This window comes from Arachis ipaensis, chromosome B3, assembly GCF_059453495.1.
Source record: "Arachis ipaensis isolate K30076 ecotype BB chromosome B3, ASM5945349v1, whole genome shotgun sequence".
NCBI classification, from domain to species: Eukaryota; Viridiplantae; Streptophyta; class Magnoliopsida; order Fabales; family Fabaceae; genus Arachis; species Arachis ipaensis.
Genome location: NC_142438.1, coordinates 100546816 through 100618904, shown reverse-complemented (window position 1 = coordinate 100618904; position 72089 = coordinate 100546816). Strand labels below are relative to the sequence as shown.

The following is a 72089-nucleotide window of genomic DNA, read 5'->3' as shown; positions in this document are numbered from 1 at the left end:
TTGAATCTTTGGTAAGCTTATGTTAGAGATTGTGTATCAATTAAGTATGGAGAACTGTGGGAACTTGGGTTGATGAAAGTGTATAGTGTTTCATTGACAAAATATTAGGAATTTGTTTACCTACTCATGTGAGACCAGAAAAAAATTAAAAATCCATGTGCATTGATATGTTATGTTTACTTTTATATTTTTAATCAATAGAAAAAAAATAAATACAAAAAAAAGGGAAAAGAAAAAAATATATATATACAATATAAATAAATAAATTAAATAAATAAATAAGGGGATAAAATTACCTCGATGCTAAGTTCAATAAAAGATCAATGCATATGTGGTAAAACTAAAGAAAAGTTAATACATGAGTATGTGATGCAAAAGTGGGAATTTTGGGCAGCTAGGCACAATTTTAGAGTTACATAGAGTGTGTGTGTGTGTGTGTTAGGTGAGAACTTAGGTTAATCAAAGATTCATATTTTAGCTCACTTGGCCATACATGTACCCTTACCTTTACCTTAGCCCCATTATAACCTTGAAAAGACCTCATGATGTTTGTATTGGTATACTAAATATTTGTTGATTGGTTAGATGAAGAATAAAGTTTAGAAACCATGATTAGAGAAGAGTAGAGTGATTCACCTTAGACACTTGAGAGATTAGAGTGCATATACACTACAAGTGAGGGTTCAATGCTTGATTCTATGTTCCCTGCTTTCATGAGCTATCTTCTTACAAGTTTACTTGTCTTTTATTGTATAATTTGAATTAGTGAAATCTGATTTATGTTTGTCTTGAAGAGATTATTTGCTTTTAACCAAGTAGGTAGAAACATCTTAGCATGTAGTTGCATTCATATAGATAGGTTGCATTTCATACATTCTACCATTCCTCTTCACTCCTTTATAGCTTCTCTTGAATTTAGCATGAGGACATGCTAATGTTTAAGCGTGGGGAGGTTGATAAACCACTATTTTATGATTTATCTTGGCTTCAATTGAGTGGTTTTTATCAAGTCGTTACTCACTTATTCATATAAATTGCATGGTTTTACAATTCCTTCCTTATTCTATGATATATATGAAAAAATGTTTCCTAGGCCTTAAAACTGTTAATTTTAATTATCCTTTATTACCATTCGATGCCGTGATCTGTGTGTTAAGTATTTTCAGGCTTTATAGGACAGGAATGGCTTAGAGGACAGAAAGAAAACATGCAAAAGTGGAGGGAACGCGCGAAAATGAAGTTTTGAAGAAAATGGCAGTGACGCGCGCGCATGGACGACGCGGACGCATGCCTAGTGCAGAGCACAAGCGACGCGTACACGTGACAAGGAAAATCTCCAAATGACATGCACGCGTGACCTACGCGTACGCGTGACAGACGTCACGTGCAGAAAGTTGCAGAATTCGCCTCCAGCGATTTCTGGACTCTTTTTCGGCCCAAATCCAAGCCCGAGAACACAGAATAGAGGTTGGAGAATGGAGGAATCAAGATCATTCATCAATCATTCATTCATAATTCACAATTTCAGGTTTTAGATGTAGTTTTTAGAGAGAGAGGCTCTCTCCTCTCTCTAGGCTTTAGGATTTAGGATTTCTCTTAGTTTATGGTTCATTCCTTCTCAATTCCAGGTTTAATGTTTCTTTAATTTATTTTTTCTTCTACTTTTATTTATTCTACCACTTCAGTGTGATTATTTTCCCAATTTGGTTTATGAACTCCATGTTAGATTTGATTTTATATTTAATGCAAATTGAGGTATTTCAGATCTATGATTTTAATCTAGCTTTTTACATTCTTAGCTTTGGTTGAGTAATTGGTGACACTTGAGTTATCAAACTCCTTTGTTGATTGATAATTGGAATTTGCTGGTTGATTTGGATCTCTCTAAAGCTAGTCTTTCCTTAGGAGTTGACTAGGACTTGAGGAATCCCATTGATTAGTCCACTTGACTTTCTTTTATTTAGTAAGGGTTAACTAAGTGGGAGTAGTGAACAATTCTCATCACAATTGATAAGCATAACTAGGATAGGATTTCCAGTTTTCATACCTTGCTAAGAGATTTATTAGTTATTACTTTAATTATTGCAATTTACTTTTCCTGTTCTCTATTTCAAAAAAACCCAAAAAGATACTTCTCCATAACCAATAATAAATCATACTTCCCTGCAATTTCTTGAGAGACGACCCGAGGTTTAAATACTTTGGTTATAAATTTTATTGGGTTTGTTACTTGTGACAACGAAACTTTTGCACGAAAGGATTCTCTGTTGGTTTAGAAACTATACTAGCAACGAGAACTTATTTGTGAATTTCTTTACTAGCAGAAATCCGAACGTCACCCACTTCTTGCCAAGAGTCCTTTAATTGCTTTCTTTTCAACTCCTTGCATGCTTGTTTCAATTCCTTATTATTTACATTTCTTGTTCTCTTGCTTTCCCAATCCGCATTTCTCTCATAGCCAATAACATTACACTTAATTGCAACTCCTAGGGAAGAACGACTGATGAATGAATAATTGATGGTGTAGAATTTCACAAATGAAATCTCGTTGCAGGTATAGTTTCTAAACCAACAATAATCCTTTCATACAAAAATTTGGTTGTCACAAGTAACAAACCCTTATAAAAATAACCGAAGTATTCAAACCTCGGGTCGTTCTCCCTAGGAATTGCAATAAAGTGTTCTTGTTATTAGTTATGAAGTATGTTTGGGGTTTTTGAGGTAATAGACAAGAAATATAAATGGCAAAGGAAATAAACTAACAACTAAAAAAGCTCTTGGCAAGGTAAGAGAACTAGAAGTCCTATCCTCATTATCCTCCTCAATTGTGACAATAATTGTCCATTGCTCCTACATAGTTAACCTCTAACTATGAAGGAAAGTCAAGTAGATGAATTAACTTGATTCCACAAGTCTAGCCTAATCATGATGAAAGACTAGCTTTAGTGCCATTCAAGTCAATTAGCAACTTCCAATTATCAATCAACAAAAGAATTAGATAACTCAAGAGTCACTAATTACTCAACCAAAGTCAAGAGGAGCAAAATCTAACTCATATCTAAAAGAGGAATTTCAACAAACACATAGAAGGCAATAAAAGTAAACAACATGAATTGCAAGAACTAAAGAGAGATCTAACTACAAAGGCAATAAATCCATAATAGAAAATCAAAGCAACATGAAAAGACATGGAAATCATAAATTGCATTGAAAGAGAAAATAGAAGAAACAAAAGTGCATCAACATAAAAGTAGAGAATTACAAGAATTAAATGCTAAACTAGAAAGAGGAGATGTAGAAGAGCAAGAATTACAAAAGGAAAAGTAAATCAAAGCATGAAATTAACCTAGATCTAAGAAATCTTAATCTACCTCTAACCTAATTCTAGAGAGAAGAGAGAGCTTCTCTCTCTAGAAACTAACTTTCCCTCCAAAACTAAAACTAAACTAACTAGTTGACTAGATGGTTGATCCCTCTTCATTCCTTGGGTTAAATAGCATCAGAAATGAGTTGGATCTGGGCCTGAGAAGCCCAGAAATCGCCCCCAGCGGATTCATTTTAAGTGGGTCACGTGCGAGCACCGACGCGTGAGCGTGGGTCACGTGTACGCGTCGCTTGACAAATTGCTATCCACGCGTATGCGTCATGCACACGTACGCCTCGCCTTGCGACATCACTTTCCACGCGTGCGCGTCTGATGCGCGTGCGCGTCGATCTCAGCATCCAAAATCATTGTTTCTTCATGAGTTCTCCACTTGCATGCTTTTCCTCTCCACCCCTTTGATCCATTCCTAGCATTTCCAATCTGAATTCACTAACAAACATATCAAGGCATCTAGTGGAATCAAAGGTGAATCAAAATTAGCAATTAAGGGCCTAAAAAGCATGTTTTCACACTTAAGCACAAATTAGGAGACAATCATGAAACCATGCTATTTTATTGAATAAATGTGGGTAAAAGGTCATAAAATCCCCTAAATTAAGCACAAGATAAACCCTAAAAATGGGGTTTATCAATGACCCAGGAGCTAAATACTCTCGGTTATTTTGTATTGGATTTAATATTTGATCTTGGGAATTTATTATTGGTTCGGACTATGCTACCAATGAATTGATTTTTGTTTTGATCGATTCCGAACCGACATAAAAATCTCACTATCAAATTTGGCGCCATTGCTGGCGAGTTGCAATGGTGTAAAGTTGTTGGCTATTGTAAATATGTTAATATGTAAATAGCTTGCTTGTTGGTTATCTTTGTTTATGGTTAGGATTGGGATCCCGGAGGACATTGAACATTCTAGCATTGGTGGAGAAGTCAATCACAAGCCACCATAGCTAGGGCTCTCCCAATTGTCTAACTTAAAGACATTAAATAAAAGTGTTTGGTAACATTGTTCTAACTCTTCTCTTTTTGTATATATATATTAGTTCATTGCATGTTTGTTATGCTTGGTTGACTTACGATTAGTTTAATTTTGAGTTAGATAGGTTAATTTTGGTTTGGATCATGACTTTATGGGTTTTTGCATGTTTTGATTGAGCTAAGGCTTGGTGCCTTAGATTGTAAAGAAATGTTTTTGGAAAAAACAGGGCATGTGCGTGCTCACAGCCTTGTGCGCACGCACGCAACAACAAATTTTCACTTTCAGTGCGTACGCACACAAGCCTTATGTCCACTATTCGCAGCGCCAGCACGCCTTATGCGTGCGCATTCCCCTGCTTTCTGCGACCTGTGCATGCGCACCTACTCGTGCGCACACACATGCCCTTTTTCGCACTATATGTGCGGCCGCACAGGCTTGTGCATCCGCACGCCAACTTGCAACCACTCTGGTGGGAGCGTTGGGACAACCTGTGCATGTGAACCCTTGCCCCTTACGCTCTTGTGCGTGCGCACGGACCTGTGGTCGCGCGCACACATGATTCTTCCTTTAAAACAAATTTTTGGCTTTCTGTGCCCACGCACACATCAATCCAAGGCCTCTGGTGGTAGCGTTTTCATGCCTAGTGCGAACGCACAAGCCTTTTGCATTTTCCATCCACGCGTACGTGCAGATCACGCGTACGCGCAGACCACGTGTACGCGTCATGTTGCATTTTCGCCCTTTCACGCGTACGGGTCGATCTCCACTTTTCGCCACACCACGCGCATGCGTCTCTGACAGACGCGTACGCGTGACCCCCTGTGTGTGCGCACGTCTATATGTGCGTACACACGCCCTTGCTTTCACCCCTTATACTTCTTTTCTTCTCTTCTCTTTACTTCTTTTCTTCTTCTTTCTTCCACCCCTCTCTTCTCTTGCCTTAGCCCTCTTCTTTACTTGCTCTACTTTGTTTTGATTGCATTTCATTTTTATTTTGGTAATTATATTAGTTTTTGTTTAGTTGTTTGTTAATTGAATAAATTGCAAGTGTTGCTTGATGATTATTGGGTTGCTTCTTGCTTGAATTTTGATCTAATGAATATGTGCACTGAGCATCAAGTCTTTGTTTGATTGCCTAATTGAATTGTGAGTTTGATTCATATGTTGTAGCTACCATATGCATTAAACTTTATCCTTGTTGGGCATTATGAATTGTGCACTTTTACTTTAGTGAATTGAGTTGAGCTATTTATTCATCATGGTTTTAGTGAATATAATCACATAACAAGGTATTTGTTCCTTGTTAATGCCTTGCATTTTTTAGAGTAGACTTGACTTGATTCCTATCAAGACTTGTCACTTTTTGTAACAAGCACCTTATACATGTGATTATTTCACTATTCCTAAGGATGAATAAGTAGCCTCTTTTCATCATTGAATTGGTTATTGTTAATTGTGCCATTTTCTATTAATTTTGTGCTTTCACTTGCACAATTTCAATATCCAATAGCTCAAATACTCAATTCACTTTATTTGTGGTTATCTAGGTTATTTGTATTTTGGTTGTTACTTATTCATCACTTGCAACCTAGACCACCTAATTGAGGAACATGCTATTTCTTTTGCTTTTGTGGTTATTATTTTACCCGATCAATGTGTTGTGTTCTAAATTGTGCACGTATTTAGAATACACACATTGCCTTTTATCATACCACACACATCTTACCTTTCTTCAATTGTTGTTTCTTTGTCCACAAAGCAACCGAAGCCCCCGGAGCCCACCCGCTGAAGGTGGAGCCTCAAAGCCCTTCATCCCTCGGATCATGTGCATGCACGGAGGACCGTGCATTATTTAAGTGTGGGGGAGGATTGCCAACTTCAAGGGGGTAAAATTTCTTTTCTTAGACACTTTGCAACATTCCTTTTTGTTCTTTTTCTTCAATTTTTGCAATTTTTATTCTTGTTTGCATTTTGTTTGGTTTGGTTTATTTGTATATATCTCTTTAATGCTTGTAGTTATATGATAGTAAATACTTGCATGTTGCATGTTAGATTGAATAAGTTTGGTAAAACAACAAAGAATTTTCAAGAATTCTCTTCTAGGGTGTTCCATTGATTGGATTTGAAACTTGTTTTGAACTTGCTTGAAGTATTCTTCTTAAAGAACATAGAAAAGAGCTTGAACAAAATACCAAGTGAGATTTGAGCTTTGATTGTGTGGTTGCATATTTTCAATCACAATTTTTGTTCTTGTGTGTTATACTTCTTTTATGATTGTAATCATAGATTTGCTTGAATCTTTATGTCCTTTATTTGTTGTTTTGAATGCATCTAGTATGATTGAGGCCATTGCTGAAATCAAACTCACTTAACCCATAAGGCCAACCCTTACATCTACCTTTGTAAACTACTTTTGAGCCTTTTAATTCCCCTTTGTTCTAATTTTGAGCACATCTTTTGCCCTAAGAAAAAAAAACCATTATGTCCTTGAATTGTATCTTTGATTAGCTTGGGTTTGAGTGTGTGTGTTAATCAAGTGTGGGGGGGGGGATTTATGGGAAACATTGGTAGTCAGTTTGGGTTTTCATTGAGAAAATTTAGAAAAATGGGTAAACACTCATGCATCTATCATTTAAAACATATGCATCTCTTTTTGTTTATAAAAGGAAAATTTTGGTGTATATACCTTTTGAAAAAAAATGAAATGAATGAAAGAAAAGAAAAGAAAAGAAAATAAATAAATAATAATAATGAAAATAAGAGATGCATATGTGGTTGAATTGGAAAGAAGCATGCATGAGTAAATGTGAGAAATGGATAAATGGGTAGCTAGCACTGTTTTGTTATGTATATAGGATGATATATAGGATTAGGTGGAATGCTTGAGCTAATCAAAGATCCAATCTTTTAGTCCACTTAACCATATTAATCCTACCCTTACCTAAGTCCCATTACAACCCACAAAAATCCTCATGATATTTGCATCCATGCATCAAATATTAGTTCATAGTTAGATGACTTGAAAATCTTTGAGAAACATGATTAAATGAAGATTGAGTGATTAAACCCTACACACTGAGCGATTAGAGTGTAAACACATCCGGTGAGAGTTTCAATTGCTCAATTCTATGTTTCCATTGCTTATCTTGTGTCTTCTTGCAAGTTGTTTAAATGAATTTTAGAAATTTCAAATAAAATCTTTGGATGTGGATCATATTGCTATATTTGCTTTGTCTTAGCCCTAATACTTGTTTTGGATCGATTGAGATTCTCTTGTTTGTTTTTGCCAAACTCAATAGGAACCATAGTATAGATATAGATAGTTAGCATTTAGTATAGTTGCATACATATAAGTAGTTGCATTGAATAAATCATTCACCCCTTCATTCATATCCTTTGGTTGTGTTTAGCATGAGGATATACTATTGTTTAAGTGTGGAAAAATTGATGAGCCCATATTTTACGATATATTTTGGTTTGATTTGAGTGGATTTCATCACATAAACCCACATTTATTTATCTAAATAGCATGCTTTTGAGATTTCTTCCTAAATTGTGCTTGAAAGTGAAAACATGCTCTTTTGAGCTTAATTTAGTCAATTTTAATTCACTTTTATCCCATTTGGTGCCTTGATGTATTTGTTAAGTGATTTCAGGTTTCCAAGGCAAGTATGGGTTTAAGAAGTGAGGAAAAGAGCATGAAAAAGGGAAGAAACCATGAAGAAATGGAGTTTGGAAGTTCAAGCACCCATGCGTACGCACAAGTATGCATGCGCACGCACAACGAGAATTTGTGAGCAACGCGTACGCGTGACCCACACGTACGCGTGACCCAGATTACGTCAGCTTATTAATGCAAATCGCTGGGGGCGATTTTTGGGCCTCCAGAACCCAGTTCAACTCATTTCTGAAGCTATATGAGGCCAAAGTGAAGCTGAATGAAGGGGGGCAATTAGGGTTAGCTTTTATCATGTTTTAGTGCAGTTCTCTAGAGAGAGAAGTGATAAACCACTATTTTATGGTTTATCTTATACTCAATTGAGTGGTTTTTATCAACTCTTTACCTATTTATTCATACTATTCGCATGTTTTACATTTTCCTTCCTGATTTTGTGCTATGATTGAAAACATGCTTCTTTGATCTTATATTTGTTTATTATTAATCCTCTCTTATTACCATTAGATGCCTTGATATGTGTGTTAAGTGATTTCAGAGATTACAGGGCAGGAATGGCTCAGAGGATGGAAAGGAAGCATGCAAAAGTGGAAGGAATACAAGAAGTTGGAGAAATTGCTAAGCTGTCGAGCCTGACCTCTTCGCACTCAAACAACTATAACTTTAGCTATAGAGGTCCAAATGATGCGGTTCCAGTTGCGTTGGAAAGCTAACGTCCGGGGCTTTAATTTGATATATAATATGTTATAGTTGCTCTGACGCTAGGCAACGCGAACGCGTCGTCCACGCGGACGCGTCGCAGTGACGAAAAATCAGCGTGTTTGAATTCGCAACCAGCGAATTCTGGGCTGTTTCCGACCCAGTTTTCAGCCCAGAACACACAGATTAGAGGCTATAAAGTGGGGAAATCCATTCATTTATAAACAGAAGCTTTCACATTCACAATTTTAGGAGTAGATGTAGTTTTTAGAGAGAGAGGTTCTCTCCTCTCTCTTAGGATTTAGTTTTAGGATTTAGGATTATTTCTTCTTCATCACAGGTTCAATGTTCCTTTTATTTATTTTTCTAATTTAATTTATGAACTCTTCTATGTTACATTTGATATCTTTATTAGTGCTAATTGAGGTATTTCAGAATTATGATTGCTTTCTTTTATTTATTATATAAATAATTTGGATTTTTCCCTTTTGGCTTTGGTTGAGTCATTGGAGACTCTTGAGTTATCAAACTCATTGTTAATTGAAAATTGGAATTCTTCAAGAATTAATTCGAGTTCCACTAACTCTAACTTTTTCCAAGGAAAGACTAGGACTTGAGGAATCAGAATTAGTTCATCCACTTAACTTACCTTCATAATTAGAGGTTAACAAAGTGGGAGAAAAATCCAATTCTCATTACAATTGATAAGGATAACCAGGATAGGACTTCCAGTTTTCATACCTTACCTAGAGTTTTATTATCTATTTAATTTAATACAATTTACTTTCTTGCCATTTACTATTCTTGCTTTTTATCTTATACATTAAAAACCCCCAATTTACAAACTCATAACCAATAATAAGAACACCTCCCTGCAATTCCTTGAGAAGACGACCCAAGGTTTAAATACTCGGTTATCAATCTTAAAGGGGTTTGTTACTTGTGACAACCAAAACATTTGTAAGAAAGGTTGATTGCTTGGTTTAGTAACTATACTTGCAACGAGAATTTACTATAACTTCTAAACCATCAATCTTCCGTTCTTCAAGAAGCTCCCCCCCCTCTCTAGAATTAAGGTTTTTAGCTTAGTTTCCTTTTAATTTCAGCACTTTAATTCTTATTTTAATGTAATTTCCTTATGTTTTCTTGCTCTCTTGTATTTATCTTCTTAATTCCTTTTGTTATTTCCTTTATTTTGCTATTTTTATGTTCAGGGATACTCTTGTTAACTTTAATTTCAATTAATACAATTTATGTTTCATGTTCATTTATTGCTTTCTTAAGTTGTTATTGTTATTTTCTTGCTTTGGTAGCTTTATAATTTATTTTAATGTATTTTAATATTATTTTATTTTCATGCACACCAAGTGTTTGATAAAATGCTTGGCCTAGTTTTTACTTAGTTTTTTTTATTCACTCTTGGCTTGAAATTGATGACTTTGGTAATCCTTGAGTCATTGATGTCCATTCTTGTTTGATACATTAGAGTAGTTAGTTGATTTGGTCTCCCTTGACTCTATGTGACCCCTTAGTGTTGACATAGGATTTAGGGATTGAAATTAACTATGCCTATTTGACTTATCTTCGATGTAAGGTTGACTAAGTAGGATTAACTCTTCATAATCATCATGTGTTTGTGGTCAATGAATAGGATACGTAGCCTTAGCTCTCAATTGCTTGCCAAGAGGTTTTCTTGCATTTTAAGTTTCCTTTCCTTGCATTTAATTGCTTTGAATTTTATTGCTTTGACTTTTAATTCCTTGCATGTTTATTTTATTGCTTTGATGTTTATTTTCTTGCATGTTTAGTTTTCACACTCTTGGTTGAGAAATTGGGTGTTTGGGTGGAATTGAGTTGTGGATATCCATTCCGCATTATGTGAGAATGGTTAATTGGTTTGGTTTCCATTGACGCTAGTCTTTCACTAAGTAATTAGTGAGTTGACTAGGATTTATGGATTGAGATCAATTACGCTTTTTGACTAATTATCAAGGAGGATTAACTAATTTGGATTGATTCCACACAATTGCTATGTTTGTGGTCCACAACTAGGATAAGAAACCTAGATTATCCACTTCTTGCTAAGAGTCCTTTAATTGCTTTCTTTTCAATTCCTTGCATGCTTGTTTCAATTTTTTGCTATTTACATTTCTTGCTCTCTTGCTTTCCCAATCCCCATTTCTCTCATAGCCAATAACATTACACTTAATTGCAACTCCTAGGGAAGAACGACCCGGGAGCTAAATACTTGATGAACAGACATTTGTGTGGTTTAGAATTCACAATAAATTCTCGTTGCAAGTATAGTTTCTAAACCAACAATAATCCTTTCATACAAAAATTTGTTTGTCACTAGTACAAACCCCTAAATTTATAAACCGAAGTATTGAACCTCGGGTCGTTCTCCCTAGGAATTACAATAGAGTGTTCTTGTTATTGGTTATGGGTCGTATATTGGGGTTTTTTGAGATAGGAGACAAGAAATGTAAAATGCAATGAAAATAAACTAGCAACTAACAAAACTCTTGGCAAGGTATGAGAACTAGAAGTCCTATCCTAGTTATCCTCCTCAATTATGACCACAAATTGTGCATTGCTACCACTTAGTTAACTTCTAACCATGGAGGAAAGTCAAGTGGATGAATTAACTTGATTCCACAAGTCCTAGCCAACTCCCAAGGGAAAGACTAGCTTTAGTGGTATCCAAATCAATTAGCAACTTCTAATTATCAATCAACAAAGGAATTAGATAACTCAAGCATCACTAATTACTCTACCAAAGCCAAGAGCACTAAAATCTACTCTAAAATCCAACCAAGCATTTTATCAAACACTTAGAAGGCATAAAAGAAAAGCATAGTAAAAAGTGCAAGGAAAGTAAATCTACACTACTCAATTGCAAGAAATTAAACAACAACAAATCAAATGAATAATAAAGGAACATGAAAACATAAATTACATTGAAATGAAAATAGAAGAAACAAAAGTGCATGAACATAAAAGTAGAGAATCACAAGAATGAAATACAAAATTAGAGAGAGGAGAAGAAGAGGAACTAGAAATTGTAAAGGAAAAGTAAATCAAAGCATGAATTAAACATAGATCTAAGGAATTCTAATCTAGATCTAAAACCTAATCCTAATTCTAATCCTAGAGAGAAGTGAGAGCTTCTCTCTCTAAAACTAACCTAAACTAAACTAATGATCAAAAGTATCTAAAGTATGTTGATTCCCCTTCAATTCTTGGCTTAAATAGCATCAGAAATGAGTTGGATTGGGCCCATAAGACTTCTAAAATCGCTAGCCACGGGTTACATTAAGTGAAGCATGTGCCACCATCGGCGCGTCCGCGCACCGTGCGCATGTGCGCCCCTATGCGCGAAAGCAACTATAGCAAATCTTATATCATTTTGAAGCCCCAGATGTTAGATTTTAGAACGCAACTGGAACCGCATCATTTGGACCTCTGTAACTCAAGTTATGGTCGTTTAAGTGTAAAGAGGTCGGCTTGACAGCTTTTGCGATTCCTTCATTTCTTCATGAGTTCTCCATTTTTACATACTTTTCCTTCATTCCCTTGATCCAATCTTTGCCTCCTAAATCTGAAATCACTTAACAAACATATCAAGGCATCTAATGGAATCAAAGGTAAGTTAAGATTAAACAATTAAGGACCTAAAAAGCATGTTTTCACTCTAAAGCACAATTAAAGGAGAATTTACAAAACCATGCTATTTTATTGGATAAATGTGGAAAAAGATGATAAAATTCCCCTAAAATCAATACAAGATAAACCCTAAATATGGGGTTTATCAACCTTCCCACACTTAAACCAAGCATGTCCTCATGTTTAAACCAAGAGAAAGCAAAGGGGTATCAACATTTACTCAATGAAATCTAACTAAATACAACCTACCTATATGCAACTATCTACATGAATGTAATTGCTTGGTCAAAATAAATCAATTCCCAAGAATACATATATGCACAAGGGCCTAGGACTAGCAAGTCTAATCCACAATTGAATTGAGTTATTAAATATTTTTACAAACTTGCAAGAAAAGTGATGATCATAGGTGAAAATCATGTAATTGAGCATCAAACCCTCACCGGATGTGTTTGCACTCTATTCGCTCAAGTGTTTAGGGTTGATTCTCTCAATTCTCCCCTAATCATGTTTTCCAAGATTTGTTTTTATTCTAACAATCAACATTTATTTCATGCATGCATATAAGTATCATGAGGTCTTTCCATTAGTTGTAATGGGGCTAGGGTCAAGGTAGGATGCATATTTGGTCAAGTGAGCTTGAAATTTGAATCTTTGATAAGCTTAGACTTCCCACCTAACCTATGACATCCTATACAATTCAAACTAACCTAAATACCCATTTTTCTCACTTTTTCACATACTCATGCATTTTTTTCCTTGATTACAACACATATGCATTGATTTTATTGAGCTTCACTTTGGGGCATTTTTATCCCGTTTTTATTTCTTTTCTTTTTTTCTTTTTTCTTTTTTTTCTATATATTTTTTTCTTTTATTTTTTTCTTTTTCTTTTGTCTTTCTCATCATTTTTTTTCTATATACAAGAGCATCAATGCATAAAGTCTATACCTTTTAATTAACACATGAGCATGTACCCAATTCCCAATATTTACAACAAAAATACAAAACTACCCTTTTATTCACCCAATGTCCCAAGTTTTCCCACACTTGAATGACACACACACTAGCCTAAGCTAATCAAAGATCTAAATAAAAAACATTTATTGTTTTTCGCTTTAAGGCTTGTAATGTGCTAAATTAAGAACGAGTGGGTTAATCGTAGGCTCAAATTGGCTAACAATGGAAGATAAAAGGTAAGGCTATTTGGGTAAGTGAGCTAAATGAAATGATGGCCTCAATCATATAAATGCATGAATACAAAAAATAATGGACATAAAGAATCAAACAAATTAAGGATTACAATCATAGAAAGAGAATAATGCACACAAGAAGGAAAATAAGTGGTTATAAGATGTAACCACATCATTAGGCTCAAATATCACTTGCTTGTGTTCTTAGCTCAAAACATGATCCGCAATGTATATATAATTCAAGCAAGTTTTATGAAAATTTTTCACTCAAATCAATTGAGGCGCCCTATAGATAGAAATCTTAAAAAAACTCATCATTTTGACTAAGCTTATTGTGTATATATATGCAAAAATAAGAAAATACAAGTAAAAATCCTAAAAACCTAAAATGAAATGCAAAAGTATTGGAATTAGAAACTTGTCACCCAAAATCGCCGATCGGTCAGATGACCTCCCCACACTTAAAATTTTGCACCGTCCTCGGTGCACTCAAAGATGAGCAAGGGGGTACGGCAACTCTCCGGATTGCTACCTTCAGCTGGTAAGTCAACTGGTGCTACGTGTTCTTTCTTCCGCTTCCATTTTTGCTTGCAGTGCATCACTCATAAAAAGACAAAACTATAACACCATAAGATGAGATAATACAAAAGCAAGGAAGCATACATTGTTGGAATGAGGTACTAATCACTAGAATTGAGTGAGTGAATTATTGTGACATTAATGACAAATAAGTGTGTGAATTCTAAATTGCGCCTTTTAGAACACACGTTAGCATAAACATTTATGTCACAAAAGAAGCATGCACTTCACTTATCCTAGTGTGTTTGAGATGCTTTAAGTAAACTTGTAAGGTAAAACAAGCATTAAAGAAGCATGAGAGCATTCAAGCCATAACATATGGATGCATATAGTCATGAAATACAAGGCATTAAGAGAAATGCACAACATCATCCATCAAGAAGTTGCCTAATCAAAGAATAACGTTCAAATCACATGGTGGCCAAATCATGCAATTCAAAAGGATTTAAAATCTTGAAAGCAATGTCATGTACTTGGTATTTGATGAGAGGATAATTTATATGCTTTTTGGCATTATTTTTAGTATGTTTTTAGTAGGATCTAGTTACTTTTAGGGATGTTTTTATTAGTTTTTATGCTAAATTCACATTTCTGGACTTTACTATGAGTTTGTGTATTTTTCTGTGATTTCAGGTATTTTCTGGCTGAAATTGAGGGACTTGAGCAAAAATCAGATTCAGAGGTTGAAGAAGGACTGCTGATGCTGTTGGATTCTGACCTCCCTGCACTCAAAGTGGATTTTCTGGAGCTACAGAACTCCAAATGGTGCGCTTCCAATTGCGTTGGAAAGTACACATCCAGGACTTTCCAGAAATAATAATAGTCCATACTTTAAATAAGGATTGACGACATAAACTGGCGTTCAACGCCAGTTCCATGCTGCAGTCTGGCGTCCAGCACCAGAAACAAGTTGCAAAGTGGAGTTCAACGCCAGAAACACGTTACAAACTGGCGTTCAACTCCAAGAATGACCTCTCCACGTGTAAACTTTAAGCTCAGCCCAAGCACACACCAAGTGGGCCCCGGAAGTGGATTTCTGCATCATTTACTCATTTCTGTAAACCCTAGTAACTAGTTCAGTATAAATAGGACTTTTTATCATCTTTGGAAAAATCTTTTGATTAGTTTTATGCTATCTTTAGTTTCATTTTTAGATCACGTTTGGGGGCTGGCCATTCGGCCATGCTTGAACCTTTCCCTTATGTATTTTTCCACGGTAGAGTTTCTACACACCATAGATTAAGGTGTGGAGCTCTGCTGTTTCTCAATAATTAATGCAAAGTACTATTATTTCTCTATTCAATTCAACTTATTCCACTTCTAAGATATTCATTCGCACTTCAACATGAATGTGATGATCATGACAAAGTCATCATCATTCCCCTATGAACGCGTGCCTGACAACCACTTCCGTTCTACCTTCGATTGAATGGATATCTCTTGGATATCTAATACAGGGGACCGAGTCCGAGTTATTAGCGTCTTCGTGGTAGAAGTTAGAACCCATGGATGGCCATTCCTGAGATCCAGAAAGTCTAAACCTTGTCTGTGGTATTCCGAGTAGGATCTGGGAAGGGATAGCTGTGACGAGCTTCAAACTCGCGAGTGCTGGGCGTAGTGACAGACACAAAAGGATAGTAAATCCTATTCTGGTATGATCGAGAACCGACAGATGATTAGCCATGCAGTGACAGCGCATTGGACCATTTTCACAGGAGGATGGGATGCAGCCATTGACTACAGTGATGCCCTACATAAAGCTTGCCATGGAAAGGAGTAGGATTGATTGGATGAAGACAGCAGGAAAGCATAGATCAGAGGAACGAAAGCATCTCTATACGCTTATCTGAAATTCTCACCAATGAATTACATAAGTACCACTATCCTATTTTATATTTTATTTAATTTTCATCCACTATAATTTCTTAAAACTATTTAAATCTACCTAACTGAGATTTACAAGGTGACCATAGCTTGCTTCAAGCCGACAATCTCCGTGGGATCGACCCTTACTCACGTAAGGTTTATTACTTGGACGACCCAATGCACTTGCTGGTTAGCTGTACAAAGTTGTGAAACAGATATAAGATCATGAACGTGCGTATTGAGTTTTTAGCGCCGTTACCAAGGAATGGAATGATCACGATTTCACACACCAAGTTTTTGTGAAACATAAGTACAACTTTCTTTTCATTTTCTTTTCACAAAAAATTTGTTTTCAAAAATCTTTCAAAAAAAAAATTTCTTTTCCTTTTGTTTTCAAAAATTATTCTAAATTTTTAAGAATGAATTCTAAAGTTTCAAATTGGTATGCTGAAGTTTGGCTGGCCATCAAGCTTTAGACCAACCTGGTATGATTCATGGGATTTTGATTGAGGACTTTGAATTCATTACTTCCTTTTTCCTACATGTTTTTGAAAAAAGTAAAATAAAATACAAAAAATAAAAAAAATAAAAATATACAAAAATACCAAAAAAAAATTCATAAAATCATACAATCAAAAATATTATTGTGTTTCTTGTTTGAGTCTAGAGTCAATTTTTAAGTTTGGTGTCAATTGCATTTTTTCTAAAAAATTTATGCATTTTTCGAAAATTCATGCATTCATAGTGTTCTTCATGATCTTCAAGTTGTTCTTGGTAAGTCTTCTTGTTTGATCTTCATATTTTCTTGTTTTGTGTCTTTTCTTGTTTTTCATATGCATTTTTAATTTGTTAGTTTCTGAAGTTTGAAAATTTCTAAGTTTGGTGTCTTGCATGTTTTTCTTTCATTAAAAATTTAAAAAAAAAAGTCTTGATGTTCATCTTGATCTTCAAAGTGTTCTTAGTGTTCATCTTGACATTCATAGTGTTCTTGCATGCATCACGTGTTTTGATTCATAATTTTCATGTTGTGAGTCATTTTTTATGTTTTTCTCTTTCTTCATTAAAAATTCAAAAATAAAAAAAATATCTTTCCCTTTTTCACTCATAAATTTTCGAAAATTTGAGTTGACTTTTTTAAAACTTTTTAAAATTTAGTTGTTTCTTATGAGTCAAATCAAATTTTCAATTTAAAAATCTTATCTTTTTCAAAATCTTTTTCAAAAATCATATCTTTTTCATTTTTCTTATTTATTTTCAAAAATTTTAAAAATATTTTTCAAGAATATTTTTCTTAATTTTATATCATATTTTCAAAAATATCATCAACAATTAATGTTTTTGTTCAAAAATTTCAAGTTTGTTACTTACTTGTTAAGAAAGATTCAAACTTTAAGTTCTAGAATCATATCTTGTGATTTCTTGTGAATCAAGTCATTAATTGTGATTTTAAAAATCAAATCTTTTTCAAAACTAATTTCAATCATATCTTTTCAAAAATATCTTTTTATCTTATCTTTTTCCAAATTATATCTTTTTAATCATACCTTTTCATATAATATCTTTTTCAAATATCTTTTCTAACTTCTTATCTTCTTATCTTTTAAAAATTGATTTTCAAAATTTGTTTCAACTAACTAATTAACTTTTTGTTTGTTTCTTATCTCTTTCAAAACTACCTAACTAACTATCCCTCTCTAATTTTTGAAAATATCTCCCTCTTTTTCAAAAAAAATCTTTTTAGTTAATTAATTGTGTAAATTTTAATTTTAATTTTAATTCTCCTTTAATTTTCGAAAATCATCAACTTCTTTTCAAAAATTAATTTTCAAAATTTCCTCTCCCTCATCTCCTTCTATTTATTTATTCATCTACTAACACTTCTCCTCACCTCATATCTCTGCTCCTATCCTCACCCTTGTGTTTGGATTATTCATTCTTCTTCACTCTTATTCCCTTTCTTCTTCTACTCACACAAAGGAACCTCTCTCTACTGAGGCAAAGAGGATCCCTATTATTATTTTCTGTTCCCTTCTTTTTCATATGAGCAGGAGCAAGGACAAGAACATTCTTGTTGAAGCAGACCCTGAACCTGAAAGGACTCTGAAGAGGAAACTAAGAGAAGCTAAATTACAACAATCCAGAGACAACCTTACAGAAATTTTCGAAAAAGAAGAGGAGATGGCAGCCGAAAATAATAATAATGCAAGGAAGATGCTTGGTGACTTTACTGCACCAAATTCCAATTCACATAGAAGAAGCATCTCCATCCCTACCATTGGAGCAAACAATTTTGAGTTTAAACCTCAATTAGTTTCTCTGATGCAACAAAACTGCAAGTTTCATGGACTTCCATCTGAAGATCCCTTTCAATTCTTAACTGAATTCTTGCAGATCTATGATACTGTTAAGACTAATGGAGTAGATCCTGAAGTCTACAGGCTCATGCTTTTCCCTTTTGCTGTGAGAGACAGAGCTAGAATATGGTTGGATTCTCAACCTAAAGATAGCCTGAACTCTTGGGATAAGCTGGTCACGGCTTTCTTAGCCAAGTTCTTTCCTCCTCAAAACCTAAGTAAGCTTAGAGTAGATGTTCAAACCTTCAGACAAAAAGAAGGTGAATCCCTCTATGAAGCTTGGGAGAGATACAAGGAACTGACTAAAAAGTGTCCTTCTGACATGCTTTCAGAATGGACCATCCTGAATATATTCTATGATGGTCTGTCTGAATTAGCTAAAATGTCATTGGATACTTCTGCAGGTGGATCCATTCACCTAAAGAAAACACCTGCAGAAGCTCAAGAACTCATTGACATGGTTGCTAATAACCAGTTCATATACACTTCTGAGAGGAATCCTGTGAGTAATGGGACGCCTCAGAAGAAGGGAGTTCTTGAAATTGATACTCTGAATGCCATATTGGCTCAAAATAAAATATTGACTCAGAAAGTCAATATGATTTCTCAGAGTCTGAATGGAATGCAAGCTGCATCCTACAGTACTCAAGAAGCATCTTCTGAAGAAGAAGCTTATGATCCTGAGAACCCTGCAATAGCAGAGGTGAATTATATGGGTGAACCATATGGAAACACCTATAACCCCTCATGGAGAAATCACCCAAATTTCTCATGGAAGGATCAACAAAAGCCTCAACAAAGCTTTAATAATGGTGGAAGAAACAGGTTTAACAGTAGTAAACCTTTTCCATCATCCACTCAGCAACAGACAGAGAATTCTGAGCAGAATTCATCTAGCTTAGCAAATTTAGTCTCTGATCTATCTAAGGCCACTCTGAGTTTCATGAATGAAACAAGGTCATCCATTAGAAATTTGGAAGCACAAGTGGGCCAGCTGAGTAAAAGGATCACTGAAATCTCTCCTAGTACTCTCCCAAGCAATACAGAAGAAAATCCAAAAGGAGAGTGCAAGGCCATTGAATTGACCATCATGGCCGAACCCACAAGAGAGGAGAAGGACGTGAATCCCAGTGAGGAAGACCTCCTGGGATGTCCAGTGATCAATAAGGAGTTTCCCTTTGAGGAACCAGAAGAATTTGAGGCTCATTTAGAGACCATAGAGATTCCATTGAACCTCCTTATGCCCTTCATGAGCTCTGATGAGTATTATTCTTCTGAAGAGAATGAGGATGTTACTGAAGAGCAAGCTATCAAGTTCCTTGGTGCAATCATGAAGCTGAATGCCAATTTATTTGGTAATGAGACTTGGGGAGATGAACCCCCTTGTTCACTTATGAATTAAATGCATTGGATCAACTGAGATTACCTAAGAAGAAACAGGATCCTGGAAAGTTCCTAATACCTTGCACCATAGGCACCATGACCTTTGAGAAGGCTCTATGTGACCTTGGGTCAGGGATAAACCTCATGCCACTCTCTGTAATGGAGAAACTGGGAATCTTTGCGGTGCAAGCTGCCAGAATCTCATTAGAGATGGCAGACAACTCAAGAAAAGAGGCTTATGGACAAGTAGAGGACGTGTTAGTAAAGGTTGAAGGCCTTTACATCCCTGCTGATTTCATAATCCTAGACACTGGGAAGGATAAGAATGAATCCATCATCCTTGGAAGACCCTTCCTAGCCACAGCAAGAGCTGTGATTGAGGTAGACAGAGGAGAATTGATCCTTCAACTGAATGAGGATAACCTTGTGTTTAAAATTCAAGGATCTCCTTCTGTAACCATGGAGAGGAAGCATGAAAAGCTTCTCTCAGTACAGAGTCAAACAAAGCCCCCACAATCAAACTCTAAGTTTGGTGTTGGGAGGCCTCAGCCAAACTCTAAGTTTGGTGTTGAACTCCCATATCCAAACTCTAAGTTTGGTGTTGGGAGTCTATAAAATTGACATGATCACCTGTGTGGCTCCATTAGAGCCCACTGTCAAGCTATTGACATTAAAAAAGCGCTTGTTGGGAGGCAACCCAATTTTTATTTATCTAATTTTATTTTTATTTTTATTATTCTTTCATGTTTTATTAGGTTCATGATCATGTGGAGTCACAAAATAAATAGAAAAATCAAAAACAGAATCAAAAACAGCAGAAGAAAAATCACACCCTGGAGGAAGGGCTTACTGGCGTTTAAACGCCAGTAAGGAGCATCTGGCTGGCATTCAACGCCAAAACAGAGCATGGATCTGGCGTTGAATGCCAGAAACAAGCAACATCCTGGCGTTCAGACGCCAGGAATGCACACTGAGGAAAGCTGGCGCTGAACGCCAGAAACAAGCATAGAACTGGCGTTCAACGCCAGAAACATGCTACATCTGGGTGTTGAACGCCCAGAACAAGCATCAATTCGGCGTTTAAACGCCAGAATTGCATGCAAAGGCATTTTACATGCCTCAAGGGTGCAGGGATGTAAATCCTTGATACCTAAGGATCTGTGGACCCCACAGGATCATGTCAGCATCTGTGAACCCCACAGGATTCCCACCTACCTCCACTCATACTCTCCCCTCTTCTCATTCATCCTCTCTTCCCAATAAACACCCTTCCCCAAAACCCTTCACCAATCACCTCAATCTCTCTTCCCTATCACCACCTACCGCCACTCACATCCATCCACTCTTCCCCATAAACCCCACCTACCTTCAAAATTCAAAATCACTATCCCACCCAAACCTACCCCATATGGCCAAACCTTAACCCCTCTCCCTCCACTATATAAACCTCTCCATTCTTCTTCATTCTCACACAACACAATCCTCTCATCCCCTTCTTGGCCGAAACACAACCCTCTCTCCCTCTCTTCTATATCTTCTTCTTCTTCTTTTTTTCTTTCTTCTCGTGCTCGAGGGCGAGCAATATTTTAAGTTTGGTGTGGTAAAAGCATAAGCTTTTTGTTTTTCCATTACCATTGATGGCACCTAAGACCGGAGAATCCTCTAGAAAAGGGAAAGGGAAGACAAAAGCTTCCACCTCCGAGTCATGGGAGATGGAAAGATTCATCTCCAAAGCCCATCAAGACCACTTCTATGATGTTGTGGCCAAGAAGAAGGTGATCCCCGAGGTCCCTTTCAAACTCAAGAAAAATGAGCATCCGGAGATCCGACATGAGATCCAAAGAAGAGGTTGGGAAGTTCTAACAAACCCCATCCAACAAGTCGGAATTCTAATGGTTCAAGAGTTCTATGCTAACGCATGGATCACTAGAAACCATGATCAAAGTAAGAACCCGAACCCAAAGAATTATCTCACAATGGTTCGGGGGAAATACTTAGATTTTAGTCCGAAAAATGTGAGGTTGGCGTTCAACTTGCCAATGATGGAAGAGAACGCACGCCCCTACACAAGAAGAGTCAACTTTGATCAAAGGTTGGACCAAGTCCTCATGGACAAATGTGTGGAAGGAGCTCAATAGAAGATTGACTCAAAAGGCAAACCGGTTCAACTGAGAAGACTGGACCTTAAGCCTGTAGCTAGAGGATGGTTGGAGTTTATTCAACGCTCAATCATTCCCACTAGCAACCGATCTGAAGTTACTATAGACTGGGCCATCATGATCCATAGCATCATGATTGGGGAGGAAGTGGAGGTTCATGAGATTATACCTCAAGAACTCTACAAGGTGGCTGACAAGTCCTCCACTATGGCAAGGTTAGCCTTTCCTCACCTCATTTGCCACCTATGCAATTCGGCTGGGATTGACATAGAGGAAAATATCCTCATTGAAGAGGACAAGCCCATCATTAAGAAAAGGATGGAGCAAACAAGAGAGCCTATTCATGGATCTCAAGAGACGCATGAAGAAGCTCATCACCAAGAAACCCCTGAGATGCCTCAAGGGATGCACTTTCCTCCACAGAATTTTTGGGAGCAAATCAACACCTCCCTAGGAGAATTAAGTTCCAACATGGGACAATTAAGGGTGGAACATCAAGAGCACTCCATCATCCTTCATGAAATTAGAGAAGATCAAAGAGCAATGAGGGAGGAGCAACAAAGACAAGGAAGAGACATAGAAGAGCTCAAGGACATCATTGGTTCCTCAAGAAGGAAACGCCACCATCACTAAGGTGGACTCATTCCTTGTTCTTAAATTTTCTGTTTTTTGTTTTCTTATGTTAAATGTTTATCTATGTTTGTGTCTTTATTACATGATCATTAGTGTCTAAGTGTCTACGCCTTAAAGTAGTGAATATGAATCCATCACCTCTCTTAAATGAAAAATGTTTTAAAAACAAAAGAACAAGAAGTACATGGTTTCGAATTTATCCTTGAACTTAGTCTAATTATATTGATATGGTGACAATACTTTTTGTTTTCTGAATGAATGCTTGAACAGTGCATATGTCTTTTGAAGTTGTTGTTTATGAATGTTAAATATGTTGGCTCTTGAAAGAATGATGACAAGGAGACATGTTATTTGATAATCTAAAAAATCATAAAAATGATTCTTGAAGCAAGAAAAAGCAGTGAATACAGAAAGCTTACGAAAAAAAAAAGAGAAAAATGGCGAAAAAATATAATAGAAAGAAAAAGAAAAAGCAAGCAGAAAAAGCCAAAAGCTCTTAAAACCAAAAGGCAAGAGCAAAAAGCCAATAACCCTTAAAACCAAAAGGCAAGGGTAAATAAAAAAGATACCAAGCTGTCCCTAACCATGTGCTTGTGGCGTGAAGGTGTCAAGTGAAAACTTGAGACTGAGCGGTTAAAGTCAAGGTCCAAAGCAAAAGAAGAGTGTGCTTAAGAACTCTGGACACCTCTAATTGGGGACTTTAGCAAAGCTGAGTCACAATCTGAAAAGGTTCACCCAGTTATGTGTCTGTGGCATTTATGTATCCAGTGGTAATACTGGAAAACAAAGTGCTTAGGACCACGGCCAAGAATCATAAAGTAGCTGTGTTCAAGAATCAACATACTGAACTAAGAGAATCAATAACACTATCTGAACTCTAAGTTCCTATAGATGCCAATCATTCTGAACTTCACTGTATAAAGTGAGATGCCAAAACTATTCAAGAGGCAAAAAGCCACAAGTCCTGCTCATTTGATTGGAGCTATGTTTCATTGATATTTTGGAATTTATAGTATATTCTCTTCTTTTTATCCTATTTGATTTTCAGTTGCTTGGGGACAAGCAACAATTTAAGTTTGGTGGTGTGATGAGCGGATAATTAATACGCTTTTTGGCATTGTTTTTAGTAGGATCTAGTTACTTTTAGGGATTTTTTATTAGTTTTTATGTTAAATTCACATTTCTGGACTTTACTATGAGTTTGTGTGTTTTTCTATGATTTCAGGTATTTTCTGGCTGAAATTGAGGGACTTGAGCAAAAATCAGATTCAGAGGTTGAAGAAGGACTGCTGATGCTGTTGGATTCTGACCTCCCTGCACTCAAAGTGGATTTTCTGGAGCTACAAAACTCCAAATGGCACGCTTCCAATTGCGTTGAAAAGTAGACATCCAGGAATTTCCAGAAATATATAATAGTTTATACTTTGAATAAGGATTGATGACGTAAACTGGCGTTCAACGCCAGTTCCATGCTGCAGTCTGGCGTCCAGCGCCAGAAACAAGTTGCAAAGTGGAGTTCAACGCCAGAAACATGTTAGAAACTGGCGTTCAACTCCAAGAATGACCTCTTCACGTGTAAACTTCAAGCTCAGCCCAAGCACACACCAAGTGGGCCCCGGAAGTGGATTTCTGCATCATTTACTCATTTCTGTAAACCCTAGTAACTACTTTAGTATAAATAGGACTTTTTATCATCTTCGGAAAAATCTTTTGATTAGTTTTATGCTATCTTTAGTTTCATCTTTAGATCATGTTTGGGGGCTGGCCATTCGGCCATGCCTGAACCTTTCACTTATGTATTTTTCCACGGTAGAGTTTCTACACACCATAGATTAAGGTGTGGAGCTCTGCTGTTCCTCAAAAATTAATGCAAAGTACTACTGTTTTTCTATTCAATTCAACTTATTCCGCTTCTTAGATATTCATTCGCACTTCAACATGAATGTGATGATTGTGACAAAGTCATCATCATTCCCCTATGAACGTGTGCCTGACAACTACTTCCGTTCTACCTTTGATTGAATGGATATCTCTTGGATATCTAATACAGGGGACCGAGTCCGAGTTATTAGCGTCTTCGTGGTATAAGTTAGAACCCATGGATGGCCATTCCTGAGATCTGGAAAGTCTAAACCTTGTCTGTGGTATTCCGAGTAGGATCTGGGAAGGGATGGCTGTGACGAGCTTCAAACTCGCAAGTGCTGGGCGTAGTGACAGACGCAAAAAGATAGTAAATCCTATTCCGGTATGATCGAGAACCGACAGATGATTAGCCATGCAGTGACAGCGCATTGGACCATTTTCATAGGAGGATAGGATTTAGCCATTGACAACGGTGATGCCCTACATAAAGCTTGCCATGGAAAGGAGTAGGATTGATTGGATGAAGACAGCAGGAAAGCAGATATCAGAGGAACGAAAGCATCTCTATACGCTTATCTGAAATTCTCACCAATGAATTACATAAGTACCACTATCCTATTTTATATTTTATTTAATTTTCATCCACTATAATTTCTTAAAACTATTTGAATCTGCCTAATTGAGATTTACAAGGTGATCATAGCTTGCTTCAAGCCGACAATCTCCGTGGGATCGACCCTTACTCACGTAAGGTTTATTACTTGGACGACCCAGTGCACTTGCTGGTTAGTTGTACGAAGTTGTGAAACAGATATAAGATCATGAACGTGCGTATTGAGTTTTTAGCGCCGTTACCAAGGAATGGAATGATCACGATTTCGCACACCAGTATTCACAAAAGTGAAGCATGAAAAATTCAAAATCAAGTAGCAAAATATAACCTCAACAATAGAATCCAATAATGAATATCTAAAAACATTCAGGCTAACATAGCATTTAGGCAATAAGAGGCAGCAATGTGTAGTAAACAAAATCAATAATCCAACACTTATAATGAAAAGATAGAAAATAAAATGAAAACTAAACTAAAACCAACTAACTAACTAACTAATTAACTAACTAAAATAAATGGTTGTCAATGGTGTTTGGGAGTGTTAGATGAGGGGTAGAAGAAGAGAAGAAGAAAGGGGAAGGAAAGAAATGGAAAGAGGAGAAGAAAAGAGATGTGTTGAAGGAAGGACATCCGCGCGTACGCACGCATGGCGCACGCGCAGATGGCTTATTTCGAGAGTGGCGCGTACGCGTCATGTGCGTATACGCGCGAGTCGGTTTGTGCCTCGGACACAGTGCGCGCTCAACACTCGCACAACTCTCGGGTCAATGTATGGAGGAATGAAGTTCTGGGATCCACGCGTGTGCGTACGAATTGGCGAAAATGCTTGATGTACGCGTACGCGCGTAGTGCGCGTAGCGCGGATGGTGCTCTTTTTTTTTCAAAATTTTTTCTATGTTTTTGCACCAATCCAAGCATTCCAAACCTCCAAATAACTAGCAAAACACCATAAAACCTTATTTAACATACTAAACAACCAAATAAACTCAACAAACCAACAAAACATGAAATTAAACTAATTCTACCAATATGTACAAAAAGAAAAAATGAAAAGATGTTACCATGGTGGGGTGTCTCCAACCTAGCACTTTTGTTTATTGTCCTTAAATTGGACTTATAGGGAGCTCCTCTCAAGGTGGCTTGTGCTTGAAGCTATCCTTGAACTCCCACCAATGCTTGGTTCTCCATTGTGCCCCAAGATTTCTTATTTGTTGCACCAAGTGTTGATGGAGTTCTTCACAAGCTTGGAGCTCCCAAAGTCGATCCTCTTTTTGTAATCCAGGATCCCACACTTTATTTTCACACCCGTCTTGAAGTTGATCATCATTATTAGTCCAACCGGGTGGTGAACAAGGTGAATTCTCTATAAAGTGACCAACAATCCTTCTAGACCCATCTAGGTGAGCACTACTCCAACCTTTATATTCAACTCTTGAAGTGTCAACCATAATGAGCCTTGATTTGTAACGCCAACCACGAAATATCCTTCTTTTACGCTTCATCCCACAAAGCATCCTGAGTTGGCCATCCGTTTCAAGCAAACCATATTCAAGTGGGATAATAAAGCTAATAGAAATGAGTTTCACCCACTCAAATGAATGTGTAGATGGCAACCTAGGCAAAGGTGATTCAAGGGTCTTGACAAAGCGTATTCAATTCCCATCTTCCTTTTTCTAAGGACTTCCACCTCTTTACAAGATTTCTCAAATGTAATCCTTTGTTCAACAATACCACCTAAGCCTTTTCCCTTACTCAAATCATAAATGGGAGGATGAGAGAGATTTACCTCCACATTGCTTTCAAATCCAACGGGAGAAGGTTCTTCATGATCAAAGGATTCTTCACCACTAAGACTTGATGCTTGATCTTCCTCACCAAGGGGACTCAATTCTTGCTCTATCCCATCCAAGTCTTCATATAGAATATGCCTTGGAAGGTGTGCACTTTCCTTCCTAGCATCAATTTCAATCATCTTGGAGGGGTTTTCTTCAATTCTAGATTCCCATGGAGGCTCCGCATCTCCTAAGTCTTCAACCACTTCTTCCTCTTCTTCAACAATTGTAGCTTCCTCCAATTGTTCCAATACAAAGTAACTTCCCTTATTCTCCAACAATCTCTCCTTCATGCTATGTTCTTCATTTGATTCTCCACATGTAGCCATGTGAGTTCCTTGAGTATTTAAGCATTGGAATGCCAACCAGTTTACCACCTCATCCAAGGCGGCCGTGAATTGTTCTATATCCCTTTTCATCTCCTCTTGTCCTTGAACAAGAACATCAAGGATATCATCCATTGGAAGTTGGGGTGGATGGAAGGGTTCATCAATTTGGGGGAAGGATTCATAGTAGGAAGATAGTTCTTCTTGGTATAGTTGTGGTGGTTCAATATTTTCTATTCTTTCCACTTGTTGCACAACGCACTCCATGGTTGCTTGAAATTGATCCAATATTTGCTTGAGACGATTCCGTGACTCTTGTTCCTCTTGGATAATATGATTAAGATCATATGGCTCTTGGATTGATGGACATGAGTAATCTTCCATGGGAGGTTGTGGTGGAAAGAAGAATTCATCTTGGTAATAATATGGAGGGGGTGGCTCTTGGAAGTGGTGATGTTGGAATGGTGGTGACTCTATATGTGGTTCATATGGCTCATATGGTTGTTGTAATGGTGGATATGGATGAGGGTCATATGAAGGTGGTTGGTGAAAAGAGGCTTGTGAGTATGGTAGGTGGCTATGTTGAGGGTATGGTTCATAGGTGTATGGTGGTGGTTCTTGAAAGTCACAAGGGGACTCACCATAACCATTGGATTGGTATGCATCATAGAATGGCTCTTCTTCATAGTGCATAGGTAGAGGTTGTTGCCATGAAGATTGATCATATGCATATGGCTCCTCCCACCTTTGATTATCCCATCCTTGATACACTTCTTCATTGTAGCTTCCATTTCCTACAACATAGTTGTAATCACACTCTTAGCCAAAGTGAGAATTCATAATAAAAAGAGAAAATAAGAGACAAAAGCTAATAAGAAATAATGAAACAAATTCCTAAAACTAGCAAAAACTAACAAGCATTCCAAAAATCAAGCTATTCACAATTTTCACATATATACAATAACCAATAACACGATACCATTGCAATTCCCCGGCAATGGCGCCATTTTGATGAATAGACTTTTATGTGGTTTAGAATTCACAATAAATTCTCGTTGTAAGTATAGTTTCTAAACCAACAATAATCCTTTCATACAAAAATTTGTTTCTCACTAGTACAAACCCCTAAATTTATAAACCGAAGTATTGAACCTCGGGTCGTTCTCGTTAGGAATTACAATAGAGTGTTCTTGTTATTGGTTATGGGTCGTATATTGGGGTTTTTTGAGATAGGAGACAAGAAATGTAAAATGCAATGAAAATAAACTAGCAACTAACAAAACTCTTGGCAAGATATGAGAACTAGAAGTCATATCCTAGTTATCATCCTCAATTGTGACCACAAATTGTCCATTGCTACCACTTAGTTAACCTCTAACCATGGAGGAAAGTCAAGTGGATGAATTCACTTGATTCCACAAGTCCTAGCCAACTCCCAAGGAAAAGACTAGCTTTAGTGGTATCCAAATCAATTAGCAACTTCTAATTATCAATCAACAAAGGAATTAGATAACTCAAGCATCACTAATTACTCTACCAAAGCCAAGAGCACTAAAATCTACTCTAAAATCCAACCAAGCATTTTATCAAACACTTAGAAGGTATAAAAGGAAAGCATAGTAAAAAGTGCAAGAAAAGTAAATCTACACTACTCAATTGCAAGAAATTAAACAACAACAAATCAAATGAACAATAAAGGAACATGAAAACCTAAATTGCATTGAAATGAAAATAGAAGAAACAAAAGTGCATGAACATAAAAGTAGAGAATCACAAGAATGAAATACAAAATTAGAGAGAGGAGAAGAAGAGAAACTAGAAATTGTAAAGGAAAAATAAATCAAAGCATGAATTAAACATAGATCTAAGGAATTCTAATCAAGATCTAAAACCTAATCCTAATTCTAATCCTAGAGAGAAGTGAGAGCTTCTCTCTCTAAAACAACCTAAACTAAACTAATAATCAAAAGTATCTAAAGTATGTTGATTTCCCTTTAATCCTTGGCTTAAATAGCATCAGAAATGAGTTGGATTGGGCCCACAAGACTTCTAAAATCGCTGGCCACGAGTTGCATTAAGTGAAGCATGTGCCACCATCGGCGCGTCCGCGCACTGTGCGCAAAAGAAACTATGACAAATCTTATATCATTTCGAAGCCCCGGATGTTAGCTTTCCAACGCAACTGGAACCGCATCATTTGGACCTCTGTAACTCAAGTTATGGTCATTTAAGTGCAAAGAGGTCGGCTTGACAGCTTTTGCGATTCCTTCATTTCTTCATGAGTTCTCCATTTTTACATGCTTTTCCTTCATTCCCTTGATTTAATCTTTGCCTCCTAAATCTGAAATCACTTAACAAATATATCAAGGCATTTAATGGAATCAAAGGTAAGTTAAGATTAAACAATTAAGGACCTAAAAAGCATGTTTTCACTCTAAAGCACAATTAAAGGAGAATTTACAAAACCATGCTATTTCATTGGATAAATGTGGAAAAAGATGATAAAATTCCCCTAAAATCAATACAAGATAAACCCTAAATATGGGGTTTATCAATACTCTTGGTTATTTTGTATTGGATTTAATATTTGATCTTGTAAATTCATTGTTGGTTCAGACTATGCTACCAACGAATTGATTCTTGTTTTGATCGATTCCGAACTGACATAAAAATCTCACTATCAGTGAGCCCCGTCCAAGTGGTTCCCAAGAAGGGAGGCATCACTGTAGTGCCCAATAAAAGGAATGAACTCATCCCTACAAGAACTGTCATAGATGGAGGATGTGTATCGACTACAGAAAGCTTAATGAGGCCACAAGAAAAGACCACTTCCCCCTCCCTTTCATGGATCATATGCTAGAAAGGCTTGCAGGGCATGCATATTATTGCTTCTTGGATGGCGATTCAGGATACAATCAGATAGTAGTTGACCCAAGAGACCAGGAGAAAACATCCTTCACTTGTCCATATGGAGTATTTGCTTATAGACGCATGCCATTTGGATTGTGTAATGCACCTGCTACTTTCCAAAGATGCATGCTGTCTATCTTTTCAGACATGATTGAAAAATTCATTGAAGTCTTTATGGACGACTTTTCAGTATTTGGGGATTCTTTCCCTAATTGCCTACATCACCTTGCCTTGGTGCTAAAGAGATGCCAAGAGACTAACCTAGTTTTAAACTGGGAGAAATGTCATTTTATGGTGATAGAAGGAATAGTCCTTGGTCATAAAATCTCTAACAAAAGCATAGAGGTAGACAAAGCTAAGGTAGAATTAATTGAGAAATTACCTCTACCTAGTAATGTCAAGGCAATTAGGAGTTTCCTAGGACATGTTGGATTTTACAGAAGGTTTATCAGAGACTTTTCGAAAATTGCCAAACCCTTGAGTAACTTACTTATCTCTGATGCACTTTTTGTATTTGATCAAAAATGCATGCTGGCTTTTGAAACTCTGAAAAGAAAACTTTCCTCAGCACCTATCATTGCACTACCTGATTGGGATTTGCCTTTCGAGTTGATGTGTGATGCATCAGACCTTGCTATTGGGGCAGTGTTAGGACAGAGGAAAGAAAATTTAGTGCATGTTATATACTATGCCAGCAAAATCCTAAATGAAACCCAAAGGAAATACACAACCACTGAAAAGGAACTACTGGCAATAGTGTTTGCATTTGATAAATTTAGAACATATCTCATTGGATCCAAAGTGATTGGTTTCACTGATCATGCAGCATTAAAATATTTACTTGCCAAGCAAGAATCAAAACCAAGGTTGATAAGGTGGATCTTGTTGCTGAAGGCGTTCAACATTGAGATTAAAGATAAGAAAGAAGTGAAGAACAAGGTAGCAGATCATCTGTCAAGGATTCCTTGTGATAAAGGAAACACACATAGCCTGAATGTAAATGAATGTTTTCCTGATGAGCAACTGATGTTGGTCTAAAAGGCACCATAGTTCGCAGACATTGCAAATTTTAAAGCCACTGGGGAAGTACCTCCAGAATTCAACAAACATCAAAAGAGGAAGCTTATTAATGATGGTAAGTATTTAATTTGGGGTGAACCATACCTTTTCAAGAAATGTGCAGATGGAATACTTAGAAGATGCATTTCAGAAGAAGAAGGATGGGAAGTCTTATGGAATTGTCATGGTTCTTGCTATGGAGGACACTTTAGAGGAGAAAAGACTACAACCAAAGTACTACAGTGTGGATTCTTTTGGCCAACTATCTTCAATGATGCAAAAGAACTGGTACAGTACTGCAATGAATGCCAAAGAGCAAGGAACCTACCCAAAAGAAATGAAATGCCACAACAATTCATTTTAGAGCTTGAATTATTTGATGTATGGGGGATTGATTTTATGGGACCATTTCCAACCTCATACTCAAATAAATATATCTTGGTGGCAGTGGACTATGTATCAAAATGGGTAGAAGCCATTGCAACTCCAATAAATGATAATAAGGTGGTAATGAATTTTCTCAAAAATAACATTTTCAGCCGATTTGGGGTGCCTAGAGCTCTTATCAGTGATTGAGGAAGCCATTTTTGTAACAGACCATTAGAGAATCTCCTCATGAGATATGGAGTAAAGCATAAGGTTGCCACACCTTATCACCCCCAAATAAGTGGGCAAACAGAGCTATCCAACAGAGAGCTAAAAAGAATCATAGAAAAGACTGGTCAAAGAAGTTGGATGATGCTCTTTGGGCATATAGGACAGCCTTCAAGACACCAACTGGGATGTTACCATATCAATTTGTGTATGAAAAGGCTTGTCATCTACCATTGGAGCTTGAACACAAAGCATTCTGGGCCCTCAAACTACTAAACTTTGATAACAATGCTGCTGGTGAAAGGAGGCTTTTGCAACTGCAAAAATTGGAAGAATTCAAATCCAGAGCCTATGAAAATGCAAAAATTTATAAGGAAAAGGCAAAGGAGAGACATGACCTCAAGTTGGTACCAATAAGCTTTGAAGAAGGACAAAGAGTGCTCCTCTACAACTCCAAGTTAAAGCTATTTCCTGGAAAGCTAAAGTCCAGATGGTCAGGACATTTTCTTGTCACCAAAGTCTCACCTTATGTAAACATAGAAATTATGGAAGAAAGATCCAAGCAGACCTTTACTATGAATGAACAAAGGCTCAAACACTACCTGGGCAATATGGGAGAAGGCTCCAAGATGAAGTATCAACTCACTTAATGGAGAAAATGTCCAGATAGTGACATTAAAAGAGCGCTTGTTGGGAGGCAACTGATGCCAAGGCATCTTAGGCTAGTTTCACAAGCCTTTTTCTCTTGTTTCTATTAGGTTTTATACACTTTCTTGAGCTATAAGTAAGCATTTAGATAAGAACTTAATGCATCCCTTGATTCAATTAAACTTGGTTATTTATGTGCCTTCACAAGATTTTATGCAATTTTGGCTTGGTAATTGAATGATGCAAATATCTTATGATTATAGCAAACTTTGATGCAAATGTTTGATTGATGATAGGTGAAAAGGAAGCCAAGGGAGGAAGAGAAAACAAGCAACAAAAGGGCCAAGGAAGGAAGCAAAAGGAAGCAACGTTGGAGCCAAAGTTAGTGCTCCAACGTTGCCTCAAACGTTGATGAAGAAGAAATGGAGACCAATGTTGGAGCTAAAGTTGGTGCTCCAACGTTAGGTCCAACACCCATACTCAAAGAGGTGTAAAGTTGGAGCCAAAGTTGGACTCCAACTTTACCTCAAACGTTGGCCAAGAAGGGGATGCAAAGTTAGAGCCAAAGTTGGATTTCAACTTTTCCTCAAACTATAAGCAAGAAGGCAACGTTTGAGCCCAAAGTTGGACCTCAAACGCTACCTCAAACGTTGTCTAAGAAGGGTGCAAAGTTGGAGCCAAAGTTGGACTCCAACTTTGCCTCCAACTTCAATTCAAGGACCAACGTTGGAGCCAAAGTTGGACTCCAACTTTGGGTGCAATGTTGAGGTGAAAAAAGGTGCCAACGTTGGAGGCAACGTTGGGGTCCAACGTTACCTCCAATGTATGCGATGGTTTTCAAGTTTTGGAGATTGGAAAAATGTGCAACGACGCTTACGCGTGGGTCATGCGTACGCGTGGGCGTGGGTGTGCATTTTGGCCAATCAACGCGCATGTGGAGGTCACACGTATGCGTGGATTGGCAGACGTTGGTTGTCTAACGTTGGATCCAACATTGAGTCCAACGTGCTCGACAAATTCTAAGGAAATTTTTGAAGTGACGTGTATGCATGGGTCACGCATACGCGTGGACGAGCGATTTTTGCAAATCGGCGTGTACGCGTAGGGCACGCGTACGCGTGGATGAGCAAAAGTTGGACTCCAACGTTAGGTCCAACGTTGGGTCAAATGCCAAGGCCAACGTCCTAGCCTCAATTAGCAACGTTTGACCCAACGTTTGAGCTCAAACGTTGAACTCCAACGTAAACTCCAACGTCAACCCAATTTCAATATAAAAGGCACCTGGCAAGAGTATGAACTTTAACTTTTAAACGTCCTCATCAACTTCACTAAAGGCCACTTCTAACTAGCTTCAACAGAGGGCAAAGGGCTCAGTCCAAGTACTTAAAGACCGAAAGAATAAAGTGTATAAATAGATTAGAGTTTTAGTTAGAAAGGGGGGCCTTACACATGAAGTGCTAAAACTCTGCCAAATTTACTTTATCTATACTTTTCATTCTGCAATGTACTTTTCAATTCCATTTTCTATTTTTAGAGCTATAAACAACTAAACCCCTTTCATTGGGTTAGAGAGCTCTGTGTAATTCAATGGATGAATATTAGTTTTCATACTTCTTCTTCTATCTTTTCCCTTGATCTACCTAGAAAGGATTCGTTATTCATTTAATCATTCAATTGTCTTGGGAAAGAAATTGAATGTAATTGGGTTCTGTGATAAGCTTGGAAGTGAAATCACAAAATCATGCTTGAATTCTTTCTCACATTAGGATTAGGTTGGGGTTTGGATGGATATCGTGACATGTAATCATACCAATACTTTTATCTATGAATGTGTGTGGTATAATCAGTGGCCATACATCATCTCTTCCCATGAATACTTAAATCAAGGAATTGGGCAATTGTTCATGCTTAGAGAGATTGGATTGCCAAGGAATTGGGATCCAATCACCTAAGATTGCCAAGGAGATCAATGAATGCATTGATTGAGGAAGAGATGAAAATGAACTTGATCCGGAGAATTATGACATCTCCTGATCCCAATGAGCTTTCCCCTTTCTGATCTACCCATTCTTTTACATTCTGTTCTTTTAATTTGATGCTTAATCCCAACTCCCATTTAATTTCTTGTAATTTAAGTTTCTGTTCTTTACATCTTGCAATTTACATTCCGCCTTTTATATTCTTTGCAATTTACTTTTCCCCCATTTAATTTCATGCACATCCTAATTCAAATTTGATTCAGTTCAACTAGGACAATTCTCCAATTAACATTGATCAAACAACTAATCCCTGTGGGATTTGACCTCACTTTATAGTGAGTTTTTACTTGACGACAATCCGATTGACTTGCCGGTGGAAATTCGTTTAGAGGCAAATTTTCGTGCATCAAGTTTATGGTGCCGTTGCCAGGGATTAGTTTTGTATTAACAATTATTAGATTGGAGGATAACTAGATTGAGTACTTTTTCTTCTTTTTTTTTTGTATTGTTTACAGTTAATTCTTTTTGCACTTTCAGTCATTTTTCTTTGTTCTTTTACTTTCCAGCTCAAGTAATTCACTGACTCCACTAACTGTTTGATTAATTGCTCTAATCACAAATTTCAACTGTGAATTTCCCACTTGCTGTTTGCCTGTGTTTGCTGAGTGCATGACAGGTAGAAGAGGAGCTTCAACCTCTTTTGATAGTGAACCTGAGAGGACCTTCCTTAGATTAAGGAGAGAAGCAAGAGGCAAGGGAGTGGTTGGAGAAGAAGAGTTAGAAGAGGATCTAAATCTTGCTATGGAGGAAGAGGTACATAACCATGCTGGAGAAGGTGTAGCTAATCATGCTCCACAAGAGAGAAGAGTGCTAGGGTCCTACATCAACCCCAATCATAGAAATTGTGGGAGTAGTATTCTCAAACCAACAATTCATGCCAATAACTTCGAATTGAAGCCACAGCTCATTACTCTCGTCCAAAACAATTGTTCATTCGGAGGAAGTGCCCAAGAAGACCCTAATCAGCATCTCTCTATATTTCTAAGAATTTGTGATGTTGTAAAGTCAAATGGAGTTCATCTAGACACTTATAGACTACTCTTGTTCCCATTCTCTCTCAGGGACAAGGCATCTAAGTGGCTAGAATCATTTCCTAAAGAGAGCCTCACAACTTGGAAAGATGTAGTCAACAAATTCTTGGCAAGGTTCTATCCTCCACAAAGAGTCAATAGGCTGAGAGCAGAAGTCTTGACATTCAGACAACAAGATGGGGAGACCTTGTATGAAGCATGGGAAAGGTATAAAGATTTGACAAGGAAGTGTCCCCCGGATATGTTCAATGAGTGGGTGCAACTGCATATCTTCTATGAAGGGCTATCATATGAGTCGAAAAAGGCTCTGGATCACTCCTTTGGAGGTTCTCTTAACAAGAAGACCATTGAAGAGGCTATTGATGTCATTGAGACAATGGCTAATAATGAGTATTTCTATGCCTCTGAAAGAAATAACAATAGAGGAGTGATGGAGTTGAACAACATGGACGTAATTATGGCTCAGAATAAGATGATTGCTAAGCAACTAGCTGATCTAACCAAGCAGATGGAGAAGAACCAAGTTGTAGCAATTAATACTCAACCAGTAACAACCCAAGAGGAGTTCAATGTAGAAGAAGGAGGAGATTGGGAGTAGGTTAACTACATTGGAATTCATCAAGACAACCCCATGACCCATACTCCAAAACTTACAATCCTGACTGGAAGAACCACCCAAACTTTGGGTGGAAAAATCAACAAAACCAGAGCCAAGACCAAAGATCTCACAACTCCAATCATTACAATAATTCAATGTACCATCAACCCAATCAAAGATCATACCAAGCCTCACAAGACACTTACTCCCAGCCACCATACCAAACCTAAAATAAACAGCCTCAACATCAAAATCTCAACCCACCATTTGATGATAAGCTATCTAGTATTGAAGCTATGCTTGTACATCTCTGCAAAGAGTCTGAAGAGAACAAGAAATTCAAAAAGGAAGTAAGATTCAGCATGAAAAATCAGGGAGACACCATCAAGAGACTGGAATCACAAGTAGGATATTTGTCTCAGCAAATTCCTAAGCCCACTGATAGCTTCCTAAGTGACACAGAGAAGAATCCGAGAGGAAAAACTAAGAATGTAAGGTGGGAGGAATGCAAGGCAAACACTCTTACAAATAAAGAAACCTTGGAAGAAGACAATAGCAAGCCAACAGAACACAGCTAAAGAAATTCCCAGAAAAACTTGAAGAAGAAAGAACAAGAAACAAAGGACTGATCCTGCACAAGGGAAGGAACCAAAAGAGAAGGAAGTGTTGGAACCTTATGTGCCAAAAGCACCATACCCTCAAAGGCTCAGTGGGTGGTGAGAAGGAGAAAACATACACTAGATTCTTGGATATATTCAAGTCACTTTATATCAACATTATTTTCCTCGAAGTCCTCCAATAGATGCCCACATACATCAAGTGCATGAAGGAGTTACTAGCTAAGAAGAGCACTTTGAAAGGAGGACAAATAGTGGTAATGAACAAGGAATATAGTGCCCTCAACCAGAAGGATTTGCCCACAAAGAAAAAATGATCTTGGTAGTTTTTACATTCCTTGTGCTATAAGGGATACAAAGATTGATAGAGGACTCTGTGATATCGGAGCAAGCATAAATCTCATGCCTCTATCTCTCATGAGGAAGTTGCAAATCAATGAGCTAAGACCCACAGATGTAATCCTTCAGCTGGCCGACAAGACTCAAAAATGAGCAGTAGGAGTAGTGGAAAATGTACTGGTAAAGGTTGGAAAGTACTTTCTTCCCACAGACTTTGTGGTTCTTGAGATGGAAGAAAGCTACCTCCACCCCATCATTCTGGGGAGACCATTCTTAGCAACTGCTCGAGTGCTTATAGATGTTGAACAAGGGGAGTTGATATTGAGGATACATGATGAACAACTCACCTTCCATGTTTTCAATCCTACACCTGAATCTGAGCCAGAACCTAAAGAATTGAAGGATGAGCATAGCAAAATGTACCTGGAAGAAACTATCAATGAACAACAGGCAAAGTTTCTAAAGACCTCCTTGATGGACAAACAAGAAGCTCAGGAGATACAACAACCAAGGAAGCTCAAGGAAGAGTTAAAGTCATAGGAATAAGAAAAAGCAGCTGACAAGGGCATCCCTAACACAAGAGTCACTGGGATAATACCTGAAGAAGGGAAAAGAGTTGGGAAGAAACTACCAAGGGGATGGATAAACAAGAAAATCCCTACAAAAGGTTTTTTTCCTGGGGACAAGGTGATATCAATCCACCATCCACTGATCCCACCTCATCTCCCTACTATTCCATCCCAGTTACCTCAAGTGTTCACAATCAGAAAGGTGCTATCATTGGAGCATATGGAAATTATCAAGGACTCAAATGGAGACAGTTTCACAGTGAGAGGAGAGGACCTTAGACACTACAATCCCTCGTGACAGAGATTAACCGTCAAGCTAATGACGCTAAAGAAGCGCTCCATGGGAGGCAGCCCATGATTTAGTTTCCTTGCTTCTATTGCTTTGAGATGAATAATCACTGGTTTTCTAACATGAATTCAAGTTCTCACGGACAAATTTGACATTTACAACTTTTTGAAGCACATGGCTCATCTCTAAGTTTGGTGTGCCTAAAGGCATCCCAAGATGGTCTGAAAACATCAAGATCATGTAGCCATCTTAGGACATATACTGCAGCACTTTCTTGAAGTATATGGCCAAACAGTGAGTGAGCATGACATACATGCTATGTTGGCAATTGAAGAGAGTCAATTTGTCTTAAAATCTTGAATTTCATGAAAGTATAACCATGTTTTACATTTTTTATTTCATGTTAAAATTCAGAGAATAAAGTGTTTCTTATGATGATTTAATCAAAGCTGACAAGAATTTTGTTGAGCTTTCAATAACATTACTTAGTGGACAACAATATTTAGTGTAAACTTACCTAATATGATGCACAAAATTCATGAGATATGCATTCTAGGAAGTGACTTAATTTTTTTAAAACTACATTGCTAAGCACTAAGTTTGGTGTCCACCAAGAGTGTACACATACATATTGAAGTCACGGCTAGCATTGGTCCATAAGAAACACTTAACCACTTTTTCAAAATTTTTAAATTTTAGTTAACACCTTTACTATTTTTGCCGCCAAGTGTGGGGTGTTGATATTTTGTCTTGTTATGATGAATAGGTACATGGAAAAAGAGATTGATGGAGAAGACAATTCAAGGAAGTGGTACGGCTACTTTAATACTGAAAAGGGAAGTCATATGTCCTTGGAAGAGTACCTTGGGAAGAAAATTTTTGCACATTGGGTGGTTAGTGTGCCACCTTTAATGACCAAACTTACCCCCAATGAAAAGACGATCCTCGTCTTTACTCCATACTACATGCATACCATCCATTTTCACCATCACAAGTGCATCCCCACCATTCATTTTGCATTAAGTCTTGCTATAAGAGGGAGCTCCACATGACCGAGTTTCACAATCCATGCCACATAGTCCACTTCTTGCAATCTCCTTTATTTCAAGCCATAACCGTGCTCCTTCTTATTCATACCACTTCTTGTTCCCTTTAGCCATACACTTTGCCTTACCTGCAAGTTACACTCTCATCTTACACTATAATCTCCTGCATTCTATATCTTCTGTTCGGCCACCTTCAAGACATCTATGGCGACTTCATCAAGCTTCAAGAGAAGGAGGGGGAAGGAACCGGTCGAGGAAGAGAAGGAAGTCCCCTATGATAAATGGAGATTCAAATCATCTTTCCATGAAGTACACCATGAATGGATGAAAAACAAGAAAATACTTGCAGAAGTTTCATTCTTCCTTCCTGGGAATAAGGTCGAGAGATTAGAGAAAAGATCAGGAATAGAAGATGGGAGACCCTCATCAATCCAATCACAAAAATCAATGTCAATATGGTTAGGGAGTTCTATGCTAATGCAGCAAGGAAGGACACTGATAAACCCATATTTTATGATATATATTGTGCTCAATTTGAGTGATTTATTCAATCCTTCACCCACTTATTCATGTTAATTGCATGGTTTTACTTTCCCTTCCTTATTATGTGATGTATGTGAAAAACATGTTTCCTATGCTTTAAAAATAATTATTTTTAATTACCCTTTACTTCCATTCGATGCCGTGATTCGTGTGTTGTAGTTTCAGATCTTCTAAGGTAGGAATGACTTAAAGGATGGAAAGAGAACATACAAAAATAGAAGGAAAGCACAAAATGGAGTTTTTGAAGAAACTGGCAGTGACGCGATCGCATGGACGACGCGGCCGCATGCCAACGCGAAATAGCAGTGACGCAACCACGTGATTGACGCGATCGCGCGCCATAAGCGAAACGCATATGACGCGGACGCATGACTGAAGCGACCGCGTGACAAGGAAAACTCCAATTGACGCGACCGCATGACCCACGCGGACGCGTGACAGAGGCCACGCACCAGAAACTACAGAAAATGCTCCCAGTGATTTCTGAAGCCCTTTTTGGCCCAAATCCAAGTCCAGAAGGCACAGATCAGAGGTTATGAAGTGGGGAATGCATCCATTCAAAGGAGAGTCTCCAATTAGTTAGTATTCATGAATTAGATGTAGTTTTGAGCGAGAGGTTCTCTCCTCTCTCTTTTAGGATTTAGAATTAGGATTTCTTTTGCTTTCAGGATTATCTCTTTCTATCAGGTTCAACATTCCTTTTTATTTATCTTCTCAATTTGGTTTATGAATTCTTCTATGTTACAGATTATTCTTTGAATTAATGTTATTTGAGGTATTTCAGTTTATTATTGCTCTCTTTTATTTATGTTACTGTTGCTTCTAATCTGAAGACATTTTTATTCCAGTAGATTTACTTTTTCCCTTTTGGCCTTGGTTAAGAAATCAGTAACTCAGGAGTTATCAAACTCAACGTGATCGATAATTGTTATCTTTGCTAATTGAATTGAACTTCAATAATCCCAATCTTTTTCTAGGAATTAACTAGGATTTGAAGATCAATCTAATTAGTCACTTGACCTTCCCTTCATCTAGTAAAGGTTAACTAAGTGGAATTAAGATTCAATTTTCATCATCATTGATAAGGATAACTAGGATAGGACTTCCAATTTCTCATACCTTGCCAAAAGTGTGTTTTACAGTTATTTATTTATTTTACAGTCTTTTACTTATTTTAATTACAATTTAAATTACTTGTTCCTCATCTTCAAAATCCCAATTTACAATCTTCATAACCAGTAATAAGAACATACTTCCCTGCAGTTCCTTGAGAAGATGACCCGAGGTTTAAATACTTCGGTTATCAATTTTAAAGGGGTTTGTTACTTGTGACAACCAAACATTTGTAAGAAAGGTTGATTGCTTGGTTTAGTAACTATATTTGCAACGAGAGTTTACTATAACCTCTAAACCATCAATCTTCAGTTCCTTCAAAATGGCGCCGTTGCCAGGGAACTGCAATCGTGTGCCTTATTATTGGTTATTGTAAATATTTTTCTTTCACTTGTTTATTTGTCTTTATTTTCCCCTTTTTATTTCCATTCGCTACTATGAATTCTCACCCCTCTCACTTTGAGTTTGGTTCTAATATTGTTGAAAGGAGTGAAAGTTATAATAGGAACATGCATCAAGGTCAGAGCAATAAAAGATGGATGGAGCCAAGAGGATCTGATCAACCCTTTAGTCAACAACACCCTCCAAGATATCATGGACAAAGACCATTCTACAATGCATACCAAGCCAATAGACATGGTGGACAACCTTGTAGTTACCAACAAGCCCCACCCTGTGCTTATAGACCATCCTCTCAACGTAACTTCGAACCACCACACTCACAAGCTCCTTTTCACCATTCACCACAATATGATCCTCATTTACCTCAATTCCAATCCAATTACTCCCAAACACCACCACTTTCCCATGTACCACGTCCAAATTCATCACTCCGAGAATCAGAGGTTCACCTCAAGGAAACAGTAGATCAACTACAAACAACCCTTCATCAACTGGAGCAAGCTATAAGTCAATTATCTTCTAGACGTTCGAACATTCAAGGACCTCCCACAGCCCTATGTGGACAATCTAATGAAGAGCGTAGTATGAAGGAGATACTAAAACTCCAGTGGACAGAACAGGGCATGACTTCGTACTGGAACAAGTAGAGGAAGCTGTCATTGTAAATGAAGAAGAGTTGGTTGAAGACTTAGGAGGCGCTGAACTTCCATGGGAATCCAGAGTTATAGAGAATTCTATCAAAAACGTTACAATTGATGCTAAGGAGGATAGTGCACAACTCCCAAAGCAAGTTTTTTATTTAGAACTAGACAGAATAATCCAAGAAGCAAGTTTCTTTGATGATGATAATCTCAAGTCAAGTTCTCCCAGTAATGAACTTGCATCAGCAAGTGAATTCTCTGAGATCGAAGAATCTTCCCCAAGTGAATACGAAGATGATGCGGAGGTAGATTTTTCTCAACCTCCCGTTTATGACTTAAGTGACGAGGAAGACATAGAAGGCTTTGATCAGGACATGGATGCAATTGAAGAAGTATGCAAGGAAGTGAAGAAATTCACCGAAGAGCACAAGGGAGTAGAACTTACAGAACAACTGGAAACACCTATCCCAAGGCCATTACCACCCAATACAAGCTTCAAGTGGGTACAATCCTTAATCTTTAGCTTTATTTTCCCACTTGAATATGGTTTGCTTGAAACAGATGGCCAGCTTAGAGCTCTCTGCGGCTTTAAGAGTAAGAGGGAAATGGCTCGCACTCAGAGCTGGTGCACAAGGTTCAATAAGGTTCCACGCTTCAATTCGAAGTGCACGGATTGACATCATGATCAATCGAATGGATCTCGGAAAACGTTTGGTCATCTTGGTGAAAATCTACTTTCTAAACCGCCCGGATGGAAAAATATAGATCAAGACGAAGGCGGATTTAAAAGCAAAGTTTGGGATCCTGGAATCTATTCTGACATTCGTCACCCCGGGAGCCTGACAATCTGCTTGAAGATACTCAGAAGCTTTACATGCCTAGTTTGGGACCCCGGAGGCTGTTGGCATTCCAAACATTGGTGAAGATTTCTGGACGAATTTAAGCGCAAGCCGCCATAACAGGAAGCTCATCCAATGTCCAACTTAAGGACTTTAACTAAAAGTGCTAGGTGGGAGACAACCCACCATGGTATGGTCGTTTCTTATTTAGTTTTATTCCATGTTATTTATTTTTGTTTTCCTTTTCAATTGAACCTGAATATTATTCATTCGCATTGCATACTGCATAATTGCATATCTGCATAAAAAAAAAAGAGTAGGCGTGCGACGTGACCGCATCACTCATGCGATCGCGTCAGTTGTGAAAAACAACCCCCCACGCGTCCACGTCATTCACGCGGCCCCGTGACCTGGAAATCAGCGTAAGGATCCAGCGCCCAGAAAGTTGGGCTGGAATCATGTGGCTGTTGTGCATTTCGCACAAAACGATCCACGCGGTCGCGTCCATGACGCGATCGCGTGGATTGCACAACACTCCAAAGGAGACAGAGAGTTGCGCTGAAACGACGTTAGAATTGCGCGTTTAGCACAATTTCCAGCGACGCGGTCGCATGCCTCACGCGACCGCGTCATTCATTCTTTTTCCTATTCTCTAGGATCGCATCACTCACGCGATCGCGTCAACCCCCATTCCACCCCAGCCACGCGACCGCGTGCCCCACGCGATCGCGTGGATTCAAATTCGATAACCCCCCAGCCACGCGAAACCCTACCCATTCGCGCCCCCCCAACCCCCTTCTCCTTTCTCTCTTCTCTACAACCACCACCACCCACTTCCAGCCACCACCACCGACCACCGCCCTACCGTCGACCACCCAGAGCCCACGGCCACTGCGCCACCCCCTTCACCCTTCCCTCTCTTTCTTCTCTTTCTCTCTCTCTTCTTCCCTTAACCACCGCTGCCACCACCGCAGACAACCACCGCCCACCGCACCGTCACCACCGCAAACCCCCTCTCTTCCAACCTCCCTCTTCACCATTACCCCCTACCCTACCCCCATTACCCGAACCCCCTGCCTCCGAACAGACAACACCACTGCGCCAACCGCCGCCGCGCCACCCTCAACCACCGCGTCAGCTGCCACCACCACCATTCCCCAGCCATCTCTTTGCCCCCACTTTAATTTATCCGCCTACCAGGTTCCGCCGAATGCCACCCTTCTTTCAATTCCCAATTAATTACATATTTTTCTGTTTATGTTCATAATTAGGCTAGTTAAATATGCATGTTGTAGTGGATTCTAGGTGGTTAGGTAGCCTAGGATGTGGTTAGTGGATTTAGGCCTAATTAATTGCGTTGTTCGTGCTTCTTGTTTTATAATTTTTGCAATTCTGCTGTTGCTGTGATGTTAGTATTGTTCATATGCTGTTCTTACTGTTCACGCTGCTATTGCAAATGTTCTTTCTTGTTCACACTAATTATATCTAATTGCAGTTTGTTTTAATTCATATGAACTGTCCTGCTTACTGTTTATTTTCTGGGAACATCCAATTTTAGCCGGAATGCTGCCCAATTTTCTGTAAACTATTTTGTTTCCATTCATGTCTTGGTTTTGGCACTTTGAACTCTGCTTTACTCTGCTTTTACCAAACCAATTCATGAATACCAGGGCAAGCTTTTTTATTCTTTTTGATTTTCTGGTTCATAATCTGCATTTTTGATGTTTAGCTTTCAATTTTTGATTCATCATCAACCTGATTCCCTTGTTTGGATATGAGTTAACTTGATGGCAAGTCATCTTAGCCTAGTTTCACTAGCCTTTTTCTTTTGTTTTCAATTGAATTATGCACTTTCTTGAGCCATAGCAAGCCAATTGGGTAGATTTTCATGTTTCCTTTGATTTAATCAACCATGTATGAATTAATGCAATTTCATGAGGTTTTATGCTATAATTGTCACATATTATGAAAGAATGAATATCTCATGATTTTGAGCATAGCTTTGATGTGTTTGGTTGATTAATGATAGGTGAAGAAAGCTTGAAGAAAGGTTGAAGTAAGGAGGAATGGCTAGGAGGAAGAGAGGACAAAAAGTTTGAGCAAAAGTTTGCTTCAAACTTTAGCTCAAACTTTTGGAATAAGTGAAAATGAAACAGGGAGCAAAAAGCTGGACCAAAAGTTTGCCTCAAACTTTTGTGCAACCTTTTGGGCAAAAAGCTGGAGCAAAAGTTTGCCTCAAACTTTTTGGCAAACTTTTGGCATCACAAATCAACACCCTAGAGAGAAAAAGTTTGCGCCAATGTTTGCCTCAAACCTTTTGGCAAACGTTGGCGCCATGAGTGTGCAAGGGGAGGCCAACGTTGGAGCAAAAGTTTGACCCCAAACTTTTGCCCCAACGTTGGTATCAGCAAAAGAGGGTGGCTGATGTGGAAAGTTGGAGTAAAAGTTTGCCTCAAACTTTTACTCAAACTTTTACTCAAGCTTTCATGATTCCAAACCCGGTTCAATTCGGTTCTTCTCCAAACTCCAAGAGCAATCAACCAAGGCCTCTATCAACCCAATTCCATCAAGAGCAAAGGCCCAATTGAAGGCTTGAAGACCATTTGAAGAAAGTGTATAAATAGCATAGGATTTAAGTTTTTAAGGGAGCTTCCCTTTTAGTTTTGATAGAGTGCTTTTCTTTTCGGTTTGATTAGTGCACTTAGTAGAGAGCTCATTTTACATTCTAGCATTGTTGTTTTAATTCAAGAGAATTGGGGAGGAGAATTGATCTCTCTTCTTCCTTGTTCTTGCCCAGCACTCTTTAATTTTCTTGCTTCGGATCTTGGGTGGAGAATTGAAGAACTTCTGTTTCAATCTCACCTTGGAATCTTGTTTAATTCTCTGCTTAATTGAATTTCAGTTTCGGTTAATTGCTTCTTCATCTACTTTCTTTGCAATTTACATTTCCTTTGCAATTGTTCTTGTTGGGTCTAGGAAGGCATTGAGATCTAGACTTGGTTATCTAGTCTCTTGGGTCCTGAGATCTAAATTCCAATTTTACATCCTCTGTTTAATGCTTTTCATGCTCATTTACAATTCTGTTTTTAAGATCTGGTTCAATTCAAGTCATCCTTTACTTCTCTGCTTGTTGCAATTTTACTTTTTCTTGTTTAATTTCTGCAAATCCAATTCCCAATTCCCTTTACAATTCAAGCCATTTACATTTCTTGCACTTTAAGATTCTGCAATTTACATTTCTTGCGTTCTAAGTTTCTGCCATTTAATTTCTTGTTCTTTAAGATTCAGCACTTTAAATTTCAGTTCTCTTTAAATTCAATGCAATTTAACCATTCCTTTTACTTTCCATGCAATCTAAATTCTGCAAATCACAAATCACTCAACCAAATCTTGATTCGCTTGACTAAATCAACCACTAAACTAAAATTGCTCAATCCTTCAATCCCTGTGGGATCGACCTCACTCCCGTGAGTTATTATTACTTGATGCGACCCGGTGCACTTGCCGGTGAGTTTTGTGTCGGATCATTTTCCGCACATCAAGTTTTTGGCGCCGTTGCCGGGGATTGATTAGATTGACAATGATTAAGTGAGGTGGTGATCTAGATCTAGCATTTTTATTTCCTGTTTCTTTAATTTTCAATTAACCCACTAACTGTTTGAATTTTTGCTTAAGCTAACTAAAACTTCATTCTAGCAGTAGATTGAAGTGTCACTGGTTTGAGTGTTTCTTATGTTCTGCTTGTATGTCAGGTACAAGAAGAACCACACCCACCTTTCATGAACAAGACGAAAGAACTCTCAGGAGGTTAAGAAGAGCTGAAAGAGGGAAAAATATTATTGGAGAAGAGGAATCAGAAGAAGAATTCCAAGATATGGAGGAACATTCAACCAATCCACCTGGTGGAGCAGACAATAACAACAACAACCCACCCCAGAGGAGAGTTTTGGCCTCCTATACCTTTGCAAATCCTAGACATTGTGGAAGCAGCATTCTCACCCCTAATGTCAATGCAAATAACTTTGAATTGAAGCCACAACTCATTACATTGGTCCAAAACAACTGCTCGTTTGGGGGAGGACCATTGGAGGATCCAAATCAACATCTATCTACCTTCTTAAGAATTTGTGACACTTTCAAGTCCAATGGCGTGAATCCTGAGACCTACAAGCTTCTGCTGTTCCCATTCTCATTAAGGGACAAGGCCGCACAATGGCTTGAAACTTTTCCTCAAGGAAGCATCACTAGCTGGGATGATTTGGTGACTAAATTTCTAGCCAAATTCTATCCACCTCAAAGAGTCATCAGGCTGAAAATTGAGGTGCAAACATTCACACAATTGGATGATGAAAATTTGTATGAAGCATGGGAGAGATACAAGGCTCTGCTGAGGAAATGTCCACCAGAAATGTTCACTGAGTGGGACAAGCTACAGAACTTCTATGAAGGACTCACTCTAAAGGCTCAAGAATCACTTGACCACTCAGCTGGAGGATCATTGCAACTGATGAAAACAGCAGAAGAAGCTCAAAATCTTATTGACATGGTGGCCAACAATCAATACTTCTTTGCTCACCAAAGAAATCGCCAACCATCACAAAGGAGAGGAGTAATGGAGCTAGAAGGAGTGGACTCAATCTTGGCTCAAAACAAGATGATGCAGCAGCAAATTCAACAACAATTTGAGCAAATGGCCAAGAAGATTGATAGCCTCCAAGTTGCAGCAGTTAACACAAGCCAACCATCATCCACATGGGGGCAAAATGAAGAAACTCAAGAAGAACAACAACAAGAGCAAGTACAGTATATGCACAACCAAGGACCAAATGAAGTGTATGGTGATACATACAATCCATCCTGGAAGAACCACCTAAACCTCAGATGGGGAGATAATCACACCCAAAACCAACAATCATGGCAGAGGAACTCAAACCAAAACAACCCAAGAAGCAACCATAACCACAACCAGCAGCAAACTAACCAGAACCCCTACAGAAAACCTCAAAACAACTACCCCAACCCCAACCAGTACCAATCCAATAACCAACCCACCAACCAAAATGCCTACCATCCACCACCCACATCTCATAACCCACCTCAAGTGTCACCTGAATCTCAAAGACTCACTAACTTGGAGACCTTGATGGATAAAATGTTGAAACACCAGGAAATGACAACCAAGAACCATGAAGCCTTCATAAAGAGCCTAGAGAGGCAGATGGGGCAAATCTCCAAGCAGATCTCTATTGAGAGACCTTCAAGCTCTCTGCCGAGTGACACAATTCCAAATCCTTAGGAAGAATGCAAGGCAATACAATTAAGGAGTGGGAGAACATTGATGAGCAATAATGACACTACAAAGAAGCAAGGAGAGAGCAGCAAAAGGCCAATAGAAGATGAGGAGCAAACAAAGGCAGATGAAACCAAGGATCAAGTTATGATGCCAAACAAGAGCATTGAGAAACTCAAAGAGAAGGACAACCAACCACACGGTTCAAAAGAAGTAACTCAGGGACAACAGCAAATAGGAAAGAGCATCACACCTCCACTGCCATATCCCCAGAGGTTCAACAAAGAAACTAAGGACCAACATTTTCATAAGTTCCTTGAGACTTTCAAAAAGCTGGAAATCAATATTCCCTTGGCTGAAGCACTTGAGCAAATGCCTCTGTATGCCAAGTTTTTGAAGGAGCTTATCAACAAGAAAAGAAGTTGGCTTGAGAAGGAAACCGTGTTACTCACCGAGGAATGCAGTGCTTTGATTCAAAGGGGCATTCCACCAAAACTCAAGGATCCAGGAAGCTTTGTAGTCTCATGCACCATTGGCAGAATAATTCTCAACAAAGCTCTCTGTGACCTTGGTGCCAGCATCAACTTAATGCCTCTCTCAATGATGAGAAAACTTGCTATAGAAGAGCTTAAACCCACCAGGATGTCATTGGTCATGGCTGACAGATCAATCAAAACACCCACTGAAATTGTGGAGAATCTGTTGGTGAAGGTTGGGGAGTTTATTTTCCCAGCCAATTTTGTGATTTTGGACACTGAAGAGGAAGGAAACAATTCAATCATTTTGGGAAGGCCATTTCTAGCCACAGCAAGAGCCACTATTGATGTAGAAAAAGGAGAAATAATCTTCAGGGTCCACAATGAACAAATGGTCATAAACGTCTTCAAGTCAATGCAACACATTCCCGAGCAAGAGGATTATGTGAGAGTGGACATGATAGAGAGTTTGGTGGAAGAAATGCTGGAAGAAAGTCCTCAAGAGCAAGAAGGAAATCAAGGGGCAACAGAGGAACAAGTAGCTGAGACTTCTATTGAGCAAGATGAAAAACAAGACAAGAAGGAAGAAGTACGAAAACAAGAACTGAAACCATGACCCAACCATCTCAAATATGCATTCCTTGGCACATCGGAGAGCTTCCCGGTGATCATTAATTCATCCCTGACAAAGAAGGAAGAAGGAGAACTCCTTGATGTACTCAAAGCTCACAAAGATGCTTTAGGATGGACTATTGACGACCTGAAGGGAATCAGCCCTGCAGTATGTATGCATAAGATCCTCTTGGAAGATAATTCCAAACCAGTGGTTCAACCACAAAGAAGGCTAAATCCCACAATGAAGGAAGTTGTCCAGAAGGAAGTAATGAAGTTGTGGAATGCAGGGATAATCTTCCCAATATCTGACAGTCCATGGGTAAGCCCGGTTCAAGTTGTACCAAAGAAAGGAGGAATGACGGTCATCACTAATGAGAAGAATGAGTTGAGCCCTACTAGAACAGTGACTGGGTGGAGGATGTGCATAGACTATAGAAGATTGAATGATGCCACCAGGAAGGACCATTTCCCTCTCCCCTTCATTGATCAGATGCTGGAAAGGTTGGCCGGCCATGCCTATTATTGCTTTTTGGACGGATATTTTGGGTACAATCAAATCGTGGTAGATCCCAAGGACCAAGAGAAGACTGCCTTTACATGTCCATTTGGAGTCTTTGCATACAGGAAGATGCCCTTTGGGCTTTGCAACACCCCAGCCACATTTCAAAGGTGTATGCTCTCCATTTTCTCTGATATGGTCGAGAAATTTTTAGAGGTCTTCATGGACGATTTCTCTGTTTTTGGTGATAATTTCAATGCTTGCCTAAACCATTTAACCTTTGTTTTGAAACGGTGCCAAGAAACTAATTTAGTTTTGAACTGGGAGAAATGCCATTTCATGGTACCCGAAGGGATTGTTCTTGGCCATAAAGTTTCAAGAAAAGGGATAGAGGTTGATAAGGCAAAGGTTGAAATCATAGAAAAACTCCCTCCACCAATTAATGTGAAATCTGTTAGAAGTTTCTTGGGGCATGCTGGATTCTACAGAAGGTTTATCAAGGATTTTTCAAAAATAGCCAAACCTTTGAGTAATCTGTTAGTGCTTGATAACCCTTTTGTCTTTGATGAAAACTGCCAGCATGCCTTTAAAACTTTGAAAAACAGACTCACAACAGCACCAATCATCACACCTCCAGATTGGGAGTTACCTTTTGAACTCATGTGTGATGCAAGTGACCTTGCAATTGGTGCTGTACTTGGGCAAAAGAAGGGAAACTTACATCATGTCATATACTATGCAAGTAAAGTGTTGAATGAGGCCCAAAAAAATTACACCACAACAGAGAAGGAGTTGCTAGCTATAGTTTATGCATTTGATAAGTTTAGATCATACTTGATAGGATCCAAAGTTGTGGTTTATACTGACCATGCTGTACTTAAGTATTTGATGTCAAAACAGGATGCTAAACCTAGACTTATCAGGTGGATATTGCTCCTACAAGAGTTTGACATTGAGGTAAGAGACAAGAAAGGCACTGAAAACCGGGTTGCTGATCATTTGTCGAGACTACCACATGAAGCAATTCAAAAAACCTCTCAACCCGTGAATGAAAGCTTCCCAGATGAGCACCTGTTGCAGATCCAGCAAGCACCTTGGTTTGCTGACATAGCAAACTACAAAGTGGGAAGGAAGATACCTCAAGAATTCTCTAAGCAACAAGTGAAGAAGTTAATCCATGAGGGAAAGAAATTCTTATGGGATGAACCCTTCCTGTTCAAGAGATGTTCTGATGGAGTAATTAGAAGGTGTGTTCCTGAGAGTGAAATGAGGGATATCCTATGGCACTGCCATGGTTCAGCTTATGGTGGACACTTTGGCCCAGAGAAAACAGCTGCAAAGATATTGCAGAGCGGCTTCTATTGGCCAACTATCTTCAAGGATGCCAGAGAATATGTTCACCAATGTAATGAATGCCAGAAAGCAGAAGGATTAACAAGAAGGAATGAGATGCCTCAAAACTTCATCTTGGAACTGGAATTATTTGATCTATGGGGAATTGATTTCATGGGACCTTTTCCCCCTTCCTATTCTTTTAGATATATCCTAGTAGCAGTGGAGTACGTCTCAAAGTGGGTGGAAGCCATAGCCACAACCACCTGTGATGCACAGATTGTCCTCCAATTCCTTAAAAAGCACATTTTCACAAGATATGGAGTGCCCAAGGGTCTTGTTAGTGATGGTGGTGGTCACTTTTGCAACAAACAGATGGAGAAACTCCTCCACAAATATGGAGTAATCCATAAAGTGACCACACCTTACCACCCTCAGACTAATGGCCAGGCCGAACTAGTAAATAGGGAATTAAAGAAGATCCTAGAGAAAACAGTGGGAAGCACAAGAAAAGATTGGGCTAGGAAGCTAGAAGATGCGTTATGGGCATATAGGACAGCTTTCAAAACTCCTATTGGCAAGTCACCCTTTCAGCTATTGTATGAAAAATCCTGCCACCTCCCTGTAGAGCTTGAACACAGAGCTTTTTGGGCCACTAAACTCCTCAACCTTGATTCCCAAGCTGCAGGAGAAAAAAGGTTGTTGCAACTAAATGAATTAGATAAATTCAGGATAGAAGCTTATGAGAGTGCTAAGATATACAAGGAAAGAGCTAAGAGGTGGCATGACAAGAAGATCACAAAGAAGGAATTCAAGCCAGGATAGCAAGTGCTCCTGTATAATTCAAGGCTTAAGATTTTTCCTGGCAAACTGAAGTCAAAGTGGACTGGTCCATACTTGGTGACAAAGGTTTTTCCTTATGGGAGTATTGAACTGCTAGATGAAGCAACAAAGAATCAATTCACAGCAAATGGTCACAGAGCAAAGCTGTATTTGGGAGGACAATGGGATAAGGAAAAAGAGGTCCAGAACCTACAGCCTTCTTAAAAGGAATTGAAAGATGTCAAGCTAGTGACAATAAAAGAGCGCTTGTTGGGAGGCAACCCAACCTGAGGTAGTTTTCTTTTCATAGTTTTTTCAATAAAAATGTTGAATAATTAATATGTATTGCAAGGAGCTAAGTTTGGTGTTGCACACCAAAAACAACTCAAGAGAGAATGGAGGATTCCAAGTTTGGTGTTCCATCAAAACCTCATTCAAAAGCACATTTTAACTTCCTGCACATTGCTAGTTCCAAGCAATCAAATAGATTATTCAACCACTTAACTTTTTTTTAGTCTTAAACTTCATAACCTTTAGCAAGGACACAAAATTTTGCCTAGAGTTAACCTGCGGTGTCCAGAAAAGTGGCAAGAAATTAAGTTTGGGTTTCACACACCAAATTGAATCCACAAGCCACAATCAATTCATGCATACTAACTGGTCATCTAAGGGCTTGAGAAGCAAGCAACTTTTGAGAATTATGCAGGGAATTCACCACCATTTGAAGACACTATGCATCATAACTCAAAAGGGCACAACAGAAGGAAGGACAAAGGAACTGCAAACCAATAGGTTGTATTTACACTTAACTCTTACTGTTAAAAAATGTTTTGACTTGTGTTTTGTTAAAGTGTTCATCTAATACAAGTAGAATCACTCTTAGAATAAGTAAGCTAGTCTATGTGTGTGCTTGTGTGTTTACTTTCACTGAGCAAAAAGCATGCTTTGTCCCCTGCATTTTCAATTCAATAAAAGAAATGTTTGAATGTGAAGTGAGATAGTTCTCTGTTAGATAGAAGTACAATAAAAGTAAGTGGTGGTGTGTGTGTGTGATTGTATAATAGCTCACTTTAGTGAATAAAAGAACTAGGATGTCTACTTCTAAGTATAAAGTAGTCTACTGTCTATAAATCTCAATCAAATAAAAGTCCTTGGTTAGACAGAAAAATAAAAAGACAGAAGAAAAAAAAAAGGGGAGAAAAAGAAATAGCCAAAGAGTGGCAGAACAAAAGAAAAACAAAAAAGAAACAAAGCTGGACACCAATAGCTTGAACCTTAGAATATATGCCTGTGGTGTCTTTGTATTAGGATCTGCTTGGATTATTAAGCTCTTTGGAGTGCATCAACACTTGATGACTTGGGTTAACTAACCCGGGATCATCAGCTGAAAGTCCACTATCAAGAGCAACCTAACTACAAGGCATTTAGTAGCCCAAAGAGGTGCTGGGCATCAATGTTCTAAGAAGGAATGTGAGCCAAGTGTCTATAGTGAATAATGTGTCAAGTATAAAGAAAAGGAAATGAACTTGTTACATATGACACTCAAATAAAGCTTATGAACAAAATAATAGCCAAAGATAAAGAAATAATGAGAGGTCATAGCAGTATGTTACTTGAAGCTTGAAGGAGACTTTCTAGGCTTAAGAGTCAATAAGAGGTGAGTATTTACATATCCACATAAAACCCCATGAACTACCAATAACACTTGATGCCAAGGCATCATAGGCTAGTTTCACTAGCATTTTTCTGTTAGTTTTAGTTGTTTTATGCATTTTCTTGAGCTTAAAGTAACCAAAAATGGTTAAATGAAGAACAAAGTAATGAACCATCCAAACAATATGATTTTGATGCAAATTCCATGAGTTTTAGCTAGATTACTTAATTGCTATGAATGAAAGATTTCTCATGAAATTTTGCAAGACTTTGATGCAATTGTTTGGATGATTTCAGGGAAGAAGAGGCTAAGCAAGGAAGCAACAAAATCAATAAAGGAAGCTTGAACATCACATGTGGAGTTTAAGTTCCAGTTTAAGCCTAAACTGGAGCTTAAACGCCAAAATCATGAAGGATAAGAAATGCTGGGATTGAAGTTTAACCTCCAGTTTGACCTCAAACTGGAGGTTAAACGCCAGAATGAGTATGCCACCCAGGGAGGAGTTCCACGTTTAACCTCCAGTTTGACCTCAAACTGGAGGTTAAACGCCAGAACCAGGAAGAGTACCAGGGAGCCATTCCACGTTTAAGCTCCAGTTTGACTCAAACTGGAGCTTAAACGTGTTCGATAGCTTTTCTACTCCAGGGTTGCTCTCTCCATCTCCACGTTTAACCTCCAGTTTGACCCCAAACTGGAGGTTAAACGTGTTCGACACCTCCAGGGCCACCATTCTAAGCTTCCACGTTTAACCTCCAGTTTGACCTCAAACTGGAGGTTAAACGTGTTCGACCTCCAGTATGCCTCCACCCTTTTCCACGTTTAACCTCCAGTTTGACCTCAAACTGGAGGTTAAACGTGTTCGACCTCCAGGGCTGCCCTTCCTATCTCCACGTTTAAGCTTCAGTTTAACCTTAAACTGAAGCTTAAACGTGTTCGACTACATGACTCTCCAGGGCTACCTTCTTCCATTTCCACGTTTAAGCTTCAGTTTAACCTTAACTGAAGCTTAAACGTGCTTCTACAAATGGCCTCACTGGAAGTGTCTGGCGTTTAAGTTGCAGTTTAAGCTTAAACTACAACTTAAACGCCACTCTTGAAAAAGGTTTCTGGGCCAAAAATATTGTGATTTAAGTTAGTCTTTGAGCACAATTATTAACTTAAACTTACTTTGGTATGAAACCCAATTGAATATCATGGTTTATGGGATTGGGCCTGAAGGATTGATGAGTTTGAAATCTCAATTTATTGAGTCATGTGTCATTATTTGATTATCACTAAGTTGGCTCAATAAATGTTACAGGATTTGGATCAACAACCTCATCAAGATTATGGATCATAAACCCAAGGCAAAAGGAAAGCAAGGAGAGGCCTCAAAGCCCAAGAAGCACAACTGAAGCTCAATATAGAAAGTGTATAAATAGGATAGAAGTTAAGTTAGAGAAAACTTTTACTTTCACTTTTAGCTAGTTTTCCTTTTCTTTGTAATTGAATTCAGAGCTATGATTCACTAAACCCCCTTTCATTGGGTTAGGGAGCTCTATTGTAATTCAATGAATCAATAATAGTTTATCTTCTTCTTCAATCTTTTCTCTTGAATTTTGTTAGAAAGCTTCTCGATCTAATTCCATTGAGTAGTTGTCTTGGGAAAGAAACTACTCATACTTGGAATCCTTCGGAGCCTTGGGAAAGGAATGGAGGATTCATGCTAGAGAAGCTTTCTCACAGTGGATTGGATTGGGGTTTGGATGGATATTGTGACATGTAATCCTACCAAATTGTGGTTCATGAAATTGTGTGGTATAATCAGTGATCAAGCATCATCTCTTCTTATGAACATTTAAACCAAGGGATTGGGAATTTGTTTGTTTTTAGAGAGCATTGGTGAGCCAAGGAATTGGGATCCAATCATATAAGATTGCCAAGCAAAATTCAATGAATGCATTGGTTGAGGAAGAGATATACATGTTTTGATTCGGAGATTTCAATATCTCCTAAACCCAATGAATTCCCCATTTCCGATTTCCACTTTCTCTTTACATTCAGCAATTCAATTCTTGCAATCACCCCCATTCCCTTTTAATTTCAGCAATTTACATTCTGCTCTTTAATTCATGCAATTTAAGATTCAGCCATTTAATTTTCTTGTCATTTACTTTTCCCGCCAATTTTACATTCCGCAATTCTCATCTCAATTCTTGATTCCGCTCAACTAGAACACACTTCTAATCCGAATTGCTCAATCAACCAATCCTTGTGGGATTCGACCTCACTCTATTGTGAGTTTTTACTTGACGACGATAACCAGTGCACTTGCCGGAAGGAATTTTGCCGATCGTGCAATTTCCTAAATCGTAGCATAACTAGTTTATGCGCATCAAGTTTATGGCGCCGTTGCCGGGGATTGGTTTTCGATTGACAATTCTCAAATTGGAAGCTAACTAGATTGAGCAATTTTCTCTTGCTTTGTTAATTCTGTTCTAGATACTTGTTGAATTTTAATTTCTGCACTTGGTTACATGCTTTCCTTCTTTATGCCTTTAAATTCATGCAACTAACTCACTGACTCACTAACTGTTTGAATTAATTCCTCAATTGAGCTAACCATACTCTTCCAGTAACCAAGAGTATTTCACTTGTTTGTGTTTGAGCTGTGTTCTTGTATGACAGGTAGGAGAGGAGAGACATCAACTCCTCCATATACCGAACCAGAGAGGACCCTTCATAGACTTAGAAGGGAAGCAAGAGGGAAGAGAGTAGTGGGAGAAGAGGAATCTGAAGGAGAATCTGAGGACAATTTTGAGGAAGCTCTAGATCTCAACATGGATAGAGAAGTTCACAACCATGAGAGAGCTGATGGAAACAATGCCATTCCTGAGAGGAGGGTTCTTAGCTCATACATAAACCCAACCTCTGGGAATTGTGGTAGTAGCATCCAGAAACCACCCATTCAGGCCAACAATTTTGAGCTCAAGCCACAGCTAATATCACTTGTGGAGAATCATTGTTCTTTTGGAGGAGGTGCTAATGAAGACCCAAACCAACATCTCACAAAATTCCTGAGAATTTGTGACACTGTGAAGTCCAATGGAGTCCAGGAAGATGCCTATAAACTGCTTTTATTCCCATTTTCACTTAGGGACAAAGCAGCTAAGTGGCTGGAATCATTCCCAAGGGGGAGTCTAACAACATGGGATGAGGTGGAAAGCAAGTTTCTGGCACGTTTCTACCCTCCACAAAAGGTCAATAGGCTTCGATCTGAGGTTCAGACTTTTAGACAACAAGATGGTGAAACTCTCTACGAGGCATGGGAGAGATTCAAGGACTTGACAAGGAAATGCCCACCAAACATGTTCCATGATTGGGTGCAATTGCACATCTTCTATGATGGGCTTTCTTATGAATCAAGGAAGGCTGTAGACCATTCATCAGGAGGTTCATTGAACAAGAAAAAGACTGTGGAAGAAGCCATTGAAGTGATCGAGACAGTGGCTGAGAATGAGTACTACTATGCATCAGAAAGGCACAACACTAAGGGAGTAATGGAGCTGAACCAGGTTGATACAATTCTAGCCCAAAACAAGGTGTTTGCCAAGCAACTAGCAGAGCTTACCAGGCAATTAGAAACAAAGCAAGTGGCTGCAATATACACACAATATCAAGAGGAAGTAGGCATTGAAGGAGATGATTGGGATGAGGTTAACTATGTGGGAAACCAACAAAGGCAATCATATGATCCACATTCCAACACTTACAACCCAGGCTGGAGAAACCACCCAAACTTTGGGTGGGGAAACCAACAAACCCAACCACAAAACCACAAACCTTACAACCACAACCAACATAACAATTCCACATACCAAAACTCCAACCAAAGATCATACCAAGCCACACAAAACACTTACCCCCAATCATCATATCATGGCCAAAATAATCAACATACCCAACCTAATCCGAACCAACAATTTCAAGATCAATTAAACCGGATAGAAGGAATGATGGCAACCATGAGTCAAGACATAGTTGAATTGAAGAGCTCCAGGGATGATGTGAGAACTACCTTGAGAAACCATGGTGAAAAAATCAAGAGGATGGAATCTCAAGTAGGAGAGCTATCTCAACAGGCACCCAAATCAACTGCAGTATTCCCTAGTGACACAGAAAAGAATCCTAAAGGGGAACAAAAGAGAGTAAGATGGGAAGAGTGCAAGACCATCACCATATTGAAGGAAGTCTCAGAAGAAGAAGGAATCAGGTCCTCAGAGCAGGAACCAGAAATCTTGAAGGAAGGTGTGGAAGAAGTTAAGCAGGAAGGTGGAACCGAGCAAACCAAGGAACTGCAAAAAGGCATGGTGGAATTATACCAACCAAAAGCACCATTTCCTGAGAGGTTAGGAGGAGGTGAAAAAAGGAAAACCTATTCAAGGTTTCTAGAGACATTTAACTCTCTTCATGTCAATATTCCCTTTCTTGAGATTCTTCATCAAATGCCCACACACATCAAGTATTTAAAGGAATTGTTAAGCAAGAAAAGAGTTTTGAAGGGAGGACAAACGGTAACAATGAACAAAGAATGCAGTGCTCTCATCAAGAAGGACACACTCTCTAAGAAAACGGACCCAGGAAGTTTTCATATCCCTTGCATCATAGGGGAAACAAAAATTGACAGAGGATTCTGTGATCTAGGAGCTAGCATAAACGTGATGCCTCTAACTCTTATGAAGAGGCTACAACTGAATGAGGTGAGATCCACTGATGTAATCATACAACTGGCTGACAAAACTCAGAAGCAAGCTGAAGGGGTAGTTGAAAATGTGCTGGTGAAAGTGGGGTATTATTATTTCCCCACAGACTTTGTCATTGTGGACATGGAGGAAAGCTACTTACACCCTATCATTCTGGGCAGACCATTTCTAGCCACTACTAGAGCGCTCATAGATGTAGAACAAGGAGAGCTAATTCTGAGAATACATGAGGAACAGCTCATTTTCAAAGTCTTCAAACCTGCATCTGAGCCTGAACCAGAACCTGAAAAGCCTAAAGATGATAGTAGCCATCCGTGTTTGGAGGAAAGTAATCCAGCAGCTGAGACTCTAAAACAGTCATGGGAAGGCAACCAAGAGTTGCAAGAGTTAGAGCCACAAGAATCAGTGGACACAGATCAGAAGGATCCTCCTGACATTAAGGTCAATGAAGAAATCCTCAAGAGAAAGGGAAGAGTGATGGGGAGATTGCCAAGAGGATGGAGAAACAAGAAAATTCCCACTGAAGGTTTTTCTCCGGGAGATAACGTGATATCAAGTCATTATCTGCCAATCCCACCTGGCCTCAAAACCATTCCTTCCCAGCTCCCTCAAGTGTTCACAATCAAAAAAGTTCTTTCTATGGAACATTTAGAGGTCATGAATGAATCAAGTGGGGACGTTTTCATAGTGAGAGGAGAAGACGTCAAGCACTACAATCCACCCTAACAAGGGACAACCGTCAAGCTAGTGACGTTAAAGAAGCGCTTGTTGGGAGGCAACCCAACCTGAGGTAATACCTTGTTGCTGTTTCTTTTATTTGTTTCAATAAAAAGGGTAAAGTAGTTTCTGTGCATTGCAAAGAATTAAGTTTGGTGTTTCACACCAAACAATGAATTCATGGATCAATAAGTCAAAGGGGAATGTGTGACTCTAAGTTTGGTGTTCCACCATAAAGATCAACTGAACACAACAACCTTTGAATTATATGAAAGGAACAACTATTCTAAGCAGTCACAGAAATGCTTAAAACCCTTAGTAGCAACATCATTCCAAGATAACTCAAGGATTCAAAGAACAGAGAGAAGTAAGTGGGAGACTAAGTTTGGTGTTCACACACCAATCTAAGAATCCGATACTTACCCACACATAGTTGAGCTGACCACTCAAGTGCTTGAGAAGCAAGCAACTTCATTACTCTTTGCAGGAAAGGAAACAAGAACCTTAAAGCATGAAGCAACATTTAGGAAGAAGAAGGAGAAATCAAATTGTTTCCTGACAACAAAGAGAAAACAAGGAATTTCACAAGGTGGTATTGTTCCTTGCTAATTCTTTAAAAAGGGCAAACAAAAGCATGCGTGTTCTGGTTTAAACTGTAAATGTTGAATCTTTCTGGAATGTGTAGTTTTTTTTTTAGTATGTGTGTTTGTTAATTGCTTTGAATAAAGTGAATGCCTAGATGTTGGATATAACTTCACCTTCTTAAACAAGTGCGTGCCATGCTTGTTCTGTTTCCAAAAATAAAAGAAAAGTTTGAACAAAAGTAACTTGGCTAAATTAGTGACAAATCAAGTAGAATTAAGTGGTGGTATGCATGCTTGATTGTTAGTCAGATCACTAAAATTAGAGTGTAGAATTATCAATTTTTATGTAGAAAGTAAAAATTGTCTATGGATCTTGATGAATAAATGTCTTTGGCCATGAAAAAGAAAGAAAAAGAAAAAGAAAAAGCCACGGAAAAAGGCAACCAAATAGCAAAAAAAAAAAAATTGAGAAAACAAGCTAGGTACCAATGGTTTGAACTTCTGAGACAAATGCCTGTGGTGTTTATGTATTAAGGATATGCTTGGATGAATAGGTTCTGAGGAGTGTTTCAACACTTGGTAACTTGGGTTAACTAACCCGGGATTATCAACCAAAAGTCCATTATCAAGAGCAACCTAAATACAAAACATTTAGTCACACAAACAGGTGCTGGGCACCAATGTCTCAAGAAGAAATGTGAACTAAAATGCCTAAAGTGGATATGTGTAGTGCACTGATAAGAAAAAGAAAATGCCAAAGGCTTGTGCAACACATGACACTAAGCAAACAAGGAGCAAAAGAAGCTCTAAGAAAAAGAAAAGAAAAACAAAGAAGAGAAAAGTGCCAAAGACATAAGAATAACAAGAGGCCATAGCAAATTTTGATGGATGCAATGAAAAAGTGATAATCCTACCTGATAAGTATGAAAAAGTGATGCTGCAACTTTCTGCATAAAACCCTTCTGATGAACTTCAAATGCTTGCTAATATAGCCAATGTAATTGCTTTCTGTTTCATACTTTCTTCTCAAATAACTCAGGACTTGCTTAGGGACAAGCAAGTATTAAGTTTGGTGTTATGATGCCAAGGCATCATAGGCTAGTTTCACTAGCATTTTTCTGTTAGTTTTAGTTGTTTTATGCATTTTCTTGAGCTTAAAGTAACCAAAAATGGTTAAATGAAGAACAAAGTAATGAACCATCCAAACAATATGATTTTGATGCAAATTCCATGAGTTTTAGCTAGATTACTTAATTGCTATGAATGAAAGATTTCTCATGAAATTTTGCAAGACTTTGATGCAATTGTTTGGATGATTTCAGGGAAGAAGAGGCTAAGCAAGGAAGCAACAAAATCAATAAAGGAAGCTTGAACATCACATGTGGAGTTTAAGTTCCAGTTTAAGCCTAAACTGGAGCTTAAACGCCAAAATCATGAAGGATAAGAAATGCTGGGATTGAAGTTTAACCTCCAGTTTGACCTCAAACTGGAGGTTAAACGCCAGAATGAGTATGCCACCCAGGGAGGAGTTCCACGTTTAACCTCCAGTTTGACCTCAAACTGGAGGTTAAACGCCAGAACCAGGAAGAGTACCAGGGAGCCATTCCACGTTTAAGCTCCAGTTTGACTCAAACTGGAGCTTAAACGTGTTCGATAGCTTTTCTACTCCAGGGTTGCTCTCTCCATCTCCACGTTTAACCTCCAGTTTGACCCCAAACTGGAGGTTAAACGTGTTCGACACCTCCAGGGCCACCATTCTAAGCTTCCACGTTTAACCTCCAGTTTGACCTCAAACTGGAGGTTAAACGTGTTCGACCTCCAGTATGCCTCCACCCTTTTCCACGTTTAACCTCCAGTTTGACCTCAAACTGGAGGTTAAACGTGTTCGACCTCCAGGGCTGCCCTTCCTATCTCCACGTTTAAGCTTCAGTTTAACCTTAAACTGAAGCTTAAACGTGTTCGACTACATGACTCTCCAGGGCTACCTTCTTCCATTTCCACGTTTAAGCTTCAGTTTAACCTTAACTGAAGCTTAAACGTGCTTCTACAAATGGCCTCACTGGAAGTGTCTGGCGTTTAAGTTGCAGTTTAAGCTTAAACTACAACTTAAACGCCACTCTTGAAAAAGGTTTCTGGGCCAAAAATATTGTGATTTAAGTTAGTCTTTGAGCACAATTATTAACTTAAACTTACTTTGGTATGAAACCCAATTGAATATCATGGTTTATGGGATTGGGCCTGAAGGATTGATGAGTTTGAAATCTCAATTTATTGAGTCATGTGTCATTATTTGATTATCACTAAGTTGGCTCAATAAATGTTACAGGATTTGGATCAACAACCTCATCAAGATTATGGATCATAAACCCAAGGCAAAAGGAAAGCAAGGAGAGGCCTCAAAGCCCAAGAAGCACAACTGAAGCTCAATATAGAAAGTGTATAAATAGGATAGAAGTTAAGTTAGAGAAAACTTTTACTTTCACTTTTAGCTAGTTTTCCTTTTCTTTGTAATTGAATTCAGAGCTATGATTCACTAAACCCCCTTTCATTGGGTTAGGGAGCTCTATTGTAATTCAATGAATCAATAATAGTTTATCTTCTTCTTCAATCTTTTCTCTTGAATTTTGTTAGAAAGCTTCTCGATCTAATTCCATTGAGTAGTTGTCTTGGGAAAGAAACTACTCATACTTGGAATCCTTCGGAGCCTTGGGAAAGGAATGGAGGATTCATGCTAGAGAAGCTTTCTCACAGTGGATTGGATTGGGGTTTGGATGGATATTGTGACATGTAATCCTACCAAATTGTGGTTCATGAAATTGTGTGGTATAATCAGTGATCAAGCATCATCTCTTCTTATGAACATTTAAACCAAGGGATTGGGAATTTGTTTGTTTTTAGAGAGCATTGGTGAGCCAAGGAATTGGGATCCAATCATATAAGATTGCCAAGCAAAATTCAATGAATGCATTGGTTGAGGAAGAGATATACATGTTTTGATTCGGAGATTTCAATATCTCCTAAACCCAATGAATTCCCCATTTCCGATTTCCACTTTCTCTTTACATTCAGCAATTCAATTCTTGCAATCACCCCCATTCCCTTTTAATTTCAGCAATTTACATTCTGCTCTTTAATTCATGCAATTTAAGATTCAGCCATTTAATTTTCTTGTCATTTACTTTTCCCGCCAATTTTACATTCCGCAATTCTCATCTCAATTCTTGATTCCGCTCAACTAGAACACACTTCTAATCCGAATTGCTCAATCAACCAATCCTTGTGGGATTCGACCTCACTCTATTGTGAGTTTTTACTTGACGACGATAACCGGTGCACTTGCCGGAAGGAATTTTGCCGATCGTGCAATTTCCTAAATCGTAGCATAACTAGTTTATGCGCATCAACACTCTACTAGCATGAACATCCTCTTCCATTTCATTCTTTCTTCTCAATAAATCAATTCTTGCTTGGGGACAAGCAAGCTTTAAGTTTGGTGTTGTGATGACAAGTCATCTTAGCCTAGTTTCACTAGCCTTTTTCTTTTGTTTTCAATTGAATTATGCACTTTCTTGAGCCATAAGCAAGCCAATTGGGTAGATTTTCATGTTTCCTTTGATTTAATCAACCATGTATGAATTAATGCAATTTCGTGAGGTTTTATGCTATAATTGTCACATATTATGAAAGAATGAATATCTCATGATTTTGAGCATAGCTTTGATGTGTTTGGTTGATTAATGATAGGTGAAGAAAGCTTGAAGAAAGGTTGAAGCAAGGAGGAATGGCTAGGAGGAAGAGAGGAAAAAAAGTTTGAGCAAAAGTTTGCCTCAAACTTTAGCTCAAACTTTTGGAATAAGTGAAAATGAACCAGGGAGCAAAAAGCTGGACCAAAAGTTTGCCTCAAACTTTTGTGCAAACTTTTGGGCAAAAAGCTGGAGCAAAAGTTTGCCTCAAACTTTTTGGCAAACTTTTGGCATCACAAATCAACACCCTGGAGAGCAAAATTTTGCGCCAACGTTTGCCTCTAACTTTTTGGCAAACGTTGGCGCCATGACTGTGCAAGGGGAGGCCAACGTTGGAGCAAAAGTTTGACCCCAAACTTTTGCCCCAACGTTGGTATCAGCAAAAGAGGGTGGCTGATGTGAAAAGTTGGAGTAAAAGTTTGCCTCAAACTTTTACTCAAACTTTTACTCAAGCTTTCATGATTCCAAACCCGGTTCAATTCGGTTCTTCTCCAAACTCCAAGAGCAATCAACCAAGGCCTCTATCAACCCAATTCCATCAAGAGCAAAGGCCCAATTGAAGGCATGAAGACCATTTGAAGAAAGTGTATAAATAGCATAGGATTTAAGTTTTTAAGGGAGCTTCCCTTTTAATTTTGATAGAGAGCTTTTCTTTTCGGTTTGATTAGTGCACTTAGTAGAGAGCTCATTTTACATTCTAACATTGTTGTTTTAATTCAAGAGAATTAGGGAGGAGAATTGATCTCTCTTCTTCCTTGTTCTTGCCCAGCACTCTTTAATTTTCTTACTTCGGATCTTGGGTGGAGAATTGAAGAACTTCTGTTTCAATCTCACCTTGGGATCTTGTTTAATTCTTTGCTTAATTGAATTTCAGTTTCGGTTAATTGCTTCTTCATCTACTTTCTTTGCAATTTACATTTCCTTTGCAATTGTTCTTGTTGGATCTAGGAAGGCATTGAGATCTAGAATTGGTTGTCTAGTCTCTTGGGTCCTGAGATCTAAATTCCAATTTTACATCCTCTGTTTAATGCTTTTCTGCTCATTTACAATTCTGTTTTTAAGATCCGGTTCAATTCAAGTCATCCTTTACTTCTCTGCTTGTTGCAATTTTACTTTTCCTTGTTTAATTTCTGCAAATCCAATTCCCAATTCCCTTTACAATTCAAGCCATTTACATTTCTTGCACTTTAAGATTCTGCAATTTACATTTCTTGCGTTCTAAGTTTCTGCCATTTAATTTCTTGTTCTTTAAGATTCAGCACTTTAAATTTCAGTTCTCTTTAAATTCAATGCAATTTACCCATTCCCTTTACTTTCCATGCAATCTAAATTCTGCAAATCACAAATCACTCAACCAAATCTTGATTCACTTGACTAAATCAACCACTAAACTAAAATTGCTCAATCCTTCAATCCCTGTGGAATCGACCTCACTCCCGTGAGTTATTATTACTTGATGCGACCTGGTGCACTTGCCGGTGAGTTTTGTGTCGGATCGTTTTCCGCTACATCAAGTTTTTGTCGCCGTTGCCGGGGATTGATTAGATTGACAATGATTAAGTGAGGTGGTGATCTAGATCTAGCATTTTTATTTTCTGTTTCTTTAATTTTTGACTTGCACACTAACTGTTTGAGACTTTGTCTCTACTAACTCCCACTGCACTCAAGCTACAGAGTGCTCTATGTATCTTTGCTATTTTGGTTGTATGACATGAATCAGGAGAGAGTTCTCCACCTCTGGAATTTCTGAAGAAGGGCACCAAGAAATGGAGGAGACCGGAAGGAAGTCCATAATGAGAGGAGAAAATCAAAGGCAACAGGATTTTCAACCTCCATGATCAAAGAATGGAGGATGTCAAGCTAATGACAATAAAAGAGCGCTTGTTGGGAGGCAACCCAACCTGAGGTAGTTTTCTTTTCATAGCTATTTTAATAAAAAGGTTAATTAGTTTCATCTATATTGCAAGAAGCTAAGTTTGGTGTTGCACACCAAAACAATATAAGGAAGAATGAAGGATTCTAAGTTTGGTTTTCCACCAAAATCCCATCATAAAACACATTCTCACTTTCTGCATAATGCTAGCTTCAAGCATTTAGATAAACTGGTTAACTATGCTGCTGTTTCCTAAGTTTCCAGTTTTGTCACTTTTGAAAAAGAAAAAGAGTTTCACACATGGTTAACCTGATGCATGAGAACCATTGGCAAGGTACTAAGTTTGGTGTTCCCACACCAAAGTATGTTGAAAGGCCCACAAATAAATCATGCATGCTAATCATTGTTTCTAAGTGCTTGGGGAACAAGCAACTTTCAATATCATTGCAGAGGTCCATACAAGTTTTTGGAAGGATTAAGCATCATCAACCAAAGAGATGAAAGAGGAATGTGTGGATCAGTGATGATGATGATGAGGAGTAAAGCAAGCGAACTCCAAAAGGTTGTATTGTTAAGTGATTATCTTACATCAAACACTGCTATGATTGAGAGTGGTTTTGTTTCCCTGATTATCTGTCTGTTTAGTATAGTTTTTTTTTCTGAAATTCAATAAGCAAGATGCTTGATCATTTACAACATCATACTCTCCAAAACTTGTTTGCACTCAATACTTCAAAAATGCATCACATGAAATGTTCTTTGAAAAGAAGGATTGAGGAATTAAACAATTTTGAGGCAAGCAAAAGATTAGGAGAAGTGGCGGTTCTAGTTGTATGATAATGTATTGAGGTTGCATGCTCATGAAAACTTGCATGGGAGCTCATAGGCAGGACATGAAGTTCAAAGAAGTATTATGGAGATTCTCAAAAATTTATTGATCCAAGAAGCAGCAAACAAAACAAAAGAAAATAAAGAAAATACAAAAACAAAAAGAACATGGCCCAAGGCTCTGAGCATCAATTACTAGGCAGAAAAGAAAGAAGAAACAAAAACTCAAAGAGTTGTTATCCTAGTAAATGCTTGTGGTCGAATTGTGTCAAAGAAAGAGGCTTGAGCAAGTAAATCCTCAGGGGTGCTTTAACACCTAATACCTTAAAACCAACTGGTTTAGGAGTATTGATTGAAAGCTTATCTAAAGAGCCGCTTTGAGACATGACACTTAGAGTCAAGGCCAAAGCAAAGAAACTATAAGCTGCTTTAAGGTGATTACATATAAAGAGATCTCCATGATACCATTTGGATGAAAATCCTAAGACCTAAGACTCTCAAGATGTAGGGACTAGTAAGCACTGAAGCCCTTGCATGAGCATATGATTTAGAGTTCACCCCACTGTTACTTGATCACTTCACTCACAGGACTTTACAAGTTGTTCTTCAATCCGTCTTAATTGAAAGAACCTATGAGCATAATTCATTTCTTGCTTGGGGACAAGCAAGCTTTAAGTTTGGTGTTGTGATGACAAGTCATCTTAGCCTAGTTTCACTAGCCTTTTTCTTTTGTTTTCATTTGAATTATGCACTTTCTTGAGCCATAAGCAAGCCAATTGGGTAGATTTTCATGCTTCCTTTGATTTAATCAACCATAGATGAATTAATGCAATTTCATGAGGTTTTATGCTATAATTGTCACATATTATGAAAGAATGAATATCTCATGATTTTGAGCATAGCTTTGATGTGTTTGGTTGATTAATGATAGGTGAAGAAAGCTTGGAGAAAGGTTGAAGCAAGAAGGAATGGCTAGGAGGAAGAGAGGACAAAAAGTTTGAGCAAAAGTTTGCCTCAAACTTTAGCTCAAACTTTTGGATTAATTGAAAACGAACCAGGGAGCAAAAAGCTGGACCAAAAGTTTGCCTCAAACCTTTGTGCAAACTTTTGGGCAAAAAGCTGGAGCAAAAGTTTGCCTCAAATTTTTTGGCAAACTTTTGGCATCACAAATCAACACCCTAGAGAGCAAAAGTTTGCGCCAACGTTAGCCTCAAACTTTTTGGCAAACGTTGGCGCATGAACAACACACCCTGGAGAGCAAAAGTTTGCGCCAACGTTTGCCTCTAACTTTTTGGCAAACGTTGGCGCCATGAGTGTGCAAGGAGAGGCCAACGTTGGAGCAAAAGTTTGACCCCAAACTTTTGCCCCAACGTTGGTATCAGCAAAAGAAGGTGGCTGATGTGAAAAGTTGGAGCAAAAGTTTGACTCAAACTTTTACTCAAACTTTTACTCAAGCTTTAATGATTCCAAACCCGGTTCAATTCGGTTCTTCTCCAAACTCTAAGAGCAATCAACCAAGGCCTCTATCAACCCAATTCCATCAAGAGCAAAGGCCCAATTGAAGGCTTGAAGACCATTTGAAGAAAGTGTATAAATAGCATAGGATTTAAGTTTTTCGGGGAGCTTTCCCTTTTAGTTTTCATAGGGAGTTTTCGGAGAGCTTTTGGTGTTGAGTGAATTTTAATTTCTAAGTCTCGGGGAAGGAGAATTGAATTCCCTTCCTCTTAGTTTTCTTGCTTTCAATTTCAATTACAATTGTCTTGGATCTTGGGTTGGAGAATTGAAGAACTTCTGTTTCAATCTCACCTTGAGATCTTGTTTAATTCTCTGGTTAATTAAATCTCAATTTCGGTTAATTGCTTCTTCATCTACTTTCTTTGCAATTTACATTTCCTTTGCAATTGTTCTTGTTGGATCTAGGAAGGCATTGAGATCTAGACTTGGTTATCTAGTCTCTTGGGTCCTGAGATCTGAATTCCAATTTTACATCCTCTGTTTAATGTTTTTCAATCTCATTTACATTTCTGTTTTAAGATCCGGTTCAATCCAAGTCATTTTCTATTTCTCTGTTTGTTGAATTTTACTTTTCCTTGTTTAATTTCTGCAATTCCAATTCCCAATTCCCTTTACAATTCAAGCCATTTACATTTCTTGCACTTTAAGATTCTGCAATTTACATTTCTTGCGTTCTAAGTTTCTGCCAATTAATTTCTTGTTCTTTAAGATTCAGCACTTTAATTCCTGTTCTCTTAATTTCATGCCAATTTCCCATTCCCTTTACTTTCCATGCGATTTAAATTCTGTAATTCACAAATCTCTCAACCAAATCTTGATTCGCTTGATTAAATCAACCATTAAACAAAAATTGCTCAATACTTCAATCCCTGTGGGATCGACCTCACTCCCGTGAGTTATTATTACTTGATGCGACCCAGTGCACTTGCCGGTGAGTTTTGTGTCGGATCGTTTTCCGCTACATCATGTTTTTGGCGCCGTTGCCGGGGATTGATTAGATTGACAATGATTAAGTGAAGTGGAGATCTAGATCAAGCACTTTTTCTTTTCTGTTCTTTAATTTTCAATTAACCCACTAACTGTTTGAATTTTTGCCTGAGATAACTGAAACTTCACTTTAGCAACAAAGTGAAATTTTCCTAGAAATTTCTGGCTCTATGCAATGCTCTTGCTTACATAATAGAAGCAATTCCTGCCACTAATCTCCCAAGTCCATCAACTGTTTGATACTTTGTGCCAGCTAACCTTCTGAATCACATTCTGAGCTTGAAAATATTCAATCATCACTTGAATTGTTTGTGACTGTGCAGATCATGGAGGGGAACTCAACAAATTCTAGCAATCATGAGAGTAATATCCCCACCTTGGATGATAATGTAACCCATAGTTCGAAGCAACTATCCATAGCCATGAATGATGTTGCCCAATGGTTTGAAGCTTTTCCACAAGGAAGCATTATCGGATAGGAAGAACTGATGAGTGAACTCCTAGTCAAGTTGAACCCATCACAGAGAGTTGTTAAGCCAGAGGCAGAAGTGCATCCATTCACACAAGAGAAAGAAATTGAAGGTGCTCGTGCAGTCATAAGCCAAAACAAGCAGATGCATCAGCAGACTCTACAACAACTAGACATGATGGCCAGAAAAATCACTGAGTTGAGACATGCTGTAGTACATACATACAACCTGACTCAAAGCTCATATGGGTGTAATCAAGCTGAACACAGTTTTGGGGTCATTAACCATGAGCAACAAAGTTATGAGCAACTACAATCTCCAAGCAATCACTTTAGCGTGCTCCAACACAGGCCTCAGAATGATGTGTACAATCCACCTTGGAGAACTCATTCTAATGGGAGGGGGGTTGAGAACCAAAACCAAAAACCAAGGGACTTCAACTGCAACAATTCCAGCTTCAAAAATCAACATAAAACACACCCCCACAACAACAATCACACACACTTCCAATCCCGTCCTACCTCACCATTCGCCCAAAATGACCTTCATCGACCACCACAATTGACACAGCCACAACCACTTCCAACCTTTCAAAGAATCTATATTCTAGAAATGCTGATGGAGAGGTTCATGAAAATTCAAGAAATGATGGCAATAGAGCAGGAAGAAATAAAGAAACATCAAGAGATGATAAGCAAGAACCAAGAGGCCTCACTCAGAAGACTTGAAAGGCAGATGGAACAACTGGTTCAAAACCTTGCTGAATTGGGTGAGAAGAAGGGAACTCTGAACCTAAAGAACCATGAAAAGGATGCTGGGTTGAAAGGGAATGAAGTCATGAAGGAAAGTGAGAAGGCTATGGAAAGAGAAACAGAGGAAAGAAAGCCCATAGTGAGAGGAGGAAGCCTAAGGCAACAGAAGCCTCAACTTCCATGAGCACAGAATGAAGGATGTCAAGCTAGTGACAATAAAAGAGCGCTTGTTGGGAGGCAACCCAACCTGAGGTAGTTTTCTTTTCATAGCTATTTTAATAAAAAGGTTAATTAGTTTTATCTATATTGCAAGAAGCTAAGTTTGGTGTTGCACACCAAAACAATATAAGGGAGAATGAAGGATTCTAAGTTTGGTGTTCCACCAAAATCTCATTTAAAACATATTCTCACCTTCTGCATAATGCTAGCTACAAGCAGCTAGATAAACTAGTTAACTATTTTGCTATTCTTTAGTTTTCAGTTTTGTCACTTTTGAAAAAGAAAAAGAGTTTTACACATGGTTAATCTGATGCACAAGAACCATTGGCAAGGTACTAAGTTTGGTGTTCCCACACCAAAGTAAGTACAAAGGCCCACAAATAAATCCTGCATGCTAACCATTGTTTCTAAGTGCTTGGGGAACAAGCAACTTTCAATATCACTGCAGAGCATCATACAAGCTTTTGGAAAAATTAAGCATCATCAATCAAGGAGACAAAAGAGGAATATGAAGACCAGCAATGATGATGATGAGAAGGAGGAAAGCAAGTAAACTCCAAAAGGTTGTATTGTTCAGTGATTATTTTGTATCAGATGCTGCTAAATTAAAAGTTACATAATACCCCTGCTTGTCTGCATAGTGTTGTTTTTTTTTCTGCTATTCAATAATTAAGATGTTTGATTGTTCACAACACTACACTTTTAAAAGTTTGCATGCACTCAAGATTTCAAAAAAAAAATGCATCACAAGAAAGTTCTTTGAAAAGAAGGATTGAGGAATTAAACAATTTTGAGGCAAGCAAAAGATTAGGAGAAGTGGTGGTTCTAGTTGTATGATTATGTATTGAGGTTGCATGCTTGTGAAAACTTGCATGGGAGCTCATAGGCAGGACATGAAGTTCAAAGAAGTATTGTGGAGATTCTCAAAAATCCATTGATCCAAGAAGCAGCAAACAAAACAAAAGAAAATAAAGAAAACACAAAAGCAAAAAGAACATGGCCCAAGGCTCTGAGCATCAATTACTAGGCAGAAAAAGAAAGAAGAAACAAAACTCAAAGAGTTGTTAGCCTAGTAAATGCTTGTGGTTGAGTTGTGTCAGAGAAAGAGGCTTGAGCAAGTAAATCCTTAGGGGTGCTTTAACACCTAATACCTTAAAACCAACTGGTTTAGGAGTATTGGTTGAAAGCTTATCTAAAGAGCCGCTTTGAGACATGACACTTAGAGTCAAGGCCAAAGCACAGAAACTATAAGCTGCTTCAAGGTGACTACATATAAAGAGATCTCCATGATACCATTTGGATGAAAATCCTAAGACCTAAGACTCCCAATATGTGAGGACTAGTAAGCACTGAAGCCCTTGTATGAGCATATAATTTAGAGTTCACCCCACTGTTACTTAATCACTTCACTCACAGGACTTTACAAGTTGTTCTTCAATCCGTCTTAATTGAAAGAACCTATGAGCATAAATCATTTCTTGCTTGGGGACAAGCAAGCTTTAAGTTTGGTGTTGTGATGACAAGTCATCTTAGCCTAGTTTCACTAGCCTTTTTCTTTTGTTTTCAATTGAATTATGCACTTTTTTGAGCTATAAGGAAGCCAATTGGGTAGATTTTCATGTTTCCTTTGATTTAATCAACCATGTATGAATTCAAGCTATTTCATGAGGTTTTATGCTATAATTATCACATATTATGAAAGAATGAATATCTCATGATTTTGAGCATAGCTTTGATGTGTTTGGTTGATTAATGATAGGTGAAGAAAGTTTGGAGAAAGGTTGAAGCAAGGAGGAATGGCTAGGAGGAAGAGAGGACAAAAAGTTTGAGCAAAAGTTTGCCTCAAACTTTAGCTCAAACTTTTGGAATAAGTGAAAATGAACCAAGGAGCAAAAAGCTGGACCAAAAATTTGCCTCAAACTTTTGTGCAAACTTTTGGGCAAAAAGCTGGAGCAAAAGTTTGCCTCAAACTTTTTGGCAAACTTTTGGCATCACAAATCAACACCCTGGAGAGCAAAAGTTTGCGCCAACGTTAGCCTCAAACTTTTTGGCAAACGTTGGCACATGAACAACACACCCTGGAGAGCAAAAGTTTGCGCCAACGTTTGCCTCTAACTTTTTGGCAAACGTTGGCGCCATGAGTGTGCAAGGGGAGGCCAACGTTGGAGCAAAAGTTTGACCCCAAACTTTTGCCCCAACGTTGGTATCAGCAAAAGAGGGTGGCTGATGTGAAAGTTTGGAGTAAAAGTTTGCCTCAAATTTTTACTCAAACTTTTACTCAAGCTTTCATGATTCCAAACCCGGTTCAATTCGGTTCTTCTCCAAACTCCAAGAGCAATCAACCAAGGCCTCTATCAACCCAATTCCATCAAGAGTAAAGGCCCAAATGAAGGCTTGAAGACCATTTGAAGAAAGTGTATAAATAGCATAGGATTTAAGTTTTTAAGGGAGCTTCCCTTTTAGTTTTGATAGAGAGCTTTTCTTTTCG

General features: G+C 38.3%; 1 protein-coding gene, 2 non-coding genes and 1 pseudogene across 3 annotated transcripts; 1 reads left to right on the top strand and 3 right to left on the bottom strand.

Moving 5' to 3' along the window:
* Positions 1-18617: 18617 nt before the first annotated feature.
* Positions 18618-18725, bottom strand: LOC148571774 (small nucleolar RNA R71). The gene has a single exon (XR_015880319.1). It is a non-coding gene; the product is annotated as a small nucleolar RNA R71 (small nucleolar RNA).
* Positions 18726-35065: 16340 nt separating this feature from the next.
* LOC148571772 (uncharacterized) lies at positions 35066-36085 on the top strand. Its single transcript, XM_088507319.1, has one exon. It carries the CDS (start codon positions 35066-35068, stop codon positions 36083-36085), a length of 1020 nt encoding a protein of 339 aa, XP_088363445.1.
* LOC148571773 (small nucleolar RNA R71) lies at positions 35627-35728 on the bottom strand (annotated as a pseudogene).
* A 20331-nt stretch (positions 36086-56416) lies between the features above and the next one.
* Positions 56417-56520, bottom strand: LOC148571771 (small nucleolar RNA R71). Its single transcript, XR_015909017.1, has one exon. It is a non-coding gene; the product is annotated as a small nucleolar RNA R71 (small nucleolar RNA).
* Positions 56521-72089: the final 15569 nt, after the last annotated feature.

Excerpts from the sequence above, each read along its gene's own strand:
- LOC148571772 (XM_088507319.1), top strand. The coding sequence starts at position 35,066 with ATGACAGGTAGAAGAGGAGCTTCAACCTCTTTTGATAGTGAACCTGAG.